This window comes from Aotus nancymaae, unplaced genomic scaffold (assembly GCF_030222135.1).
Source record: "Aotus nancymaae isolate 86718 unplaced genomic scaffold, 86718_ANA_hifiasm-v0.15.2.pri h1tg000079l, whole genome shotgun sequence".
NCBI classification, from domain to species: Eukaryota; Metazoa; Chordata; class Mammalia; order Primates; family Aotidae; genus Aotus; species Aotus nancymaae.
Window position 1 is genome coordinate 8960506 of NW_026988494.1, and position 72089 is coordinate 9032594.

Below are 72089 nucleotides of genomic sequence, written 5' to 3' on the forward strand. Positions count from 1 at the left end.
AGGAGTTTGAGGCTGCAGTGAGCTATGATGGTGCCACTGCACTCCAGCCTGGGAGACAGAGCAAGACCCTGTCTCTAAATTAAAAAAAAAAAAAAAAAAAAGAAACTGAGAAGAAATCCAGAGTGAATTCTGGACACTTTTAAGCCCACCTGGAGATTCTTGGAGGTATCTAGGGAGAGAAATTCTAGGAAGAGGCTGGACTTCTTGTGATGCAAACCTACGGAGATAAGGAACATTGAAATCTGGAGTGATATTGCAAGATGGTCCTCGTATTCACTCACAGGCTGGTGAAGCCTGGGATACTAGTTACACAAGTAGCATTCTCCCACAAGATTGTGAGCTCCATGAGTATAGGGTTGTGTCTAACTTTTCATTATAGCAAACCCTATGCCTAACTCTTAATAGGCACTTCATCAAAGTTTTATGAACGGATGAATGAATGAGTAACTAAATGAATAAGGAGTATGACTGACATACAACAGGAAATATGGTCACCTCTTAAAAATGGGAATATTAATTATTTTATTAATTTGAGAGAGGTCTCACTTTCTGGTCTCAAGCTCCTCGCTCAGGCGATCCTTCTGCTTCAGCCTCCCGAATAGCTCAGACTACAGGCCTGCACCACTGTTTCTGGCTGATCACCTGTATTTTAGAGTCTGTCTTTCTATGCATGCAGCTCAAGACCACATGGATGTTTGTGGGTGCTACGTCACATTCATTCCTGATTGACCTGATCTTGCTGTAGACTGGGGTCTTTAAACTGGAGTGTGTTTGTGAAGCACTTTAAAAAACATATGGTTGTCCTGGTCTACTAAGTCAGAATCCCCAGTGCATGGGGCCCAGGCTTGTATATTCCCCTGGGTTCCTCTGGTTAAACCTCTACTGTGGCCTGAAGCATGGATATTGTTTTCACAAGCATGGCTGCTTCATCCTATTTCCTTCCTTTCTATGTTTTTGTAGTTGAATTTTTGAACTCCTGCTAAATTTTGTCTTGTCAGTTTTAGCTCATTGCACTAGCTCATCAACCTCTTTTTGATCATGCTTCTGTCATTTATTATATTAACCATTTCCCCTTGGATTTGTGTCACATGCAAATTATATAAGCTTGCCTTTTTAATCTTTATGCAAGTCATTGAAAAACGTGGGGAACATAAAAGGGTTAGGATTGCAGTGGATTCATCAAGTAATACCCACAAAGTAAATGAGCTTAAACTTTTATTTTTTTAAACAATAATTTCTACCCCCTTGTAAATGCAGTTTAGAGGAAAATAATGCTGGGACACAGTATGGAGATTTAATCTGTATTTCCAGCTTTTCCAGTAAATATTTTTATGACCTTGGGAAAGTCACTTACCCTTTCTGTGTCTAACTTTCTGTCTGATAAAAACCCTGGGGAAGACTGATTAGTGCTTTGGGCTGACTCAAGTCCTCTCTTTCTGTGGTTTCTTCTCTGAACCTGCCCTAGTTCCATTTATTCCTTCTAGTGCCTCAGCCTGACATGGCCCCTGCTATCACTATGCCTGGCCAGCAGGACATAATTTCCGTCTGTCAAGTCTGGTGTAGACAGATCACCTGTTCCTTCATACCAGCCTGGATAGAGTAGACATTTTTCAAAAGAACTTTTTTGATGGGAGGTGGGAAGGGAAGAACCCTAAGGAAATAGACAGGAAACTCTATGAACAGAGAAACGGGGGATATTATTCATGCGGCAAGGACTTGTGGAGTTTCTGTGATGTGTCAATCACTGTTTTGGGTCCTGGGAATACAGTAGTGAAACAAAATCCTTGCCGCGATGGAGCTCACATTCTGTAGTTGGGAGAGAAAGCTGATAAACACATCATCAGATACACTAGGGTGGTGTAACTGCTTCAGAGAAAATGAAGTCTGGTAAAGGGGATGGGAGTGTGGGTGGGCAGGGCTATTTTATGTAGGGTGTTGAAGGAAGTCCTCTTTAATTAGCTGATGTGAGTGCAGTGATCTGGAGGATGTGAAGGGGTGCTGGGGACAGAGTGTGATGGGCAGAGAGTGGGAATCTTGAGGACAGAGCATACCTGGGTGGTCTATGAGCAGCAAGGAGGTAGGGGCAAGGGGAAGATGAAACCTCTGAAGAGGTGGCAGAGGGCTGCATTGCTTAGGCCCTTGTAGGGCTTGGGATTTCACTCTGAGTAAATTGAGATGCTGTTGGAGAATCTTTGAATAGAGAAGTATCATCTGACTTAGGCTTTTAAGGGAGACCAGTTAGGGGGCCAGGGAACAGAGTGGAGGTGGTAAGGTGATAAAATGGTTCAGATTGGGAATGAATTTGAACTTGGAATGTCCACCAGTGGGATGTGTTGGTGGGTTGTATGTAGGATGCGTGTGTATGCATGTCTGTGGGAGGGAGAAAGGCAGAGAGAGAGACAGACAGAGAGAGGAAGGGGGGAGAGAGAGTGAGAAAGAGAGAGTGAGAGAGTGTGTGAGAGAGAGAGAGAGAGAGTGAGAGAGAAACTCCAAAACTTTTTGTCTTCTTTTTATCTGAGCAACTGGAATGATGAAGTTGCCATTTGTAGGAAGGTTTGGGAGTGAGAATGAATTTGATCTTGGACACATTAAGTTTGAGATGATTTTTCAATGTCTGAATGAGTCAGGATTTGGTTTGGAAAGCAGAAACCGTTAAGGCTGTGTCAAAGAGGATCAGTATCTCCAAGGGGAGTGTTCTAAAATGAAACCTATATGCACCCTATCTCCTGAAATCTGTCCTAATCTCCATGTATTCATTCTGACTCATTATTTTTGCAGAAAGCATCCTTATTTACCACCCACAAAAGGCTGATTTTACCTTTAGAGAAGCCTGACTTTGTTCGACTGAGATTTTTTATTTTTATTTTTTTTAAGAACTGGTCTCTATCACAAGCACTCCTGAGAGAGGTTGGATCAATCCGATGGCTGATAGAAGACTTCTGGGTTTTTTCCTAAATCAAAACTGAAGTCTCTGCCTGCTAAACTCTCATTTTCTCTTAGCAGATTACTGCTATTGCTACCTCATTTGCAGAGTGGAGGTGACTAAGATGCTGTGAGCCTGAGCAAAGTATCTTTGCAGAGGTAACCACCTCCCCAGGTGCCCTGTGGTGACTCAGAAGAGTGCTCCCATTTAGCTGGCATGGAGGCTCATGCCTGTAGTCCCAGGAGGCTGAGGTGGGAGGATCCCTGAGCCAGGGAGATGGAGGTTGCGGTGAGCCGTGATCATGCCACTGCCCATTGTACTCTAGCCTGGATAACAGAGTGAGATTCCATCTCAAAAAGAAAAAGAAAAATGCTTATTTATCCCTCCACCTCCTCCCATTGCCACACGACTCTGGACACTGCATGTTTCCAATAGAAAACTTTTTGAACAAGGTCTCAATAAGATAAGAATAGGGCCAGACATGTTGGCTCATGCCTGTAATTCCAGCACTTTGGGAGGCTGAGATAGGCGGATCACTTGAGGTCAGGAGTTCGAGGCCAGCCTTGCCAACATGGTGAAACTCCATCTCCACCAAAAAACCCAAACACTTAGCTGGGCATTCCTTAGTCCCAGCTACTTGGGAGGCTGAGGTAAGAGAATCACTTGAACCTGAGAGGTGGAAGTTGCAGTGAGCAGAAATTGTTCTTCTGCACTCTAGCCTGGGTGACAGAGTGAAACTCTGTCTCAAAAAAAAAAAAAAAAAAAAAAAAAGATCAACCAAATCATATTTCATTCTATAAATGGGAGAAGGAATGAGCTGTCATTGGGATAGTCAGTATCCCAGGATTCTGAGTATCAAGGGTCATATAATAACACAAGCATTTAAGAAAGAAAGAGAAGGAAAAGAAAAAAGTGAAAAATAGAGAATATGATTTCTTACCTTGATTCTAAGGAGGACTCTGTAATTAGAACAATGAGAGTCTTATTTTAGATGATGCCTAAGACATCAGTTAAACATTTCTCTGGCTCAGGTGAGGCTGGGATTCATAACATTTTACCCCCTACCCCTTTTGAGTTTTATTCCTTTAATTTTCTCTGAAGGTGTTAATGGACAGTGAATTGCTTAAGGGTACACTTGCTGACAAGGAAGAATAAAGGCAGGAAACCAGTGATGACAGGGAGTTTCAAAAACTGTTAGGAGCAAATTATAGATGAAATCTTCTGTAGAACCTCAGATTAAATAAATTAAAGTGGGACTTTTTGTCTCCAGCTCCTACTAAGTCTCCCACTCCTGCTCCATCCCATTCGTCTACTTTTGCAATTGTCGTTGGCCTTTTTCTTGAAGGTCTCCAGAGAAGAAGGTTCTATGTCCTCTTAAGTCATGGATTATTAAGGGCCAAATGATGACTGGGTAATCTTGGAGGTGTTTTCTTCCTCTAGAAAGGTTTCCTCCAAGCCTAGGGCCTTCCACTGAGAAATCAAGAGCCAGGTAGAAAAGAAGCTGGGCTGAAGCTAAACAAGGGTTTAGGATCTGTGGATCCCAAGTCATACTTTGCTACTAACAACTTGAGAGTGAGTGTTTGAGGTTCCATTCATCTTGTATGACTGAGAAGGCAGTGTGAGAGCATGTAAGTTACAGAAGGACACAGAGGGGATATTTACACTATACCACTGACCTTTGCAGGAGGCCTAGTCTTTTTCTTCCCCTAATTCTCCAGAGTTCTCTGTCTTTGCACCCACCTCGCCTTAGACTCATCATTCTGTTAATAGTTGTTTTTACTGTAAGAGTGCACACACGGCCCCAGATGGTGGTTTGAGCCTCACATCAACAGAGTGGCCTGACAGTGACGGCTTCAGCTTTGAGCGGAGAGGAGGGTGATGGGCCGTGACTCACTCTAGGAGTTTCCATCATCTGCGCTGACCAGTCAGCCCATCCATTATCTGTGGTTTGTCTCATCCTGCCTAAGCCTATTAGCTCATCTCTTTTTGCCAACTTGACGTTCGGTTCTCTTCCTTTGTTTGAGCCCCTGGGACTGTCTGCTGCATTACCTTTTTATGTGCTCATTGTCCCATACAGTGTCATTTGCAGATAATAGTAATATGCCATTTACGAGCTCCTGGATCACCAATAAAAATGTTAAATGAGTCAGAAGGTGACACCTCGCTTTTGCCATCTGCAGCATGTTGACATTTGTCATTACCTTTTAAGGCAGAAACCAGAGCCTGCAATTGTAGCAGTTTAAACTAGACCCACTCAAACTTGACTGTTGACATTTACAGTGACAACACCCTCATTAGCCATCATCATCAGTCTCATTCACCCACAGTGGTGGCCTCTGGAGCTGACCAGGGTGGGGAGAAGGGGAGCAAAGGGAGTTACGAGATCTGAGTGGATGGTGCCAGATCTGAGATTCAGTGGGTTTGGCTCTCTGGATACTTGGGAGTCTGCAAGTAAATATCAGTGATGTGTTGTCATGTTGTCACTGGGACAGCTTGGTGAAGGAGGCACCGGCACAGGGGGTAGCTCTGCTGGGTCATTTGAGATGCAAAGCAGATTCTTTTTGAATTATCTGGCTGCCCTGTCTACTGTGATGAATTGATACTTAAGCATGTACATAATCCAGAGACTTATAGGATATTAGTTATCTTAATTCCAGGGATGAACTATTAAATACTGATTTAAACATCCTTATTTTTCAACTTTATGGTTTGACATTCCTTTCTTTCTTTCATTTTTTCTTTTTTATTAAGATAAAATCTCACTCTGTCTCTCAGACTGGAGTGCAGTGGTGTGATCACAATTTACTGCAACTTTCCACTCCTGGGCCAAAGCAATCCTCCTACCTTAGCCTCCCTAGTAGCTGGGACCACAGGCATGTGCCATCATGCCAAGCTAATTTTTAATTTTTTTTAAAATGGAGATGAGATCTTACTATGTTACCCAGGCTTGTCTCAAACTCCTGGGCTTAAGTGACTCTCCCACCTCGGCTTCCCAAAGTGGTGGAATTACAGGTGTGAGCCACCATGCCCAGCCTGGTTGACTTTTCTCTTTTTCATAAGTTATTCTGATTTTTTAAAAAAATTTATTTTTGGTCTGGGTGTGATGGTTCACACCTGTAATCCCAGTACTTTGAGAAGCCGAGGTGGGAGGATCCCTGGAGCCCAGGAGGTCAAGGCTGCGGTGAGCTGAGATTGCACCACTGTACTCCAACTTAGGTGACAAAGCAAGACCCTGTCTAAAAAAAAAAAGTGATTTTTTTGTATCTTCTAATCAATTCACTACTCTCCTTAATTCTTAGCTTGACTTTACTTCTAAAAAGGAAATTCTGTTTTTTTTTTTTTTTTTTTTTCCTGGATAATTGAACTTACTCCCGCTGTGTGTTTAACTCTGAACTGTATACACTGGTAGAACACAATCTCATACATTTCCATGTACTGTTCATTTTTGGTGTGTATTATTATTTTTTCTCTATATGGGTTTGAGCGATCCTTTGAAAGTTCATGCTGCAGGTGCTATTTCTTGGGCCAATGGAATTTCACTTAGAAATTTTCTACTTTTGTTTCTTCGCTTTTGATGGATTCCAGGGTGAGCTGTGATTCTTATCCTTTTTTTTTTCCACCAGAGAAGGAAATGAGACATTGGCATAATGACAGAAATGTATGAGGTGAGATAACGGTGACATCATAGTAACACCGGCTGTGACAGTGAGGCAGTCCCTGTCACAGAGAATTCTGGGAAGCCATGGTCATCGGTGGTGGTGTACTGGGAAAGTGAAGCTAGAGAAATTCTGAAATCAAGGACTGGTTTATGTGGAGCACTGGAACTTGGAATGTCTGTGCTGGGAATCTGAAAGCAGGAAAAGAGAATTTTGGAATCAGCAGCAATAAACATCACACTTATCATTTTTTGGAACAGTTTCTTGGAAAAGGCAGTAACACAGGCAGGAAGAGGGTGAAAAATCAGCCTCTATGAACTTTTAACCATTTACTTAACTAAATTGATTGTGCCAGGCATTGAATTAAATGCTGTCCCTGCATTAATAATAATACTTTATTAAAAATTGATGGTGATAATAATATTATTATTATGGAGAACAATAATTCTGAACAATCCTCCATCAGCTCATTCAGCTTAGAGAGGTTAAGTAATGAAAGATTTCCAAGGTCACACAGCTCATAAGAGGAAGAACTTGAACATGATTCTATTTGACTGCAGAGTTCAAGCTGTTACCATTATTCTAAATGTTAGAGATGCAGAGATGAATCAAGATGGTGTCGGCCTTCAAAGATCTTATAATCAAATGAGAAGGTAACAGAGTTTATGCAAGCACATTATAAGAATGTCGTGATGAGAATTATGATGGAAACATGCATAGGAATTATTGGGGCACGAAGAGGGACATATACAATTCTACATAACAGGGGCATCGAGTCAAGGTATTAGGTTGGTGCAAAAGTAATTGCAGTTCTGCTGTTGCCTCAATGGCAAAAACCACAATTACTTTTGCAACAATCTAATAGAAGGAAGGGGTGATGAGCCAGGTCTTTAGAGATTTGGTTTAACATAAACTTGTTTTCCTCTCTGCAAGTTGTAACATCCTGAGTTTCAATGTTGACAAAATGTATTATTTTTTGTCCACAGTTTAAGATCTAAGACCTTCGAAGCAATCTTTTCTTGACATGATTTGGACCTCAAAAATCAGAGCTCTTAGAGGTGCCAGCTTTTTAAAAAACATATATTTATTTTTTAATTTTAGAGATAGGGCCTTGCTCTGGCACCCAGAGTGGAGTGCAGTGGCACGATCATAGCTCGGTACAGTTTCAAACTCCTGGGCTCAAGTAATCCTTTGCCTCAGCCTACCAAGTAGCTAGGGTTATAGGTGCATGCCAACACTCCTGGTTAACTTTAATTTATATATATATTTTAAGAGATAGGGTCTTGATACATTGCACAGGCTGCAGTGCAGTGGCTATTCACAGGCATGGTCATAGCCCTCTGCAGCCTGGAACTCCTGGCCTCATGCAATCCTCCTGCCTCAGCCTCCCAAGTAGCTGGGACTACAGTCCCATGCCACCATGCCTGGCTTTGCCAGCTTTTTACAAGCCCTTACATTTAACTCTGTGTGTGTGCGTGTGTGTGTGTGTGTGTATGTGATTTGCATAACACCATGATGCCTTTTTTTTTCTTCTGAAGAGTAGAGATGGGTTTTTGCCACATTGCCTGGGGTGGGAGAGGGGAGGGATCCCTGCCAACAGAGGGGAAGGGTCATGGCTTTGGCTTTTACTGCCCAGGCTGGGGACAGGAGGCATAGAGGAGGGGAGTGAGTGCTGCCCCTTGGTCTTTGTTGGACCCTGAATGATGGGCCAGCTTCCTCTGGTCAGGGCAGGAACTGCATTCAGAGATGGGTACAGCAGGTGTAACGGCAATGGCACCAGCAGAGAGTGACCCTCCCACAACAGCATGGCAGGGAGGCAAGCAGGCTCTTTTAGGGTTAGCCTGGGAGTGCCTGGGGTCATATGGGGAACCTCAGGCTATGTGTGCATCACCACATGCCAGTCCTTTCAGCGTGAGTCACCAAATCAACTGGACTGTTATAATTCACACTCAGCTTGAGCCAAGCATGGTGGCTCATGCCTATAATTTCAGCACTTTGGGAGGCCGAGATGGGCAGATTACTTGAGGTCAGGAATTCGAGACCAGCCTAGCCAACATGGTAAAACCCCGTCTCTACTAAAAATATAAAAATTAGCTGAGTGTGGTGGCAGGCACCTGAAATCCCAGCTACCTGGGAGGCTGAGGCAGGAGAATTGCTTGAACTCAGGAGGCGGAGGTTGCAGTGAGCCAAGACTGTGCCATTGCATTCCAGCCTGGGCAACAAGAGCAAAACTCTGTCTCAAAAAAAAAAAAAAAAAAAAAATTCCCACTCAGCATCTGTGCCCAAACTCCATCAATTACTTTATGATAAAATCGCATCATGCTGTTTATTAATTAGTGCCTGTGAGTGCCAGTAGTTTAGGGGACAGGCAGGTGGCCAAAGGGAGACACCTCATGACATGGTAACTCTAGTTTGAATGGGGATAACCCATGGTGTGGGGTGGGAGGGTGGTTCCCAGATGTAAACTACCAATACGTCAAGGTAAACTCAGCCAGGAAAGAAAAATGAGTCTACCGCCAAGTTCAAAGAGGCATGAATGGGGAGAGGATGATGCGGTGATGTTCTTGCATGGTCTTTCAGCTTGTGGTCTGAACTTTCTCAGTAGACCATTTTATATCCTCTTGTCTAAAAAAAAAAAAAAGTCAACATTTCTCCGGTGTTTGGCACCCTGCTAAGTGCTTTCCATGCATCATCTCCTTTAAGCCTCTCGTGAACCGTCTCAGTACTGTTCTTGCTTTACAGATGAAGAAATTCCATGCTTATCCTGTACATGTGCATCTTCGTGCACCCATTCCACTTGATGAAGCCCCAAAGACATCTTTGTGTTTGTGCCTCCCGTGTGGACAGCCAGCAGGTCTGGGTGCTGGACCTCTGTGCTGCCGTTGTTAAGTGAGTGAAACAGCAAAGCAAACCGCAGGGCAGCGCAGACTGCCACACTCCCACCATAGGATCCTGGGGCTTACGTTATATTGAGTTCTGAGCACTCACAGACAGATGTGGCTGGCCGTCCCACTCTCCTTCCAAGCTCTGAGGGAACCCATGCTGAGTCTTCAGGGCCTGAGGTCTCAAGGATCTGCTACCTGGGAAATAACAAAGTGGCAGCTCCTAGTCAAGCACGGCGGCTCACACCTAGAATCCTAGCACTTTGGGATACTGAGGTGGGAGGATCACTTGAGGCCAGGTGTTTGAGACTAGTCAGGGCAGCATAGTGAGACCCCATCTCTACGAAATTTAAAGAATTAGCCGGGGATGGTGGCACGTGCCTGCCATCATGGCAACTCAGAAGGCTGAGGCAGGAGGATATTTGAGCCCAGGAGTTCAAGTCTGCAGTCAGCTGTGATGGTGCCACTGCACTCTAGCTTGGGAGACAGAGTGAGACCTGTCTCTAAACCAACCAACTAACCAACCAACCAACCAACCAACAAATGAAAACAAAGTGACTGTTCCTCCATCAAGGAGCCATGGTTAGTGGCTAGTATGCATATCTTGTATTCTCATCTCACTACCACAAGTCATAATTTAGGGATCTCCTTTAGATTCAAGCATGATCACATATTTCCCATATAGGAAGGAGGGCAGACAAGGCTGTTGAGCCTCAGACATAAAAAGATCTACCCCATAGTTTACTGGCGAAGGAAGGAGTTTCTTCCCAGGTTTGACCTCTTTTCACTCTACAGGTTCAATGTTTCATAATCACCTTGGTTCAGATCAATATGTGATGATTCAAGGTACCATTGCAGGAAGATGCCATTTGTGTGCTCTGGGGAGTGGTAGGATGGGGTACAGGACATTGGGTGGAGGACAGGTTGAGAAGGAGCTCTAGACAGCTGGCAGCCATCATCACTAAGAGAGATGGCAGAAAAACAAGTGGAAGCTTCAGTTGGAATTGGGCGAGAGAGAGAGAGATCAGCACCAGCACTGACTGGACCAGCGATGCTCCTTCCATCTGCACATCCGGCTTTTAGTACAGAGAGTTAGAACCAGGACTCCAAGATAAAAAGAAGTTTGACTGCTTCTTAAGAGATGAGTCAAGGACATGGGCAGAGGATGAGTCCAGGTTCAAAGTCCACTCAGACCAGACATCAGGGTCAACCCCACTCACCCAGGCCAAGTGCATTAGTCAGGGTTCTCTAGAGGGACAGAACTAATAGGATATATGTATATATGACGGGGAGTTTATTAAGGAGAATTGGCTCACATGATCACAAGGAAAAGCCCCACAACAGGCTGTCTCCAATTTGAAGAACAATGAGGCCAGTGGTGGATCTGTCTGAATCCCCAAATCTCTAAAGTATGGAAGCTAATAGTGCAGCCTTCAGTCTGTGACCAAAGGTCTGACAGTCCCTGGTAAACCACTGGTGTAAGTCCAAGAGGCCAAAAGCTGAAGAACTTGGAGTTTGATGTTTGAGGGCAGGAATCATCCAGCATGGGAGAAAGATGAAGGCCAGAAGACTTAGCAAGTCTGCTCTTCCATCTTCTCCTGACTGCTTTATTCTTGCTGTGCTGGTAGCTGATTAGATGGTGCCCACACAGGCTGAGGGTGGGTCTGCCTCTCCCAGTCCGCTGACTCAAATGTTAATCTCCTTTGGCAACACCCTCACAGACACATCCAAGATCAATACTTTGCCTCCTTCGATCCAATCAAGTTGACAGTATTAATCATCACACCGAGTATCCAGGAGACAAACACTCTAAGTTCAGTAAATCGCTCTCTTTCTCCTTCTTTCCTTTTCTCCCCCTTGTCCTCTTTTTTCTTCTCTGCTTCCTCTGTTGTAGTATTTTTAAAAAATAGTATTTAGTTCTTGGATAAACCTTTCAGAAGAGAAACTGTGGCATGGATAATTGGACTAATTCATTTCCACACCTAAGGGGTGTGAACATCTGTGGTCTATGAAGAACATGGGTCTTCAACTCACCAGTGTGCAAAGTAAAAATCAAAGCAACCCTCTCACCTTACTTCCCTTCCCTCACTAATAATGTTAAAAAAAAATCTCATATGGGCATGGTGGCTCATGTCTAGAATTCCAGCACTTTGGGAGGCCTAGGTGGGGGACCCCCTTGTGCCCAGGAGTTCCAGACCAGCCTGGACAACATAGCGAAACCCCGTCTCTACAAAAAACACAAAAATTAACTGGATGTGGTAGCACCTGCCTGTAGTCTCAACTACTTGGGATGCTGAGGTGGGAGGTTCTCTTGAGCCAAGGAAGTTGAGTCATGATCACACCACTGCACTCCATCCTGGGTGACAGAGTGAGACCCTGTCTCAAAACCCACCCCCCAAAAAAAACAAAACCTCATACTCTTTCATTAAAATTCATGAGAAAGTAGACATTGTGTCAATGTTTCAGAAGTAATACATATGATTAAATCATTCATGCAACAAAAGCAATCATATTATAAAACTAAATTTATTTAGCAATACTCTCTCTTTCTCTTTTTGAGACAGGGACTTGCTATGTTGCCACGGGTAGTCTCAAATTCCTGGGCTCAGGTGATCCCCCTGCGTCAGCCTGTCTAGTAGCTGGGATTAGAGGCAGGGACTACTGCATTCAGCTGGTTCTTTAATAAACACATCATGAATTGTATTCACTCAGGAATCACTTCTAGAGACTCACTAGGTTATAGATCTTTGAAGACTGTAGGACTTTGCAAGTATCAGAGGCAGCCTGGGTAGCACCAGATAAGAAAATGACCCATTGTGAATATGCTGAGTCCACATTTAATAACCAACATTTAAGGGGTGCCCACTATGTGCCAAGCCCTATGTTAACATACTAATACGTGTAATTTTACTTAGTCACAAAACAGCATTGTGAGGCAGATATTAACAAAAAAGAATCTGAGACTTATAGAAGGAATATAACCTGCCTAACTTGGCCCTGGCAAGTAAGTGGGAACGCTAGGCTTTGAAATGGTGTCTTCTGAATTGAATTCCTGGGTTCTTTCTAGCCTACTGTCATTGCTTTGAATTTCTTGAACAAAATGACCCACAAAAGTACAGATATTTACCTTCTCATGCCTGTGTCAGCTATGGCGAAGAAAATATACATAGATGGGGAAGAGGCAAAAATTGGGTGCATTTGTAGATGGGTTGGTGCATGAAACAAACAGGAAGACATAAAGTCTTTTCCTCTTGGGTCATCAGACACTAATAAGAAGCAGAGGATAACGATGCAAACCTGTGAAGGCTTACCGCAGCTGGAAAGGGCTCACGATATGAAGCTTAGATGGAAGAGTGACTTTTCCACAAACGTAATGGGGAACAGTTATTCAATACCTGGTGCAAATGGTGAGGATGAAGATAATTGTGATTTTTTTTTTTTAAGAAAAAATTTTGTTTAGCTGGAAAGTCATGAAGAAACAATGTCATCTCAGAGACCTAAGGCATGATAGTCCTGGACTTAATGGCTGTGGGAGCTGTTCATTTGTGACCTCAGAGCCAGGCTACTGCTCCTGGTGCATGCTCCTGAGAGTTATTCCACCCTGGAGTTAAAACTCCACTGTGCTAGGACCATTGTGAAACCATAACACACACCCTGGTGATTCTATTTCCATGGACTGAGAAAAGCAAGATGGAGCCACTTCCTGATCTGGCTGCCTTCACGCAGAGTCTGTTCCCAGGGTGGGGCATGGGGGCCATGACCCTAAGATCCTGCCCTCTCCTTCTCCCAGCCCAGCCCACTCCATGAACCAGAAAATGGAACCCTGCACAGGCCTGGACTGAGGGATCATGTTCACTTTTGACATCTTTGTGACTCTCTCAGGGACCCATCCTTCTCTCCTTCCTCAGCCCGCTCAGAAACTCCAGGGTGCCCCTGGCTGAGGTTTGGGTCCTCAGGATGGGACAAGCCTGGGGCAAGTGTGGTGGCCCATCAGTGAAAGAGCCAGAGGGAAGGTGATGGAGTTTGGATGTTGTCCTCTCTGAATCTCATGTTGAATTGTAATCCCCAGTGTTGGAGGAGGGGCCTGGTGGGAAGTGATTGGATCATGGGGTGGAATTCCCATGAATGGATTAGCACCATCTTCTTGGTTCTGTCTTCACAATAGTAAATAATTTCTCTTGACATCTGGTTGTTTAAAAGTGTGGCACCCCTACTGTCTCTCTTGCTCCTGCTCTTGCCACGTGACTTGCCTGCTCCTGCCATAAGCAAAAACTCTCTGAGGCTCCCCAGCAGCTGGACAGATGCTGGTGCTATACTTCTTGTACAGCCTGCAGAAGTGTTAGTCAGTTAAATCTCTTTTCATGATAAATTACCCAGCCTCAGTGTTTCTTTAAAGCAATGCAAGAATGGCTTAAACACAGACAGCATTGCTGAAATTATTGGGAGAAAGTCAAAGACCAAAGTCAGGAACACCAGCTTGAAAGTCAAATTAAGAGTTAAGCCATCCCGAAAGTATGGGACAAGCCTTGGAAATGTGCAGAACTGGAATGGAAGAAGAGACAGGTCAGGGTAAAGAAAAGCAGACTCCAAGCTCTGTATGATTCCCCCATTTGGAAACTTGTTGCCCTTCTTGACCTACCACAGGCCATCCTGGGCTTTCTTTCAGTCCCTCACACATCCCAGGCAGGCTCTGCTCCCAGGACCTCTCCACCTGTTGTCCCCTCTGTCTGGAATGCCCTAGCCCTGATATTCTTAGTACTTAGATACCAGCTCAGATGTGACCTCTCAGAGAGGGCTTTCTCATTCTCCCTAGATAAATGTAGTAACTTTACCTCCTAAGTCACAATTGCATTGCCCTAATTTTATAGTATCAATTACCAGTATTACAGTGCTACAAGTATGTATGTGTGTACGTATGTATGTATGTAAGTGGTCTGTCTTCCCCAATGAGATGGAAATTCCAAGAGGGTGGAGACTACTTTGTTCTCTGCTGTATCACTAGCACCTAGAATAATGCGCGACACTTAGCAGGCACTCAACAGATACTGCTGAATGAATGGAGATCCTGACTGATGGCTGGGACCGGTGTGAACATGTAAATGGCTGTCTGATTGGCTGCTGGCCATTGATCAAGGATCAAGGAAATCTTTCTGCATAAATCTGGGGAAGAGGGTGAGGACAAGTTTTCATCTCATTTGGCTCAAAGTAAGAACCAGTCCCTGCTTCCATTGCAAAAGGGGAAGTGGAGCACTTGTCTGGGTTTGGTCAGACCCTGGGACTTGCTACATTGGAACACCAAGTAGAAACATGGCCAGAGAAAACAGAGTGTCTGAAAGCATTATTGGGAAAGTGCTTTGAAACTGAGAGAGCCCTGTCTGAAATGTGGGAGCAGGGTTTGCACATAGGTTTATGTATTAGAACGTGTGAGCTGCTATTACAAACCCCCAAATATATAATGACTCCAACATAGTAGAAGCTAATCTCTCCTGCACTGTGTCTCAAACAGGTGTTCCTGGTTAGCAGGCAGCTCTCTTCTAGGCAGTGATTAAGGCTTGCAGACTCCTCCATCAATGCTCCATCAGCTTGACATGCAACTCCAAAGGTTCCCATTCTGGGCTGCCTGAAGCCAGGAGAAGAGGAAAGAAAGGGTGAAGAAGGTGTACTAGCTTGCTAATGAGCTCAGCCCAAAGGACATACACCAATTCTGCTCCTGCTCCTCATTGTGGAGTGGGACACTGTACCCCACTACACATCAGGAAGCAGGAAGTGTAGTTTAGGCTGAGCAGTCACTTCCACTCATAACACCATGCCCTGGAAGGGGAAGTGTCAGTTGGGGCGGATGCTTAACCTCCCTCCCAGAGGCTTGCAGTGAGTTTTTCTCAGGGATCACATTGCCCATTTACTACAGCATTAGTTTAAACTGGCTGTTCTACAGGACAGGGCTGGTGGCCAGTAGGACTCATGACAAAGGCAGCCAGTAGAACACATGGATTATGCTTCTCAGTGGTTTGGCAGCTATGGTGGTAAAGATGGGAGGCTGTGGGTGTGACAGGTGTGGAAATCCCCCACTTATGGCTTCCCTGAACCTTCCATCTTCATCCCTTGGTTTAGCAGCTCAAACGTATCCAGTTCTGGGTCTAACATTCCCAAGTACCTGGGACCATTTCCCTGGAGTGTCTCTGGCACCTGCAATCTCTGAGTGTGTAGGCCCATGGAGGTCATTTGCCCTCTGCTTCCTCTGCCCCTCAACCCAGCTCCCTACCTGCCAGTGTCCTGAGAAGGGAGCAGGTAAGATTTGCTATTCCACATCAGAAAAGTGGCTTTCCTCTCCCTAGTTCCCAAATGCAGGAGTGGAAAGGATCAAGATTAAGATGGGCATCTGAACATGAACAGCAGTTGAAGAGATGTCAAGTATGAATGTTGTGAACACATTTTCAATGACTCTATAGAAGTATTGGAAATGGCTTTAAGTTTTAGAAAAAAAATGTTTATTTTCCATTTACTGAGTATCATTTTTTGTTATACAGATAATGTATGGATGATGGTTTAATACTGCTCCATGCAGTGCTAATTTGTTAGAGCACCATTTGTCTCTGGACCATTTTCCTAAAATAGATATATGTGTGTGTATATAAAATGATCGGTTACAAAAAAACAGCATGTAACTCGTGTTTTTTAATATAAAACTTCCATTCTCTGAATGTTTTTGAAGCCAGAAGCAACATTACAAACTTTGAAAGAAACCCCAAACTACAACTTTAATCAATTCCTTAAACAAAATTAGAAATGATGGGTTCCAATTCTAACTTATGGGAATCCTTGGTAGGCTCTACCTTGAGGTGAGTCCTTTGAAAATTTCAATGCAGGTTGTTCTACTGCATGTCTCAGCTAGGTAAACATGAGACACGTAGAGAACCTTAACCAAAGATGATGGGGAACCAAGACACTCCTTATAGACCAGCCTGGTGGGGCCAAGGTCCCATTTAAAATTAAAACTAAACATGCTTTGTTTCTTATCATCATGATTGCAGTTTCTTTCTTCATGTTTGCTGACATATAAGAAGCAGCAGCAAAAGGCCTTCTAAGTCATTCCGTTGTTTAATTATATAGATTTTATTTTACTTTCTGAGAAAGCAGTTCTTTAGCTGGAAAGCTCATAATAACCAAAAATGTTAAAAACTGTGTTTGTTGTAGGAAATCGTAGTCATTTACTTTTTTTTTTTTTTTTGAGACGGAGTCTCGTTCTGTTGCCCAGGCTGGAGTGCAGTGGCACAACCTCAGCTCACTGCAACCTCCACCTCCCAGGTTCAAGTGATTCTCCTGCCTCAGCCTCCCAAGTAGCAGGGATTACAGGTGCCCACCACCACGCCCAGATAATTTTGGTATTTTTAGTAGAGACATGGTTTCACCATGTTGGTCAGGCTGGTCTCGAACTCCTGACCTCAAGTGATCTGCCTGCCTTGGCCTCCCAAAGTGCTGGGATTACAGGCATGAGCTACCGCACCTGGCCTGTGATCATTTACTTAAACCACAAATTGTTTGTAGAGAAAATTGAATTTGCTTACTTAAGCTGTGTATGAATTCCCCAGTCTCATGTTGATTAACCCACCACTCTCATAGATGAATTGACTAGCTTTATGCTAATTGACTTTCCACTAGATACACTGTGTGTATTCTCTTATTAATCAGAAAGCAACCAATTCTAATCTCGTTTTCTCCCTGTAGGATGGTTTGAAATAATGGGTAACTCGTGCAGATTTTGACCCAAATATAGTGTAGAGCATCATTCTTCCACAGTATGCTCTCGGACAGTGAAAGCTAACTCTTCAGATTATACTTTTTCCTCCATATACGTTGGTTTTTCTATGTCAGAGCAATGGTCATTAACGCACCACACTGCAAATATTTTCAAATGATGACTGCTTTATCATTCTGTCCTGAGTTGAGTGTATTTTGCAATGCATGTTGTTTAATCTCTGTCTGCCAGTTATTTTGTGTTCTGGTGAATTGTCTTAACCCATAATAGTTCTTAAAAGTGTGTGAGTAATGAGAGCCACATGAGAACATCATGATAGATATTCAAGTACAAGTTTCATGGCGTCTGGAGTTTATTCAAGGACATCGTGGAAGAAGCAGAGGGTAAAGTTCAGGAAGCAGTCAGGGCTTTGTGGATATCCTTTGACATGATGAATAACACCATAAAAACAATTGCAACCTGGGAATGATTGGGTGGTAACAGAACAAATGGAGGTCAGAAGAAACTGGACAGAGAGTCTTGTTTTGACTTCAGGGGATTAGAAGAGAAAATGCCATTATTACCAGTGTATGATTCCAGGGCTGTATCTTTACCAGGGGAGATGCTACAACCACCTTGAGGCTCTGATAAAGTCAATGCTCAATTTCCAGGAATGTGTACCCCCGCCCCAGTACCTCCACCAAGTCAAAGCAGTATTTATTTACTTATATTTATTTAATTATATAGATTTTATTTTACTTCCTGGGAAAGCAATTCTTTAGCTGGAAAGCTCATAATAACCAAAAATGTTAAAAACTGTGTTTGTTGTAGGAAATTGGAGTCATTTACTTTTTTTTTTTTTTTTTTGAGACGGAGTCTCGTTCTGTTGCCCAGGCTGGAATGCAGTGGCACAATCTCAGCTCACTGCAACCTCCACCTCCCCCGTTCAAGTGATTCTTCTGCCTCAGCCTCCCAAGTAATGGGGATATATTGCATATAGTTAAAAAACTAGCCATCCAGAGAGAAGAAAATGAAAAATGCAAGTCTCCATCCTCTCTTTTTCAGTTCCATTCTCTAGGAGTGGCCATTGTTAGAGTTTCAGACATTTCTATAGATGATTCTAAACAGGGGCAAATTTCAGGTCATACATTCAGGTGGCAGGAAGTAGAATTATTAATAGTATGTTTTCCTACAATATAAATTACTTCTATTTTCTTTTTAAAAAATTTTTATATTCTTATATTTTATTTACTTTTAAAGGAATAATCCATTTTTTATTAATTTATTTTAGCAATAAGTGAAGAATATCTATTATACTTTAAGTTCTGGGGTACATGTGTAGATTGTGTGGGATTGTTACATAGGTATACACATGCCATGGTGGTTTGCTGCATCCATTCCCTGGTCATCTACATTAGGTATTTCTTCTAATGCTGTCTCTCCCCAATCCCCCCACCCCCACTATCCCTCCCCATACCCCCCACCCCCCAAAAGGCCCCAGTGTGTGATGTTCCCCTCCTGTGTCCATGTTTTCTCATTGTTCAACACCCACTTATGAGTGAGAACATGTGGTGTTTGGTTTTCTGTTCTTGTGTCAGTTTGCTAAGAATGATGGTTTCCAGCTTCATCCATGTCCCTGCAAAGGACATGAACGCATCCTTTTTTATGGCTGCATAGCATTTCATGGTGTATATGTGCCACATTTTCTTTATCCAGTCTATCGGGCATTTGGGTTGGTTCCAAGTCTTTGCTATTGTAAACAGTGCTAAAATGAACATAAGTGTGCATGTGTCTTTATGATAGAATGATTTATAATCCTTTGGGTATATACTCAGTAATGGGATTGCTAGGTCAAATGGTATTTCTATTTCTAGATCCTTAAGAAATTGTCACACTGTCTTCCACAATGATTGAACTAATTTATATTGCCACCAACAGTGTAAAAGCTTTCCTATTTCTCCACATCTTCTTCAGCATCTGTTGTCTCCAGATTTTTTATTGATTGCCATTCTAACTGGCATGAGATGGTATCTCATGTGGTTTTGATTTGCATTTCTCTAATAATCAGTGATGATGAGCTTTTTCATGTGTTCGTTGGCTGCATAAATGTCTTCTTTTGAAAAGTGTCTGTTCATATCCTTCACCCACTTTTTGATGGGATTGTTTTTTTCTTGTAAAAATATAGAATGCTTCACGAATTTGCGTGTCATCCTTGTACAGGGGCCATGCTAATCTTCTCCCTATTGTTCCAATTTTAGTATATGTGCTGCTGAAGTGAGTACAATTACTTCTGTTTTCAAGCTGCCATTGGGAGGTGTGAACTTAAGTACAGACATTTCAGGGTTTACCCCTGCCCTTTCCTGGAGTTGTGATTGAACTTTGAGGGGTGATGGATGGATGGTAATGGGGTGCGAGGTGTGAAGTGGATGAGGTGTAGGAGCTCTTTGGTTTTGATTGCCACCCAGCATTTTAGGGCTCTTGCCGCATTCAGTATCCAGCCAGTGGCCCGTGTGGACAGCTGTTGCAGATTTTCTCATTCTGGTTTCAAGGCCTCTGAGATCTGGCTTCTCAGTTACTTCTGGGACCCTTCTGGGTGCCTCAGGAATGATTCTCCCCATTCCTGAGTGGGTGTTGCACAGGGCAAATGTACGATGTCTCAGGGCCACCCTACTTGGTTGTCTCTGCTCTTCTGTTGCCATGTCCTGCAGCACATGAGGAACTCTGGAATGTTTGCCACCTCCCTGTAGTGAGCTATATCTTCTCTCCTCTCGGATCTCCCAGTGGGTCTGGGGTTTCTACCATATCCTTCCCTGGTGCTGGTTGGAAAGGGCCCTTTCTTAGGGACCCAGTTGCAGTTAACTCACTTCCCTTTCCTGGTCCATGGGATCTCTTTTAGTCTGAGAGTGAGCAAAAATGGGCCAACTGAGCACACATTCTTCCAACATGATGGCTTGTGGCATAAATGATGTGCATTTTGAAAGCCAGTCTTATAACTGGCTTTTGAGTCTTATAACTCAAAAGCATTAGCTTTCAAACCTCTCAAAGCTATTATGGCAGCAGAATCAATAGCCTGTATAAAAATTCCAAAGCCAGGAATCATTGTTCTCTGTGTAGTGTTTCTCTGAGGCAGTGCGGGTAGAATATTCTGACTGCCACTGGAGTGGCAGAAAGGTCACAGAGAAACAGGAAATATCAAGAACAAAGATTACATCACTATTCAAATAGTTCACCTTTGTAAATGTTTATCCTTTGAAAAAATACTCACAGGATCAATATTAGCCCTTCTACCCCTTGTCTTTTCTGTTTTTCTGTTTAATTTTATATTTTGTAGACATTCCCATATCATTTGTTTCTTTCTTTCCTTTTTTTTTTTTTTTTTTTTGAGACAGGGTCCTGCTTTGTCACCCAGGCCAGAGTGCAATGTTGAGTTCATGACTCACTGCACCCTGGGACTCCTGGGCTCAAGTGATCTTCCCACCCTGTCTCCCTAGTAGCTGAGACTACAGACACAGGCCACTGCACCCAGCTAATTTTTAAATATTTGTTGAGATGGGTTTTATTATGTTGCCTAGGCTGATCTCAAACACCTGGCCTCAAATAATCCTCCTGCCTCAGCTTCCCAAAGCACTGGGATTACAGGCATGAGGCACTGCATACAGCCTGGTTTGTTATTACAAAAAATGCTCCGGCTGGGTGAGGTGGCTCAAACCTGTAATCCCAGCACTTTCGGAGGCTGAGGTGGGCAGATCACCTGAGGTCAGGAGTTCGAGACCAGCCTGGCCAACATGAAGAACTCCTTGCCTCTACTAAAGATATAAAAATTAGCCAGGTGTGGTGGTGGATGCCTCTAATCCCAGCTACTCAGGAGCCTGAGGCAGGAGAATCACTTGAGCCTGGGAAGCAGAGGTTGCAGTAAGCTGAGAAAAAAAAAAGCTCCAATGGGGGATGACCTGCTACAACATTACACCTTCAGGGCTTCCGTGGAAGGGGTTAAGCCCTTTGAGTAAATAGTTTTCTACAAGTAGTATATTTTTTCCTAGCATTTCTGAGTGTAGTTATTTCTCTGAGTTACATAGAGAAAGGTCTGTCCGCTTAGGATAAATTTGGCTAGTGGTGAGCTAGGACCCTCCAGGAGCTCACCTGAAAATCATCCCAGGCCCTGAGCCCATGGAAAAGGCTTGTATAGGTGGCAGCGCCTCAAGGCTTCCTTTTGGACATGAAGTTTCCTTGAACTATCAATGAAACATGGTGATCACCTGTTGGTGGTCTTCTCTAAGACAGCCCCTGTTTAGTCAAGAGTCAAGAGGACAACACTGTAATTGTTCAACTCAGGATCTTTGAATTAGTCCATGGCCGTTCTCTGGGGAAAAAAAATAATTGGCCTGATTGAACCTTAGTACATAGCAGATGCTCTTAATACCAAACATAGGTAGCTTAAACCAGTATTTGCAAATTTCAATTTATAAAGTCAGGAATATATAATGGAAAGTTATATGGCTATTTTTAATATTAAAATATGCTATTTAAACAGCTTTAAAAATTAAAGGTCCTTCAGTAAATACTACCTCTGGGCTACAGTACTAAAATTTTTGTGCTAGTGGCTCTGACTCTGTAGCAAGTAGGAAGAATATCGGCTTATGTTGGAAAATTTTTAAAAAATTAAATTATTTATTCATGCATGCATGTAACCAATGTTTATTGGATATAAATATCTACTGGATATGTGCTGTGTGAGAGACCCTGTGTTAGGCTTCCAATGTCATTGATCTCATCCGTACTCCCATCAGCATCCTCACAAAATATGAATATTCATTTTCTTTCTAGCATTTCATTTCCTATCCCCCTCTATTCCAGGCTGCTATTAACATTAGTGTGACACTCTGGGGTCAGGAGGGGACAAAGCACACAGCACATTTCCCAATCTGCCCCCTACACCTATGTCTTGTTCACATCAGGCCCCTTGGTTCACAACCGAGAACCACCTATTTGGAAATGAAGGTGACACATTCTGCCCCCAAGAACAGGAAGGGAGATGTTGATATCAGGGAGAGGGAGGACTTTCACTAAGACAAGAGAGACTGATAAGTGTAAAATTCTTAGCGTGGTGCCTGACCAATGATACGCACTCAACAAATGCTTGTGCTATGACTGCTGTCCTCGTCTCTAGGTTGGCTGCCTTCTGCAGTGTCCTTATGGCCCTTCCACACGTGTTCTTGTTGAGAGAGCAATTTCTTCCTCTACTTATAAGGACACAGTCCTATTGAATTAGGATTCCATCTTAAAAACAATCTCATTTAACTTCAGTTACCTCCTTAAAGGCCCTGTCTCCAAATACGGTCACATTGGGGTGTTAAAGAAGAAATTATTCAATGATATTTGTTAAAGCATGATAAGGAAGACTTTATTCAGGGCCATTGCGATGGCTGTAGAGACCACTGCAATGGATCTTGCAATGAAGGAGAGAGATTGGGATTAACTTTGAATACAGCATGGGCAAGTGGAACTTTATAGTCAAGGAGCAGGGTGGGTGTTGGTGGATGGGAAATTACTAAGAGAAAATATCGGAGGTAAGTGGGATTGTGGCTAAACCCACTTAACAAAATTCTAGCTGAAGACAGGCCAGGATCATCACATATCACCTGGGGGATGAGGACCCTGATCAGATGTCACGAACGATCTGATATTGAGGATGGAGGGTTCTTGCTAAACTGACTGATGTGGTTAGGCTTTCTATCCCCACCCAGATCTCATCTTGAATTGTAATCCTGATAATCTCCACAGGTCAAGGGAGAGACCAGGTGGAGGTAATTGAATCATGGGGGAGGGTTTCCCTCATGCTGTTCTCGTGATAGTGAGTGAGTTCTCGCGATAGTGAGTGAGTTCTCGCGAGATCTGATGGTTTGATAAAGGCCCTTCCCACTTTGCTTGGCACTTCTTCCTGCTGCCTTGTGAAGGAGGTGTCTTGCTTCCCTGTTGCTTTCTGCCATGATTACAAGTTTCCTGAGGCCTCCCCAGCCATGTGGAACTGTGAGTCAATTAAACCTCTTTTCTTTATAAGTTACACAGTCTCAGGGAGTTCTTAATAGTGGTGTGAGGATGCACTAAGACACTGATTTAGCAGGATTCTTTTGCTAAAACTGGGCTTCACAGGGGAGTGGCACAGGTGAACTTAGATAAGTTTAAAAGCTTGGCTAAGTTTTGGTCAACAGAGAATCTTTTTCAGGGAGTTAAGGCTTCATCATATCAATTTTGAGGGCACAGTTTAGCTTATAATGCTACATAAGGCTGTTGTGCAAATGCCTTATTTTTCCAAGTATTTTTTTTTGCCGTTGTTGCATAATAACTACTTCACAACACAGTGGCTTGAGACAACAATGATTTATTAGCCTTCATGAGCCTGTGAGTCAGCTGGGGCTCAGCTGATGTAGGTTGGCCTGCTACTCACTCTGATTCAGGCTTAGGCAGCTGGGACAGTTCTACTCCAGATGTCTCTCATTCTTCTCTTGGGTCCAGTGGGTTAGCCCAGGCATGTTTTCTAATGGTGAAGGCAGAGTCACCACTGCGCAGGGCAAGCCCTTGCCTGTGACTTACCTACCAACATCCCATCGGCCAAAGCAAACCGCATGGCCAAGCCCCAAGTCAAGGGGTGGAAAAATGCTTTTATTTATTTAGAGATAGAGTTTGGCTCTGTTGTTCAGACTGGAATGCAGTGGTGCTGTCGTAGCTTACTGCAGCCTCAAACTCCTGGGCTCAAGTTGTCTTCCCACCTCAGCCTGCTGAATAACTGACTCGAGGCAAGCACTGCCATGGCTGGCTTAATTAAGAATTTTGGTAGAGAGATTTTACTGTGTTGCCCAGGCTAACCTCAGATTCCTAGCCTTAAGCAATCTTCCTGCTTCGGCCTCCCATAATATTGGGATTACAGGTGTGAGCCACTATGCCCAGCCTACTGGACTGAAAAGTCACATGGCCAAAAGTTTGTGTGCAGGAAAGGATGAAGAATTGAGGTGATAATGAAATCTACCAGTCTGTCTTCTTGGCCACAATGATTTGCATTTTTCCCACATGCAAAATATGCTCACTTCATCCAAACTTTCCACAGACAAGACAAAGGCTGTGAAATTTGGTAAGCTAGTAAAATGTGCGTATTTTCTAATGTCCTCTTCAGACACATCCACAGAAGTGATGAGGAGAAAAAAGGACATCGCAGAGGACAAAGCCAAGAGGTGTGGAGAGTGGTGTATAAGGAGCTTCTCCAGGGAGCAGAACAAGGACTAAGGTAACATTGCTTACCCCCAAAGTGGGGAAGACCTCACAACATTTGATGAGGATATTTCAATTTTTTTCGGACTAATGATGGCTGCATGCCTGCAGTTCTTCACTATTTCAAAAGGAATGGCTTATTGCAATTATACTATTTCTCCATTGAGTCTCAGGAATATGGAGGTAGATAATTTATAACTCTCCAGATTAAGAGTCACATCCAAACCTAATACAGATCACAAGATCCTAGACTTTGAGTCTGAAGCTATGGTGGAATGAGACTTAGAGGTTCTTGTGATAGTGAAAAGGAGTTTGTTGGTGAAAAGTACCATTCAATGCTGTAGGGACCTGGTTTGAGTGTGCTTTTTTCTACTATGTAAACACACAGGGATCTTTCCCCTAGGAACCCATTCTTCCGTTATCCATACTGGGAAAATTGTAAGCAATGGTAATACTAGCCCCAATCTATACTCACCTGATGCCAAACAGGTAATTTCCTTTTATTTATTTATTTGGCAGGGTCTCATTTTATTGCCTAGGCTAGAGTGCAGTGGCGTGATCATAGCTCACTGCAGCTTTGATCTCCTGGGCTCAAGTGATCCTCCCACCTTAGCATCCCAAGTAGCTGGGACAACAGGCATGCACCACCGTGTGCACTGGCTAATTTTTTCAATTTTTAGTAGAGATGGTGTCTTACTATATTGCTCAGGCTGGTATGGAACTCCTGAGCTCAAGTGATACTCCTACCTCAGCATCTCAAAGTGCTGGGATTACAGGTGTAAGCTATGGAAACTGGCATTAAGTTTTAAAAAATTATCTTTTGTTTTATAAAAATCTTAGTCTTAACTAGGGAGAGATGCAACCTTGGCTTTTAACCATTTCTTAGGATAGGGCCTCATACCAGTCTGTTACTGAGCCCAGGGGAAACTTGGCATCTTGATTTTCCTTCTATACCAGGACCATGAGAAGATGAGTAAAGAGAAAATAATCTAGTGGAAAGTAGGTGGGCTGGTATGATCACATTCTGCAGCACAAGTTGGCCATTGTCTTGGTAATAATGACTAATATTTTTGAGCACACACACAGGTATTGAAGTGGTTCTAAGCACTTTACATGTTTTAGCCTAGTGACTCTATGAGGCAGGTACTACTCTCACCCCAATTTTTCAGATAGAAAACTGAAACACAGAGTTTAAGAAGCTTTTCCAAGGTCCTGGAGCTAATAGGTTGGGATATAAACCTGGGCAGAATGATTCCTGATCTGTAGGCTTAACCACTGTATTAGTCCATTTCATGCTGCTGATAAAAACATATCTGAGACTGGGTAATTTATAAAGAAAATAGGTTTAATGGACTCACAGTTCCATGTGGCTGGGGAGGCCTCACAATCATGTCAGAAGGCATGCGTTACATGGGGTTGGCAAGACAGAAGCGAGAGCCAAGTGAAAGGGGTTTCCCCTTACAAAACCATTAGATCTCGTGAGACTTATTCACTACCATGAGAACAATATGGGGGAAACTGCCCCATAATTCAGTTTTCTCCCACTGGGTTTCTCTCCCATGTGGGAATTATGGGAGCTACAATTCAAGATGACATTTGGATTTCGGTAGGGACAGAGCCAAACCATATCCACCACTATGATATTCTGTCCTGATGATTTAGGAAAATGGCCTGCACCTGAAATAGATTTACTACAAGAAACAGAGGCCAATTTTAGAAAAAATATCAGCTGCAATTGTTCAAAAATCTGTAAGGCAACTTTTCCTCAGAGAAACAAGAGTAGGCTGTTATGAAAAAATATGTAAAAAATCCAAGACAAGAAAAAACTGTAATCTAAATATAACAGCATAATGATACCTGTTTTCAGGCAGCAGATAGCAAACTTGCAACCTGGAAAAGGTAATTTATATAGTAGAGGACAAATTTAAGGACTGTTTCAAAAGCGTAAGAATAAAATACTTAAACCGATGAGCTAATAGTTGGATGACAGGTCTTAGAGATCCCAATTCTTTGGGAATAACAGTTTCTGAGGGAAAAAACAAAGACAACATGTTCAAAGGAACAAAGAAAAAAAAAACTTCATTTGAAGAAAGTTTTCTGCTTGAAAGCGAATATGACCATTGGTTAAATATAAAACTTATGAAAAGAGATTGTGTTGGTTGTCTATTGCAGAATAACATAATTCCCTAAAGTTTAGCAGCTTTAAAACAACAAACATGCATTTATTTCAGTTTCTGAGGTTCAGGAATCTGGGAGGGACTTACTGGGATGAGATAAGTCAGGCTGTCGGGGCTGCAGTTAACTGTGGGTAAAGTTTTAAATTTGGTAATTAAAATATTCAAGTATATTGGCAAACATGTCAGAGAGAACAAAACACGCATAGACAATAAACACATGCAATAATTTAAAAAAACTTTGAAAGAAATCTACATAGGTAAAAATAGAAAAATAATAAGAAAATAAGCGATAAAAACACATGCTAACTAAACTTAGTGTAGGAAAAAAGAAAGAACAATGTATTAATAGTATAATACCTGATTTATATTGCTCTAACTGTATTTTATACACTAACTCATTTATTAGCTAGGATTTTTGGATTTCTAGAGATAGAAACATAATTTATGCAAAAAATATATTTACAGAAAAGTTAAGTGTGGATCTGTTTAGTTGTGGCTGGGTTCTAGGGCTTCAATGTTGTCTTCAGGACTCTGTCTCTCTCTCTCTCTCTTTTTCTTTCTCTCTCTCCTCCCATCTCCTTCTGAGTTAATTTTATTTCCAGGCAGCTTCACTTCTACTTTTGTGGTTCCAAAGATGCTTGTTGCCTAGGCTCTAGCTTACATCTTCGGAGCTGGTAAAGTCAGAGAAAAGATGGCGCCTCTTTCCAGTAACTCCATCTAAAATTTTAGTATTCAGTCTTACTACCCTATCTTGAGTTATGGTCTTCTATCATGATGGCTCAATTCCTGAGAAAGAGAAGATACCCCAAAATAAATGTGGTGAAGGTAAATAAAGGGGAGCAATGAATTAACCATACTAAATTTTGTTGACTTACTACATGCTAGGTGTTCTGCGATTAATATAGATTATCTCATTAAAACCTCACAGCACACTTCTGAGGCTCTATCTTCATTTTACATGGGAGGAATTTAAAGCTTAGAGATTAAGCAAACTTTCTAAGGTCTCATGACCAATGAATTATGGATGCTCAATTCAAGGTCATGTCTGTCTAACTCCAGAGTCTGTCTGTAATTTTAAAAAGTAAGGGAGGAAATCACTCACAATCCTGCCATCATTATCACAACCCTTCCATCTCAGCATGAGAAAACATTTTGATGTATCTCTTTCCAAAGCTGCTGCTCTCTCTGTCTTTCATTTAATTATAGGTTTCTGTTGCTGATCTATTTATAATTGTAAGCCTTTCATACTAGATTGAACTGGACAGTCAAGTAGAAGTCTTCTTTATTATATGTAACAATATTTCTATCAATTCAAAGTATTTCCTTTTTGTTATGCCTTTTTCTTGTTTAGCTTTCTAATAAACTATTTTTCACTTTGTAATAAACTCTCTTTAGTTGAAATAAGCTCACTTGCACCTTTAAATTTTTGCTTATGCCAATGCATTTCTTTCTTAATAATTGTTATTATGAAATATATCATACACAAAAAGAGTATATAACACATGCTTAAAGAATAGCAACAAAATGAACACTTACGTACCCATGTGATATGGTGTGGGTTTGTGTCCCTGCCAAAATCTCATGTCAAATTGTGATTCCCAAGGCTGGAGATGGGGCCTGGTGGAAGATGATTGGATCATGGGGGCAGATTTCCCCCCTGGCTTTTCTCATGATACGGAGTTCTCATGAGATCTGGTTGTTCAAAAGTGTGTGGCTCCTCTCCCCACCCCCCAGCTCTTCCTCTTGCTCCAGTCATGTAACACGTACCTACTTCCCCTTTGCCTTCCACCATGATTGTAAGTTTCCTGAGGCCTCCTTAGCCATGCTTGCTGTACAGCCTGTGGAACTATGAGTTAGTTAGACCTGTTTTCTTTACAAATTACCCAATCTCAGGTATTTCTTCTTTCTTTCTTTCTTTTTTTTTTGACAGTCTTTCTGTGTCACTCAGGCTGGAGGGCAGTGGCACAGTCTTGGCTCACTGCAACCTCTGCTTCTCAGGTTCAAGCAATTTTCATTCTTCAGCCTCCCTAGGAGCTGGGACCATAGCTACCCACCACTGTGCCTAGCTAATTTTTTTGTTTTTGGTAAAGATGATGTTTCGCCAAATTGGCTAAGCTGGTCTTGAACTCCTGGCCTCAAGTGATGCATCGTCTTGGCCTCCCAAAGTGCTGGGATTACTGGTATAAGCCTCTGCACCCAGCCCTCAGGTGTTTCCTTATAGCTGTGTGAGAACAGACTAATATACCATCATACATGTAAGGAAAGAGGATGTTTTCAGAACTCTTGATGCACCTCTAGTTCTATCCCTCTCTTCAGAAATAACCACAAACCTGACTTTGGGCTAGTATTTCTGTTGCATTTCTTTCTATTTTTACTGCACATATTAAAATTACTGTGGGAAAAATCACTTCTCTGTGTTTCAGTGCACTCATCTGTAAACTGGGAATAAGAATAATACTTGCCTCACAGAGTTGTTATAAGGATTAAATGAGTGTAATTAATATGTACAATGCTCAGACTAGTGCCTGGCATAGGATAAGTACTACATAATTGGTTATTTTTATTAAGTCCTAAACAATATATTATTTGTTTTGCCTGTTTTTAAGCTTTGTATAAATGAACTTATACTGTACATGTTCTTCTGTGATTTGCTTTTTTGGTTCAGTACTGTGTATGAGGGATTTATTTCTTCTGATGTATGTGAACAGTTCTTCATTTTTACTGCTTTGTGGAATTCTTTGTAAAAATATACCCCAATTTATCCATCTTCTACTTGATAGATATATTTTTTAAGTTTCTTGCTTTTATGAACTGTGCTGCTATGCAAAGTCTTCTTAGACCTCCAAAAGCAATTTCCAGCTTGAACACTTGTGATTTCTTTCAATTTGAGCATTCTTATCTTTTCTGGCCTTCAGAGAATACCTTTACTTTCTTGCTAGCTCATTCATGTGTTTAAAAAGTTTTTATTCTGGAATGTATCCAGCCTTTATCAGTATACTGTACTGGGAGAGTTTTCTCTAAATACCTGATCCACAATGTTGCCATTTAAGGCTCCAATGTGCTTTGCAATAGTGATGTATACTGCTGGCTTCCTCCTTTTCTTTTTAATATTGAACATTCTTATTTTCTCCTATATATTTTGATAATTCCAGTATCAATTCCTTCAACCAATACTGAATATTCCCAGTTACATGTCGGGTATTCTTCAAGGGCTTTCCTGTGAATGAATCAGGCAAGACCATAGTCTTGTGAAGCTCATATTCCAGAGAGAGTGTACGCTCAGAATTTCATTGCTATTATCCCATTGGGGCAGCTTTGAAATGTATGTTAACGGTTATGCAAGGCTGAGAAATATACTGAGCAGTATTTTGTGGTTGATTGCTGATATCTGCAGGTCAAAATAGGAAGAAATTATGGCATATTAATTTTTCTGCTTGGAAAGGTTAATGAATTGTATCTAGGTCTGAAGATGCAAGGTAAACAAGAGAGAAGCTTATTTTTGAGGATACAGAGGAGAAGAAGGACTGAGATTCTCATTCATGCAGCATTATGCAAGATGCTTTGTATGTATGTTCCCATTTAATTCTGACCCTCTCCCAAGTAATTCCATGCACTAGATATTGTCTCTATTATTTTCAGGTAAACTGCAGTTGAAACTGTTAGTTGTCCCTTCATAGTTTTTTCCATTCGACAATACCAATAGGTACTTTTAGCTGGTTCTATGACTGTCCAGCTTAAAGATGACATTTTCCATTATCCCTTGCAGTTAACTGTGGCCATATCACTAAGTCTGGCCAGTGGGATTTAGAGGGTAGTAGGCAGTAGCTTGTGAAAATTTCTCTAAATGACAGTTAGTATATGCCTTTTATTCCTTCTTTCATCTCACTGCCTAGAATTGGATACTTCTTAGGACTGTGACAATGAGGCCACATTCCAGGACGATGAGATTGAGAATGGAAGTCCCTAAGGACTTTGGTCAGTCAGACTTTCATACCAGTCTTAGACTGCATATCTCTGAACTTTTATACTAGAGATAAATAAACTTCTATCCCACTTAAGGTACTGCTATTTATTTTTATTTTTCCCCTGAAATCTGGCATTGAGCCGATTCCTAATATATTGATTATGTAACTTGCTCACTAATACGTTTGGGAAGAAACAGAGTAAAGATTTGAACCTTGTGCTTTGAATTTAAGTACAGTCATTCCCCTGGTGTCTGTGGAGGATTGGACCTCCCAAGGTTACCAAAATCCATGGATGTGCAAGTGTCTGATATAAAATGGTATCGTATTTGCATTTAACCTATGCATATTCTCCATGTACTTTACATAATCTCTAGATTACTTATAATACCTAACACTATGTAAATGCTATGTGAAAAGAAAAATAATCTGTCCATGTTAGTACAGGTGCATTTTTTTCCCAAATATTTTTGATCCATGGTTTGTTGAATCCACAGATGCTGAACCTACAGATGTGGAAACCCAGAGATATGGAGGGCTGGCTATAACAATGGCTAAATAAGTTACTAGTATTTGATAAAAGGGAACTACTGTTTTGTTTATACCAAGCTCAATTACTTGATTGTTTTTTAGGGCTCTGTTGATTTTCCTCTGCTGTATCCACCTATCTGAACTTTCCCTACAGCCTGAAACATACATCTCTTCATTGAGACTGGCCTTCTATGGCCCCCTCATTCATACTGATCCAATTTGTGCTTCTAGTCACAGTCTGTAGCATATGGAGTTACAACTTTGAAAGACTGAGGAAGAATATTTCAAGCAAGTAAGAGAGAGTTGGACTTAAAGGCCAGTCACGATGGCTCACACCTATAATCTCATCCCTTTGGGAGGCAGAGGCAGGAGATTTGCTTGAGCCTAGGAGTTCAAGAGCAGCCTGGGCAACATGCTGAAATCCTGTATCTATAAAAAAATACAAAAAATAGGGCATGGTGCCATGTACCTGTAGTCCCAGCTACTTGGGAGTCTGAGGTGGGAGGATTGCATGAGCCTAGAAGGTCAAGGCTGTAGTGAGCCATGATTGACGCACTGCCCTCCAGTCTGACCAACAGGATCAGACCCTGTCTCTAAAAGAGAGTTAGACTTAAAGATAAACATAATTTGGATGGACAAAAAATTCCTGTTGCAGAGTGGGCAACAGGAATAAAGACATGGATGTACTATTAATTTTCCATGCAAGGTGGGTCCTTGGGTAATATATTATGTCTCCTAATAATGAAATTTTATGTGCTGGGAAAATCACATTAACATTATGAAAGAGACCAGTAAATAGGCCACTCCTTTAATGGTAATGAAACCTTTCAAGACTTAACTCTGACTTCATTAAGTCATTTTAAAGGTTATGAGGACAGTGTAGATTATTGCTGTAGGATATCCTGGAGTTTGCCCTTACAATGAATTTCATGCTAAAATGAAGAACAGAGCAGTGCTAATATGAATTTCTGATTAAAAAATCATTTTTTCATACCTTATTTTAGTTGTATCTATCATCATTCTTGTTTCTCACTTTCAATACTTCCACACACATGATAACTGAGGCTTTTGACTGTTTTTTCTTAAAAAAAATTCAGAAATGTAAGGAATTACTTTTGGAAGGAGTTTAAAAAATAATTGACTATCTCTTCTCTCTTCATACACTTTCTGAAATTACTGCTTTTGAGAGACCTAGATCCTGAGAATAATGTGCATGTCAGGTAGGGCTGAATCCTGAAACCTGACTCTAGTAACATGTACATGTGGTTGCAATTCCAAGTGGGTGGATGCCCCTGGCTCTCCAGGATTACGGGTGGTGATGGGATGATTCTGAAAGGCCCACTTTCTTTACAAGCATGCATAACCCAAGCCTATGGCTGTCTGATGGTTGCGATTCTTTGCTGATGGTGCATTAGGGCTCATAGAGAACAAAGGAAAACTTGGTAGGGTATAAAGTAACTGATTATCATTAATCCAAGTCATTGTTTCACAAAATGTGACTGTTGACTGATATTTAGCACAAGGGATTATGATAAGTTTAAAACTGTTAATTGAACAGAGTTATACTGGTTTCTGGGTTGCTGGACATTTTAGGATCCTTCACATGCTAAGGTGCTAAGATGCATTGTGAATCTCTAAGAGCAGAATGGAGTAGGAAGCATTCCCAAACTTTGATTCCAAGACTGATTATTATTTTTTTTTCTTTGAGACGGGGTTTGGCTCTGGCTTTGTCATCCATTTGGAGTGCAGTGGTGTGATCTCTGCTCATTGCAACCTCTTTCTCCTGGGCTCAACTGATTCTCCCACCTCAGCCTCTCGAGTTCCTGGGATGACAGGCATGAGTCACCATGTCTGGCTAATATTTCTTTTTTAAATAGAGACAGGGTTTCCCCATAATGCCCAGGCTGGTCTTGAACTCCTGGGCTCAAGTGATTTGCCTGCTTTGGCCTCCCAAAGTGCTGGGATTACAGGAGTGAACCAGCACACCTGGCCTCAAGACCCATTCTTTTTTTTTATTTTTTTGTATGACTAAGCATAACAATGCTTAACAGTGGCTTTATTAAGGGACTGCTTAAAAGTATTCAACATTAAATTCAATTTACTTCACATTGTTTGCAAATACATTATCAATTCTTACATATTTCAAATCAACTTCAAGTACAGAAGGCTTGCTCTCAAATAAGTCTTCTGAGGTGACATAAAGACTTAAAGAAGCCTATGACTTGAGTCCAAGTCTCTAACCAACAATGACCATATTGTCACTGGTGAACTCATATGTGGAGACTTCTAGGTTGAGAGGTGCAGGCCCCTTCCTGATCCTGCCAGACACATCATAGTGTGACCCATGGCAAGGGCAGTAATAACCACCAAAATCTCCTGCATTTGCAATGGGTACACAACCAAGATGCGTGCAAACACCTATGAGGATCATCCATTCGGGTTTCTTTACTCGATCTAGATCATGCTGTGGGTCCGTCAACTGGGACAATTTGACTGCAGCTTCCTGCTCGATTTCCCTCTGGGTTCTATGGTGCACAAACAGGGGTTTCCCCCTCCATTTGAAAGCCATGTTCTTGCCTTCTGTAATATCGGATAACTTGATTTCGATTTTCGACATGGCCAACACATCAGCAGAAGCACTCATGGAGGAAACAAACTGGGTGACGATACTCTTGGCAGCATATGTGACACCCACAGCAGTTGTTGCCGTCGCCAAATAGGAAAAACCTTTCCTAGCATCGCTGCTTTCTCTTGAAGACTTTGTTTTATCTAAAACTTCAGAGCGGCGGTAGTCAGAGAAGTCAGGCACCTTGATGTCTGTGTGGGAATAACGAACAGAAGCAGGGACACTGAGGCCCACGGAGGCGGCCTGGCCGCTCAGCGACTCCCGGCTCAGGATGGGCCGCTTCGGGTCCAGCACAGGCGGCTGCGGGGTGGCCAACAGGACGGGCGTGAACGGGCCTGAGCGGGCGGCGACCGATAACATAAGACCCATTCTTTTTTTTTCTTTTTTATTGCATTTTAGGTTTTGGGGTACATGTGAAAAACATGCATATGTGGCAGTGTGATTTGCTGCCTTCCTCCCCTTCACCTATATGTGGCATTTCTCCCCATGCTATCCCATTCTTTACTAAGAATCTGACAAAAAGGATGCTGCATGGAAACCTCACTGATCTAGGTGATGTAGAAGTTTCAGGCTGTGTTGTAATGAAGACTAGGAGGTCAAGAATGTGACCAGTGCTCTCAATAAGCTGATCTGTGAGAGTGAGACTGGCCATTTCTGAATCCGGAATTGTTAGTTTTCAGCCCAAACATTCCACAGAGATCTAAGTCCAAGCTCATCATTTTATATATCAAGGAACTGAGGCTCAGAGGGGTTCATAAGTGTGTTCAGGGTTGCATCCTAGTTAGTGGGAGCTGATGCTAGCACCACGGTCCTCTGATTCTCAGAGCCCACTGAACTGCCTCATTGGGTGTGGAAGGCTGCAGGACACACTGTGAGTTTGGTTAGTGGAGTGAACGTTGGTGGTAGAGTGAGCAGTCCAAATGGGCTGGATCAGTGTTTGGTTGGGGATATTGCTATTCCTTCAGTCATGCCTTGGTGACATATTCCAGATGCTTCAGCATCCTGGTGACTCTGGACAAAGTCTAGTTTGTCAGTTTCCTCATGAAACCTGGAGCTCACATCTAGTTTTGACTTCCTAGCTGTGCTTTGACCACTGCAGTGTGCATGGGGATACTTCTCTTTTTGCATCACTATTGATACACTATTTTTGAATCAATGAAGACCAAGAACAAGATAATTATTTTTCTAGGAGCCATGTATCACTTTTGGCTCATTTTAAGCTGCTGGTTGACCCAAGCTCTGTTTTATATAAGTTAGTGTCCAGTCAGGTTTCTCCTAAGCTTACTTGATTAATTTTTCAAACCTAAATGTAAGTCTTCACATTAACCCTGTTTCATTTCATTTTGATAATTTTGGCCCAGAACTCTTGACTGTCAGGATTAATTTTGAATCTTGACTCATCATTTATTCTTGCAGTGCTCTCTTCTAGTACTGAATAATCATAGAGGCAGTATGCAAACCTCTAATTTCTGTTTTTCAACTAGGCTCTTTCTCTGTAAGGAGAAGGAAGGGAACCTGAGGAAGATTTATTTAGCACCTATTATTTGCCAAGTGCTATGTCAGGTGCTTTATACATATTTTTTTATTTAATCCTCATAGCAATTGTATGAGACTGTAACTTCTTCTGTAAAAGGATAATGAAAGTTTTTATCTCACAGTTTTGGAGAAGAATAAATGAGATAATTTAAATTATGTACTTACTAAAGTGTTGGCACAAAGTAGGCACTTGATAAATATAAATTGCAATTATCTCTATCCATCTTCCTTCATCGTCTTTGGACAGAATAGGGACAAGGACAGAAAGATATTTGATATGGTTTGACTCTGTGTCCCCACCCAAATTGAATTGTAACCCCCATAATCCCCACATGTTGAGGGAGGGACCTTGTAGGAGGTGATTGGTTCATGGAGGTGGTTTCCTCATGCTGTTTTCATGATAGTGATTTTCATGAGGTATAATGGTTTTATAAGTGTTTGAGAGTTCCTCCTTCACATACTCCCTCTCACCTGTCACTATGTTAGATGTGCCTGCTTCCTCTTCTGCCACGATTATAAGTTTCCTGAGGCCTCACCAGTCATGCAGAACTGTGAGTCAATTAAACCTCTTTTCTTTATAAATTACCCAGTCTTGGGCAGTTCTTTATAGCAGTGTGAGAATAAACTAATACAACATCCCATTAAAGAACCCTTCTGTCAGCTGGCACAGAAACACCAGTCAGCTCCTACCAGCATGGTCAGACAGTTTCACACCATGAATTATATATTCTGCAATAAAAATTACCCCAAAACTTAGCAGCTTCAAGTATTACATATTTATTTTCTCAGTTTCTGTGGGTCAGAATACAGGTACAGCTTTGAGATCCCTCATAAGGAGGCAACAGATGTGCTGACAGGGATATAGTCTCATCTGAAGTCTCAACTGAGAAGGATCTTCTTTCCTCACTCATGTGGTTATGGACTAAGGCCACTTCCTAGATGGGCGTGGAATTGAGGGCTTTGGTTCCTTGCTGGCAGTCAGGTGGAGGTCACCCTCAGTTCCCCACCATATGTATCTCTTCAACTAGCTTCATCAGAGCAAACATGGAAAGAGTGAGAGCATGAATAAGACAGTCAGTTTTTTGTAACCTAATACCAGAAGTGACATCCCATTACTCTTGCTGTACTCTTTTCTTTAGAAGTGAGTCATCAGGTTCAGCTTAAGTACAAAAGGAGGGAGTTAGACAAAGGAGTGAATACCAGGCAGGAGGGGTTAGGAGGGAGGGGTCATGCAATTATCTTCATCAGCTCACCCAATGCATTTTTGGCAGTTTTGGGATGTAAATCCAGGTTTCTAAGCCCTTGCTCTTTCCATAAGAGTCTACCCTGGGAGGAATACTGATTGTTAGTTTTGTAGTTGAAATTGTAAGCTGATTATGAAGCCATTTTCTACATATATTTTCTACATATTTTTCTCTTGGCTTTCTTTTGTGGAAAGTGAAATTTAGTTGTGAACATATTGGAATGAGGGGACTTTCCTCATATTTACTTATCCTTGATACCCTCTCTCTTATTCTCTCAGGTAGTGTTTCAACCCCTTCAAGCCTTCAAATATATATATTTTTTTCAACAACTCATACAAAGGTACTTTATTTTGTTTAACAGATGCATCGCCGTGCCTAGTGTGTCTATATTACTATTCTCTTAACCACTTCCACTGTTGATACATATTTAAGATGTTTCCAAAATTTTGTCTATTACAAATAATGCTGCAGTGAGTATCTTTGTAGTTTCTTTGAACACACTGTGCACACATGCAAGAATTTCTATAGGGTAAATTCCAGAGAGTTATTCAGAGTGTTAAATAAAAATGTTAGTTCTAGGACATTCAAACGCAGCTTTCCCTAGAGCTCAGACAAACCTTCTGAGGGGCTTGTTTTTTTATTTAAAAAAAAAATTTAAAAAATAAATAATACTATAGTCACATGACATAGATTCATATATTCTTTCTTTCACAACTCTCCCTCCTCCAGTCAGTTCAACCGCCAGCCCCACAGGTAACCACTGTTATTAGTTTCCTAGGTTTTCTTCCCATGCTTTTTATGTATAAACAAGTGGATATGAATGTACATTTATTTTCCCCTATGTTTATGTAAAAAGCATCACATTTTTACACTATTCTGCCCTTGCTGTTTTCTCTTATCCATGCACCTGATAGATCTTTCCATGTAAATATATAAATTTCTCATTATTTTAAAAAATATTAATAGATAATTTTAGGGAAGTTTTTTGGTTTACAGAAAAATTGAGTAGAAATATTTATTGCAATTGACAAATCAGTATTGACATACTGTTAGTAGTAAAAGTCATAGTTTACATTAGGGATCACTGGTGTGCTGTACACTTTTATGAGTTTAGACAAATGCATAATGTCATGTATCCATTCTTGTGTGGTACCAAACAGAATAGTTTCATTACCCTAAGAATCCCGTGTGTTCCACCTATTTGTCCGTTCCTTCCTCACTCCAAATCTCTGACAACTACTGATCTTTCTACTGTCTTTATGGTTTTGCCTTTTCCAAAATGTCATATAGTTGGAATCATACAATATATAGCCTTTTCAGACTGGCATCTTTCAATTAATAATATGCATATAAGGCTCCTTCATGATTTTTTGTGGCTTAGTTTTTTTTTTTTTTTTTTGGTGTTACTGAGTAATATTCCATTGTATAGATATACCAATTTCTATTTACCTATTGAAGGATATCTTAGTTGCCTCTCAGTTTTGGCAATTATGAACAAAGCTGCTATAAACATTCATTTGCAGGTTTTTATGTGGACATATGCTTTCCATCCATTTGAATAAATACTAAGTAGTGTAATTGTTGGGTCATATAAGACTAAGTTTTGCTGTGGAAGAAATTGCCAAATTGTCTTTGAAAGTCACTGTTCCAGTTTGCATTACGACCAGCAGTGACAGTGAGTTCCTCTTGCTCCACATCTGTGCCAGCATTTGGTGTGGTCTCTGTTTGGGAGGTTAGCCATTCTAATAGGTGTGTAGTGGTATCTCGTTGTAATTTGCAGCTCCCTGATGACATGATGTGAAGTATGTTTTTACATACTTATTTGCCTCTGTATAACTTCTTTGGTGAGACATCTATTCAGATGTTTGGCTCATTTTTTTTTTTTAATTGCATTTTAGGTTTTGGGGTACATGTGAAAATCATGCAAGGTTGTTGCATAGGTGCATACGTGGCAGTGTGATTTGCTGCCTTCCTCCCCTTCACCTATATCTGGCATTTCTCCCTATGCTATCCCTCCCCAACTCCCCACCCCCACCTGTCCCCCCCACTGCCCCCCAACAGACCCCAGTGTATAGTGCTCCCCTCCCTGTGTCCATGTGTTCTCATTGTTCAACACCCACCTATGAGTGAGAACATGTGGTGTTTGATTTTGTGTTCTTGCGTCAGTTTGCTGAGAATGATGGTTTCCAGGTTCATCCATGTCCCTACAAAGGACGCGAACTCATCGTTTTTGATGGCTGCATAATATTCCATGGTGTATATGTGCCACATTTTTCCTGTCCAGTCTATCATCGATGGGCATTTGGGCTGGTTCCAGGTCTTTGCTATTGTAAACTGTGCTGCAATGAACATTCGTGTGCATGTGTCCTTATAGTAGAACGATTTATAATCCTTTGGATATATACCCAGTAATGGGATTGCTGGGTCAAATGGAATTTCTATTTCTAGGTCCTTGAGGAATCGCCACACTGTCTTCCACAATGGTTGAACTAATTTACACTCCCACCAACAGTGTAAAAGTGTTCCTATTTCTCCACATCCTCTCCAGCATCTGTTGTCTCCAAATTTTTTAATGATCGCCATTCTAAGTGGCGTGAGATGGTATCTCAATGTAGTTTTGATTTGCATTTCCCTAATGACCAGTGATGATGAGCATTTTTTCATATGTTTGTTGGCCTCATGTATGTCTTCTTTTGTAAAGTACCTGTTCATATCCTTTGCCCATTTTTGAATGGACTTGTTTGTTTTTTTCTTGTAAATCTGTTTTAGCTCGTTGTAAATTCTGGATATCAGCCCTTTGTCAGACGGGTAGGCTGCAAAAATTTTTTCCCATTGTGTTGGTTGCCGATTCACTCTATTGACTGTTTCTTTCACCGTGCAGAAGCTGTGGAGTTTGATCAGGTCCCATTTGTCTATTTTTGCTTTTGTTGCCAATGCTTTTGGTGTTTTGGTCATAAAGTCCTTGCCTATGCCTATGTCCTGAATGGTTTTGCCTAGATTTTCTTCTAGGGTTTTTATGGTGTTAGGTCTTATGTTTAAGTCTTTAATCCATCTGGAGTCAATTTTAGTGTAAGGTGTCAGGAAGGGGTCGAGTTTCTGCAAGCCTTCAAATCTTTAACATTCTCACTCTCAGCAGATAGCTTCATTTTTAGCTGCATTGAGAAAGTAGACAATATCAGCTGTGAACACTTTCAACTCCTGTCTCCCATGCACAACCTTTTCTCCTACTTTTTGATTTGAGAGGATGGGAAGGCATTTCTTTTGTTTGTTCCTTCTTTGTTAAAATTTCCCTGCCTTTCCTTCATATCTTGATTAATCAATTATCCCCAATATTGAGTCCATTGAGGACACCCCAGTAAGCAGCCTTCTGTCTTTTCCACCTGAGTGCTGCACAATTCAGGAAGTAAATCAAAGAATAAAGACAGAAGCCACAGCAATATTACGGATAGAGCTGATTGGAGGATGTGGCCTGTTGTCTTGGTCAAATGGACCTAAGATCTGAACCCCAGGATTGGTCAGTTCTCAGCAGTGCTATATGGGAGAATTTACAGGTCAAAATTACATCATGGAGGAGCAGAGGCAAATTTGGGCCTTCTGTGGGCAGGTTCACTTCTGGTAGGGCAAAGGGCAGACTTGAGCCAAGGTCACCATTTTCTTCCTAAATTTGCCAATCAAATAAGATAGAGTAAGCAACATTAATTGAAGTCTTCCTACAGGAAAGCAATGTGTGGAATGGAGAAGCCTGCTTTAGTAACATCCTCTCCCATGCACCTTAAACCTCTTTCTCAGCTCCTTTCTGGAGTTAAGATGGAAAAAACTGATGTATGCTTATTGATGTAGCTAACAAGCATACATCAGTTTTTTCCAACTTCAGTTTTTTTTCCCAGTTCATCCTGAAATTGCTGCCCTATTCATTCTCCCTCCTACACAGCCAAGATTCTTAAAAAACCAATCTGAATTTGTAGAATCTCCCCACTCATTTCTAACACATTTCTCAAGCCAATGAGTTTTGACTTCTCTCACTAGTGTGTTGTAGTTGCCTTGGCAAGGGCCCCCAGTGACTTCCTGCTCGTCAAAGCCAATGGATCTCTGGTGGTTTTAACTTGACCTAACTTCTCTTTAATATTTAACCCTCTTGGCCACTTAATCCCTCTAGAAAGGATCACTTATTTCCAGGCTTCATTGTTGGTTCCTCTTGTCACATTCACTATCGATGCTTTCCAGGTCTCCTCTCAAATTTGATTAGTTTTGTTCTGTTTACTCTTGGGTGAATTTTTTTTCTTTGAGCTTTAACTAGCACTTCTTGCTAGTCACTCTTGAATATTCAGCTGGAGTCCAGATCTCTGTCTTGAATTCTAGACGCACATAGTACATGGCCCAATCTGGCCAATGACAACCTTTCCACTCTTGTATCTTCTACCCACTCCCCTTTACCCACCCTGATCTAGCTATACTTTCCTCCATCTATTCTTTGATCATTCTAAGCTTATTTCTACCCCAGGGCCTTTGCACTTACTGTTCCTTCTGCCTGGAATGCTCTTCCCCTAGAGGTGTATGAAGCTCATTTCATTAATGTCTCTGCTTAAGTATCACAGCTTCAGAGAGTTCTTCACTCACCACTCCTACCTCTATTTATATCTTATCGTAGAAATTATCACTATTCAACTGTGTGTGTGTGTGTGTGTGTATGTGTGTGCGTGTGTGCGCGCGTGCACTGATCCTAAAAGAATTAAGTTTCTCAAGGGCAAAAACTTTGAATTATTCACTGCCATATCCCTAGTACCTATAATATAGATGCTAATGATACTTGGTGAATGGATAAATGTTTGCTTGAAATTTGTCTTTATGACTCATCATCTCTCACTAGCTCCCACAAAGTGGTTTGTTACTAACATACCTGTTGATGAATTTTATCTCAAATTTCTCTATTTAGTTTTCTCCTAAATAAAAAATTCAACAAGTGAGGCTGGAACTTTATTTTATTTTAAGATTAGCTCGGAAAGTTAAATAAAACTCTTTGGGTTTTCTCATCAGTAAAAAGAAACCTCAGGTGTACAGAGACTGGCCCTCAGTGTTTGTGATCACTGTCATGATTGGGTTTTGCAAGCTGGCCCCATGGACAATTTCATCTTTCCTTTTCTGCCTGATATCTTGCAATTGGAATTCCCTCTAGTACTGCCCTAAATCTCTGGCAAGAAGACTTCTTGCTTTGAGCCCCATGCTTTAGAGAGCTCCACTCTCGTCTTACTTTGTTCCTTTCCCTCCCCATTAAGTGAGAAGTCCTGGGGATCAAGAGGATAAAACCATCTGGACCCCATATATCTTCCTTCTGAAACATGTTCCTGATACATGAGACCTCAGAATTCTCTGCTCAAATGATCACGATTCAACTTCCAAGGCTCATGGCCCTCTTTCTGAGGTCTTTCCTCTCTAGAATGAAGTATGCTGACTGTGTGTGCACACTTGAGCCAAGTGATGGCTGAAACATTGATTGTTTCAAGGACCATAGGTGAAGCTTTAACTTATGTTCTTGGTTGTACACTGGACTACTTGTGGTGGGAACTGGAGGTGGGAAGAGATAATTTTTCAGGAGTAGATTTCTGGAAGTCTAAGGATTCTGAATTTGGGTATATTTGTCAAGGTAGAAGTAGCGATGTTTTAACTAGTGATGCTAGCTTGATCTATAACTCAAACATTAGATGTATGATCTACGTGGGCCTCCATTTGTACTCTTGGCCAAGGCAATGCTATTAGGAGTGAACCTGGTTCCATACCTGTCTCCATAGAACTGCTGCCATAGACTTAGGTCTATGTGGATGCACCGACTCTAGATGAGGTGTTTGCACTTCTAAAAAAAAGCTGAGTTTTTAGTTAAACAAAATCTTATCTGGAAACCCAGTATATAAATATAGAGATATAAAATGAATATATAAATATAAAGATGTAAAATGAGTATATAAATACAGATGTAAAATGACTCTGGCTAACCACAAGAATGAAAGGCTCAGAGTTCTATTAACTCACAGACTCCACACTTTTGTCTTCTCCCTCCCTTCCTTGAGTAGCCTTGAGGCACAGCCATGAAACTCCAGGACTACATGGGCAGACACAGTTTAAAAATTAGGGTTTTGATCAGCTTCTCACATTGGCATTTAGTACACTTACGTTCTGTGGAATGTCCTTGGAATAGTGCTATTTAAACAAACTTGGCAGAAGCAGGGCACTCTTAGACCCCGTCGGCAATCTCAATGCCCAGCAAAGTGAAATTCCTGCAGAAGAGAGACTGGTTTGCCTTGTATAACCCAGAGTTTCTCTAGCATATCTTACCACGAAATTCTCTGCTCACAGAAGTCCTTTTAATAACTTGGTGAAATGTTGTTTAAGACAATTCCCTAATGTGAAACAGAGCTAGATTCCCATGAAATCTACTCACTTATTTTTTTCCCCTATAGCAGTTTAATGAGTAATTATAAATGATTAATATAAAATTTAAATTTAAAGGGGATATAACCCTTATAGAAATATTGTGATAAATCTCTCTGTACATTAAAACTATTTATTTTCAGTACCTTAATTCTGTATTTATGTATTTAATGCTGTATTTAAAAATGTCTTTCAGCCAGGAGTGGTGACTCATTTCTGTAAGCTCAGTGCTTTGGGAGGCTGAGGTGGGAGGGTCACTTGCGGCCAAGAGTTCAAGACCAGTCTGGGCAACATAGTAAGACCCCTTCCCTACAAAAAAAAATTTTTAAGAAAATTACCAGGTGTGGTGGCATGTACCTGTAGTCTCAGCTACTTGGGATGCTGAGATGGGAGGGTCACTTGAGCCCAGAAGTTTGAGATTACAGTGAGCAATTATTGTGCTACTGCAATCCAGCCTGGGCAACAGAGCAAAAGTCTGTCTCTTAAAAAAAAAAAGTTTTTTTGCTCTATGGAGAAACGTCTAGCTTTCACTCATTTATTCGAAAATTCCATAAGCCCTATTCACAGCTCCTAGCTTATTCTTGTAACTACCTCTATAGCTGGAATTCTGTGTCTTTGCTGCAAATTCTGATGATAATAGCAAAAGAGCTATTCTTATGTTCTGATAATCTCAGGCTGCCAGAGTTCCTGGATATTGTTTGAATGTATGAGAACTAATTTTCCACTTAAATAGCTACTGTCTGCCATCTTCAACTTGGCGTTCAGCTGGAAGATAAAGACTGAACAGTATATTAAGTCCATACAGTGTTTAGATTGGCAGTGGGATGGGTGGTCCTTCCCTCCGTCTCTTTCTAATCTAAGTCTTTCAGATTAGAAGACTCTTAGTCACTTGCCGCCTTGTCATATCTGCATTGATATTCTTCGTTAATTTCATTTAATACTTATATCAGACACAATGGGATATTTAGCTTCCAGCTCTTCTCAAATGCTAATGGTAGCTTCAGTATTTGATTTTTCATCTGACCCATGTTTTCTACACAGGAGGCTGTGAAATAAAAGGCTTTTATTTCCTTTTGAGCTTTAAAAGGATTATAGACTGATCAAGAAAAAAGTAGTTTCTTCTGCTTGCTTTTAATAAGTTCTCAGATTATGACAAGATGCTGCGGATCTTCAGTTCCTTCCTGCAGATGCATCTGGCCCTTGCTATATATGCCCTCTAATGACCAATTCTGGGCTACTTTCCCATTGCAGCCTGAATGCTGGGTGCCTGGAAACCCACTGGGGTTCACACATGTGTAAGCTGGAAGGCATTGGAGGTGTTAACACTTGGAGCATGACCTTTGATCAGTGGGGTTTGTGAACCGGTGAATAAATGTTTCTTCCTCTATTCACAGTTCTAAAACACATTTCATGTAGCTTGTCAGGTAGTCCTTCAGGACTGAGAAGCCAATTACCCACAGTGGAGGCCAACTTGCCGTGCCCATTTCCGGGGACCCTTCCTTCTTGCTCACTTGCTGACACTGTCATTCACATCCTTTCCTTGGAATCATGTATCTCAGGAAAACACTCACACGTAAGTCTTTGTCTCAAGCTCTGCTTTCAAGGGAACCCAAGCTAAGATAGTAACTAAGATAGAACTACGTTTACTATATTTTACAAATAAGGTGGGTTAAAAAAATGAACCATCATTTTATGATTCTAAATGTATTTATGAAATAAGTATAGAGAGGTATCATCATTGAATCACATTTACTTATACATTTAATAATTCTCCTTTTTGGCTGGGCACAGTGGCTTAATGAAAGCCAGGAGTTCAAGCTCAGCTTGGGCAACATAGCAAGAACCTATTTCTATAAAATATAAATATAAATAAAATAAATAAATTAGCTGGGCATGGTTGGATTGATTGAGCCCAGGAGTTTGAGACCAGCCTGGGCAATATGGCAAGACCCTGTCTATATTAAAGAAATAAAAATAATTCTTTTATAAGTGGGACTGTCTCAAAACTTTATTAATTCTTCCTTCCGTCTCTGGTTTTTTTTTTTTTTTTTTTTTTTTTTTTTTTTTTTTGAGTTGAGGTCTTGCTCTGTTTCCTAGAGTGCAATTGCTCAGAGTGCAATGGCGCCATAATGGCTCAGTGCAGTCTCAAGCTCCTGGGCTCAAGCAATCCTCCCAGCTTAGTCATCTCAGCCTATAGGCATGTACCACCATGTCCAGGTGATTTTATTTTTATTAGAGATAGGTTCTTGTTGTGTTACCCAAACTCATCTTGAACTCCTGGCCTCAAGCAATCTTCCTGCCTTGGGCTTCCACAATGCTGAGATAACAGGCATGAGCCACTGTGCCTGGCCTCCATCCCTCATCTTTAAGACTATTCTGAAGATCAAGAAGGTAGAAACTGCTTGTTGGTGAGGTGAAGGGCATTCATTTGGTGAAACTAAAAAATATGAGTGACCATGGCATGAAGATCCTGGTCCTAGACTCACTAGGTACAATCGTAGACATTCTCTTTGGACATTTGTTTTCCTGCTCCACAGTATATGTTGATGCTATCTACTGATCTGCATGAGTTACAGACAGGCATATGTCAACATTTATTCCCTTGGCTGGCATTTTATTTTTAATATACTATAGAAACAGTAAAGAGGATAAAAAATAAACAATGAAATCAGGATGAAGGAAAAGTGAGGGTTAAAAAAAATACCCAAATATGTGTCATAGGCTCTGTATAATGACTATAAGAGCATTACAACTGTATGTGTGCTTCCTGGTAGCCAAAACAAAGGGAAAATAAGATGAGTACAGTAGTCGCTGTATCCATGAAATAAAAATTTACTTGCTTCCTGGAAGATTCAGAGCTTGCCTTATATCCAGATCTGAGAAGACTTTCTTAGGAGGTTCCACAGAGAGGTATGACATGTCTGGCTGATTAGCACCCCTCCATGACATCACTGTGCAGCAGTGATGTCATAGGCCTGTTTCTTTTAGCATCTCTAAGTGTTGCTGAGGCAACTCCCTGATGGTCTCATTGACTGAGCAAAGGATGATCAGCTCCTCTTTTTAAAAGTTTTTGTAGAAATGAGATCTCGCTATGTTGCTCTGGTTGGATTCAAACTCTTGGTTTCAAGCATCCTCCTGCCTTGGCCTTTCAAAGCACTGGGGTTACAGGTGTGAGCCACCATGCCCAGCAAACAGCTCCTTTTTGAGGCAATATTCCACAAATGTTATTTCTTCCTTGTAGACTTTTGATGAGAATTGGGCTAGCCTGGAGTATGCCCTGGGACTACACCTTAAGTCTTATTAGACACAATATCAATTAAATATGCATTTCCTCATGTGATTAAAAACTTATATATTGCTTTGAAAACTTATATATTGCTTTAAAAACATATATTGCTTTGAAAAATATGCATCTCCTCGTGATTAAAAACTTATATATTGCTTTGAAATAAGAATTGAAAACTCTATAGTGCTATTTCAGGTTTTTGGGTTAAAAAAATTCTAGTAATTTGGTAAACAGGGAGACAGGACCACATTATCTGGACAACGGAGTCCTTTCTTCCTTCAAAAGAAGTAAAGGCCACACCTCTAATAACACATTGATTAACTTGTTTTGCATTTAGTTGAACATTATTTCTTTTTCTTTGTATTTTTTGTGGAGATGGGGTTTTACTCTGTTGCCCAGGCTGGTTTGAGGCTGAGGCAATCTTCCCACGTTGGTCTTCCAAAGTGCTGGGATTACAGGTGTCAGCAGCTGTGGCAGAGCAGTTGAATATTATTTATGTGTCTGTCTTGGTGACACATATGTGAGCATCCGAGCTGTGAAATGCTGTCACTACTGAGAACATTTCCTAACTCTATTCAGGGCCCTGGGCTGTTTGCTTGGGGGATTCTTCCTAAATCCCTGGGCCAGTAGAAATCTGTGTTTTCAGACTCTGCTTTGAAGTGGAGCCTCCAGGAATGGGTTTATGCTCAAAGAGCATAAAGATGTGTGTTGTTTTCCTGGGTTGGTAGTGATGTACATTTCATCAGGAGTGTCACAGTTATTTCTCACATCCTCTGTGTGAGAGGGTGGTTGATGTTGTCAGTCCCGTTTTATGATAAATAAGCTGACAGATACATATGTGGAAGAAGAGTTCTGCAGTCAAACTTCTCATTGAGGAATTTTTAAAACTGGTTTTTAACTGACAAATAACTGTATGTTTATGGGGCACAATGGGATGTTTCATCTATGTATGCATTACAGAAAAGTAAGTCAAGCTAATTAACATAGCCATCACCTCACCAATTTATCATTTTTTTTTGTGTTAGGAATGTTAAAAATCTATTGTGGCAATTTTGAAATATACTATACATTATTACTAACTGTGGTAAACACTCAGTGCAATAGATCACTAAAACATTCCATTGAGGATTAAAAATATTTTTCGCCGGGCGCGGTGGCTCACGCCTGTAATCCTAGCACTTTGGGAGGCCGAGGCAGGTGGATCACTTGGTCAAGAGATTGAGACCATCCTGGTCAACATGGTGAAACCCCGTCTCTACTAAAAATACAAAAAATTAGCTGGGCATGGTGGCGCATGCCTGTAATCCCAGCTACTCAGGAGGCTGAGGCAGGAGAATTGCCTGAACCCAGGAGGCGGAGGTTGCGGTGAGCTGAGATCGCGCCACTGCACTCCAGCCTGGGTAACAAGAGCGAAACTCCATCTCCAAAAAAAAATAAAATAAAATAAATAAAAAAAAATAAAATAAAATAAAAATATTTTTCCAAGATGGCTCTTTTCTTGACTTTGATCTATGATTTTAAACTTTTCAAAACTAACTCTAATCTCAAATTTTTCTGTAATGCTTTCCCTGGCCTCTTCTGATTGAGTAAAAGTTTTCTTCCTCCAGGCTCCAGTGGAACTTTAATGCAAACCTTTATTTTAGAATTTATTATAGTTACGGGCTATCGTTCAATACTGGAGATCAGAGACCAATCCTTTTCCATCTCTATAAGTCTGTTGCCTTGCACAATATTTGAAAATAGGTCTTATAGAGCTCTTTAATGTGACCTGCCCATAGTGATCAATTTATTCTGGAAATTTTCTTTTCTCTTAAGGGACTACCTTATATGTAAGATCCTATTATCGAAATCAACAATTATCTTTTGATAGACAATGGAAACCCCATTTGACCTTCCTTAACCTTCTAAGAAACTAAGAAATTTTCGCTCATATGAGAACCATACAGCAATAGTAATGGTCATGCATTTGTAATGGGATAGATGATTCCATATTGCTCTTTTCTCTCCTGAATAATACCTTAAAAGCAGGTATTAATAGGATGGAAATATTATGTTTCCAAATAGCATTGCATTATTGTGCTGGATCATTGTGTTGACAGTTGGAAACTCATGAAAAGCTACAGTCACTGCAAAATAGCCCCTCAGCTGTGCAGATGCTAAATGGACCTTACCGTAGGGAGTATTTCAGCTATCAAATAGCCTATGCCAAGCAGTAAAGATGCCATCTGTTGACAAGTAAAGCCATTGACCCTAGTCTTTGTTCTGGAGTAGCTGTGTCATCTTCTTCCTCTACTAACCTCTACTAACTAAGCTGTGTCTATCTTCTGCTACTAACTGGTAACACAGGACTAGATAACATGGCATCACCTGAGAGTTATCAGTAGGCTTAGAGGGGAGAGTGATTATGATCTTTCAGACTGAGAAATTTGGGTGGATTAAGTGGCTAGTCATTGTTAGAAAATGAAAGGCTGGGGTTAGAGAGACAATTTCAATAAAGTAAAATGGAAAACATCATTATGCCTAGATGGAACCAAGTCTTAGCCTGTTACTTTGAGGGCTGAGATAACTAGAAATAATCTAAGACATTCTCAAAATCAGAGCCATGTTTTGTTCATGTTTGTATCATAAAGACTAGCAGAGATTATCAAGCAGATGGTAGACAATGTGAAAGATGTATAGAATAGCACAGTGTAAAGTCATGCATTTTGAGTCAAATATATCCATGTCCATAACTTGGTTCTTCTACTTGTCATCTGTGTGTCCTTGGGAAAATTACTTAACATCAGTTACCTGGTGTGTAGAAATGAGAGTAACACATATTGCATGGGTTTTTGTGAATATTAAATGAGATTTTCTGTGTAATGTGTTGACATAGAAAAGATGCTCAATGATTATTTGAATAAATTTTTGATGAGTAGAGATTAATACCTCAGTTTTTGAATCTGTGAAATGGTTTTATTAACTTTTTTGAAGATTAAATAAAAATAGAAAAATCTGCACAGAATCTAGAATAGCTAAAACAATTTTGAAAAAGAATAAAGTGGGAGGAATCACTTTACCTGATTTGAACATGTTAAATATCTACTCTAGATCAAGGCAGTATGATATTGACAAAGAGATAGATACATAGATCAATGGAACAGAATAGAATCCAGAATTAGACCCATACAAGTATGCCCAAGTAATTTTTAAATTAAAAAATTTCAGTTTTACTAAAAATGCAACATGTGTCATCTTAACCATGTTTAAGTGTACAGTTTGCTAGTGTTAAGTGTATTTATGTTGTTGTACAACAGATCTCTAGAACCTTTTCTGCCCAGCCAATTTTTGGCAAAGATGCAAAAGCAATTCAATGCAGAAAAGACAGTATTTTTAATAAATGGGACTAGAGCAATTGGACATCTATAGGCAAAAAAAAAAAAAAAAAAAGTTGAGCTAAACCTCACACTTTACACAAACATTAACTCAAAATGGAACACGGACTAACATGTAAAATGGAAAACTATACAACTTTTAGGAAAAAAGGGCCCTAGGGGTTGGTGAGGAGCTCATAGACTTGACGTCAATAACATGATCCAGAAAAAGAAAAATTGGTAAATTGGACATCATAAGAATTGAAAACTTTGTTCTGTGGAAGACCCTGTGAAGAGGATGAAGAGACAAGCTAGTGGATGGAGGAAATATTTGCAAACCACGTATCTCATAACGTACTAGTATCTAGATTAATAAAGACTCTCAAAAGCAGTAAACTAACACATAATCCAATTAGAAAATGGGCAAAAGGTGTGAACAGACATTTCACGGATGAGGCTGTACAGATGGTAAACAAGCACGTGAAAAAGATGATTGTTAGCCATTAGGAAATGCAAATCAAAACCACAAAAATGTATTAGTATACACCTATTAGAATGGCAAAATAGGTAGTGACAACACCAAATGCTGATGAAGATACAGAGAAACTGGATCACTCATACATTGCAGGTTGGCATGTAAACTGGCCAGCCACTCTGGGAAAGCACATGGCAGTTTCTTTAAAAACTAAACATGCATTTGCCATATGATTTTAGCAATTACACTTTTGGGTATTTATCTCAGAGAAATGAAAACTGTGTTCACACACAGACATGTACACAAATGCTCATAGCAGTTTTACTTGTAATAGCTAAAAACTGGAAATGCAGTGGCTCAGGCCTGTAATCCCAGCAATTTGAGAGGCTGAGGCAGGAGGATTGCTTGAGCTCAGGAGTTTGAGACCAGCCTGGATGAACATAGTGATACTTTGTCTCTACAAAAAATACAAAAATTGGCCAGGCACGGTGGTACACATCTGTGGTCCCAGCTACTCAAGAGGCTAAGGTGAGAGAATTGCTTGAGCCTAGGATGTCAAGGCTGCAATGAGCTGTGGTCATATCACTCTATCCTGGTTGATGAAGTAAGACTCCATCTCCAAAAAAACCCAAAAAACTGGAAACAACCTGAATGTCCATAAATGGATGAAAGATAAAAAAAAAAAAAAATAGTGGTATGTCCATACCATAGAATAACACTTAGCAATAAAAGGAATAAACTATGAAAACACTCAACAACTTGAATGTATTTCAGGAGAATTATGTGAGTGAAAAAAGCCAGTCTCAAAATGTTACAGTATGATTCCATTCATATACCAGTCTTGAAATGACAAAATGATGGAGATAGGAAGCAGATTAGCGGTTTCTAGGGGTTAGGGAGAGAAGAGGGAGGGAGGCAGCTGTGACTACAAAGTGGTGGCAGGAAAGATTCATGTGAATCTTGACTGTGATGGTGGTTCCTGAATTTGCACATGTAATAAAATTTCATGGAACTAAATAATACACATGTACACACAGAGACATATACTCACTTGAATGAGTGCATATAAAACTGGTGCAATCTGAATAAAGTCAGTGGATAATAGCAGTGTGGATTTCCTGGTTGTGATGTTATGTTATATTTATATAGGATTTAACCAGTGGAGGAAACTGGGTAAAGGGGAGATGAAATTTTTCTGTATCATTTTTTAACAATTGCATCAAAATCTGCAATTATCTCAAAATAAAAAGTGAAAAAAGAAATACTGGCCTAGGATGCAAAGTCCTCTGCTACAAATAAAATTTAGTGTAATCCCATTTTAGCTGGGGCCTAATAATAATGAATTGTGTTGCAGTTGCAGTGTTTGAGAAGGTTAAGGAATTCACAGTTCAGCTGGGAGGAAATCTGCAGCTTCTAGAGCTGCATTGTTCAATAGACATTTCTGTGATGATGAAAATGGTCTCTATCTGTGCTGTCCAATACTGTAGCCACCATTATCAACATGTATGGGCCATGAACACTTGACATGTGGTTAATGTGACTTAGAAATGGAAGTTTCAATTTTATTTAATTTAAAATCATGAACATTTAAATTTATATAGCACATGTCTGGTGCTACCATATTGAATTGTGTCAATTTAAAGAAACAGTGGGTTTAGAAAGGGGAAAGGAGCTTTTTGAACATAGCTCAAAAGAGTCGACTGAAACCATGTTTTCTCATTGAAAGGGAAATTTAGAACAGGAGAAAACTTTTAGTTAGAATTTTGGAAGTTATTAAGTCAAATGATTTAAAAAAACAGACTTGGAGACTGGGTGTGGGGGTTCATGCCTGTAATCCCTGTGCTTTGGGAGGCAGAGGCAGGAGGATCACTTGGGCCCAGGAGTTTGCAGCTGCAGTGAACTTCAATTGTGTCTGTACACTCCAACCTGGATGCAAGAGTGAGACTCTGTCTCTAAAAACAAACAAATACCCTCACTCCTAAATAGACTTGCAAGGGAGGGGTGAACCTAAGAGATATGACTTTCCCTGTGACCTAGGGTAATAATGGCTTTGCAATGGGATTGGTTGAGCATAATAGTAAACTCTGAAGGAGAACCAGACCAGACCACATCAACATATTGTATAATATGGTTGGTGCAAAAGTGGTTGTGGTTTTTGTCATTGCTGTTAATGACAAAACTAATAAACAGTACTGGTCCAAGCTGAATAGCATATAACTCTGAATCCTCCAGTTGATACAGCGTATGTGTCCTGTGGCCCTTTGCTCTTAACCAGTGTCAGGAGTATGGTGCATAGAAAGGCTTTGGCCTGTTGCCCCAGTTGCTAATGGTTCTGACTGTACCCATGAGAGGTGGAGCCTCTCTATGGGCCTCAATAGAGGATTGGACTTTTGTTTTTTTCCAATTCTCAGGTTTTCTCTGCTTGCTTATTTATTTTAGCATGCACACCTCAATTCAGCATATCTGAGGATATTCTATTGGCAGAGGGCTTCCGTGGGTAAAGTGCCACAGAATGACTGTGACCTTTACATGCAGAGACTCTTCTCTCAGCCTCACCCATCCCAAAACATTGAAAGCAGAATACTCAATATTCGAATAGTCAAGAAATCAGAAGAGAAATCGTCTGTTTGGTATCTGATCCATATTGTGATACTATGAATGCAATATTTTATTAATTAAAAGAATTATAAGAAAACCCAGACTTGATCCAGGGATTATTTACTCTAAAAGACAAATTTTCCCTAGAGTCCCTTGGAGGGTCTCAGTTTAACAGAGAAATGTGAAGCTTATTAGACAGTTTGCATATGGTGGGGTGTTTTTAGTTTCTTTTGGCTAAGAAGCTCTGCTCTGTCCTCCGAATGCCTGCAGCACAGCTCTAAACAAGATATTCCCTCAGGGTCTCTCACATTGACAGAACCAGGAGATAATTTCTTCTGGCTTCTGGAGTGACATTTCTAGGATTGGTATTCAAAGAAAAATGCTTGCAAAAGAGAATGCATGCAGAGACCTCTTTTTTGCAGGGAGCTCAGAGCACTTAATTGTCACTTTTCTGTGAGAGGCACAAGTGACACTGAGGCTTCTCTTTCCCCATTGTGTACTAAAGTCCGCAATCCCCTAGATAGATTTGTTCAACACCTCTCTGTTCTCTCTACTAATTAGATCTCCTCTGTTGAATTCGAAGCCTCACACTGACAAATAGAATGGTGTGCAGATGGAGAAGACAGAACTCTTTGAAGGAATTAAGTACCATAGGTCCCCAAGGAAAGGTTGATGAGATAACTGTTGGCTGTTACTCAGGAGTTAGCAGACTTCAGTTGGAAAGTTTCATGGCTAAAGATCCTTTTTCAATGGGTGGTTACAAGCATGGTAGCCTGAAAACACAGACTGGGGAATGAATGGATTTCACATGTACTGCTCGATTTGTGTTTGCATCTTCTACAAGTGAGCTTGGACCACCTCAAAAGCAGAGTACTGGGTGGCTGAGGGGCTTGGAATAGCTGGCTTCACATTTGTGTAGTATCATGTATATTACACGACATCATTTAGAATTTAGAATTTTATTTAGCTTCTGGCTAGAGAACTACTGTTGTAGTTCAAATTCTTATCCACAAACATGTATGCCTTTAAGTAAAGGAAATTACGATGATTAGCAAAGGATATGTGGGACTTGACTTCACACTAGCTGTGTTTTTTTATGAGGAGCATGCTACCTAAACCCATGTCCCAATCAGCTGAGACAGTTACTGCTGCTGCTTTGTCATTACTGCTCCTGGACTTTGAAGGTCTCTCTTGGTTTGAAGAGAGAGAGAGAGAGAGAGAGAGAGAGAGAGAGAGAGAGAGTGTGTGTGTGTGTGTGTGTTTGCGTTGTGTTTGTTTTGGGGAAAGGTGGAGGAGAATGAGAGGAAGCCACTTTGGGTTTTTCTCTCTGGGTTTGCTGGCTTGTATCTCTTGATTTATTAATTTCTTCAGACCAATTTCCTTCTTGGCCAGTATATTATCTCTTCTCAGCAATGAATTTTTCCATGATATGGGGAATATAGCAGTGGGATGAAGGAATCCAGTTATTTTAATGGTACAGACACCTTTTTAAGATTTGACTTCTTTTCATTAAGTCATTTTAGAGGTGATGAAGAAAGTGTAGATTATTGCTTAAAATACCCTCAACTTGTGTCCTAACAATGAAGTTTATGCTGAAATGGATAGCAGTGATGTGCTGTTAAGAATTGTAGATGGTAACATTAAAAAAAACCAGTAGAAAACACGCATATTTCTACTGGTTATTCTTTTATATATATATCCCATCATGAATTCTTTATTGTGTCACTAGAATAAAGCCGAGTGATTGTAGGGATCACGTATCAAGCTGTTAATTTCATTGCTCTTGACCTTCATTAATTTTCTTTTTAAGAAGTGAATTTTCTCATGTCCATTTTAAATCTTAGAATTGTAGATGAAGTTTTAGGAAAATTTGCTCAGTTGTTTGGGAGATATCCAAATGCAAAAACAGAAAAAGTATTTGTCAGCTATTCAAAAAATTATTCAGATCTTCTGTTGTACTCAGAAACCTTGAAAATAGATCAATTTACATATGACATTTATTATAGTTATTTATAGCTTGATTTACTAAATATGCTCAGCATGCAAACTTGCTGGGTGCATACTGAAAGAAAGAATACTTAAAGGCATTTTTAGCTAAAGATGAAGTTTAAGCTGAACTCATGCACATGTTGGTGGAAATGTGCATGCTCTTGAATTGGATGTTTTGTCTATAAAAACAATAAATGAATATGCCTTTATTAAAGTAAACGATTACAGGTTGAAGGCTTCAAATGAAGGCTTTCATCTTTAATTCTATTATTAATCTCTTCAAATTCTAGTTTAGATTGAGTAATACCAGGCACTGTAGGAAATGTGAGATATAAGACATGATTTCTTTTAGGTTCTTACAGTTTAGTTAGGGAGATATAAATAGCATGTGTGAAACGCTTCATTGCTTTATATGAGGCAGTGTATAATCAGGAGGTGCATTGTGAGGTATGGGTCGTAATTACCAATCAACTTCAGAAAAGGAAGAGAAGAATGTGGATTGGAATAATCAGATGGAAGAGCTAGTATACCAGTTGTGTTAACTTGAGCAATTTAAAATTCAAGTTTTCTAGATTCATTTGGGCTCTCAAATGAATGAATGAATGTGACTAATCCCTTCTTTTCTTTGGTTGGATCTCCTTCCAGAACTCTTTTTTATTTTATCCTTTCTGTTTCTTAACCTCTTCCTGATAGTTTCATCTCTTTGGGGTTCAGTTGAGCAATTTCCTCAGCTCTAGCTTTTTGTACACCAAATCTCTCTTTTCCTGTGTTGATTTTACTGTTTGATGCATTTGCTGAATTTTATAATTTTGATGACTGTATCTATTTTTTATTCTTAGAAATTTTACTTATTTTCAATGTATATTCCTTCTAAGATTTTTCTTTCTTGATTTTAATTTTTAAACAGTATATTACTCTGAAGTTTTTTTCTGTATCTTCTTTTATGTCCTTAATCATTTTAAACATAATTATTTTATGGCTTCATTTAAATTGTTTAATTACCTGAATTTACTGAAGATTTAGTTCTGCAGTTTATTGTGCCTTGGGTGGATAGATTCCTGGTGTACATAGAAACTATTACTCATGATTTACAGTTATTGAGCTCCAAGTTCATCTTCCTTGGCACTTATTTGAGGGGCTTCTATGTGGCCTATATTAGGGAGACAGCCAATATAGAGTTGTTTTACATTCACATTCCAAGGTATTAACAACCCAGGACAGAATTTTATGTTGGTTTCCTTTTTTTTTCTTTGTTTTTGAGATGGAATTTCACTCTGTCGTCCAGCCTGAAGTGCAATGATGCGATATCGGCTTACTGCAACCTCTGCCTCCCGGGTTTAAACAATTCTCTCACCTCAGCCTCCCGAGTAGCGGGGATTACAGGCATACACCACAACGCCTAGCTAATTTTTGTATTTTTTAAGTAGAGACGGGTTTCACCATGTTGGCCGGCTCGTCTCAAACTCCTGACTGCAGGTGATCTGCCTGCCTTGGCATCTCAAAGTGCTGGGATTACAGGCATGAGCTACTGCACCCTGTCTATGGTGGTTTCTTAGATTGAGTGTTAGTACATTACATGTCTGTCCAGACCCAGATATATGAGTTCCTAGGTGAGATTGTTTTTTCTACCCAAGGCTAGGCCTGAGACAGATAACTTTTTTTTTTTTTAAATGTCTCCCTGGGCTGATGGTTGTCCCCCCACCCCCGCCTTTTCACCTTTTTATAAGGGTGAATTTTAAAGGGTCCTGGCTTTATTCAGAGGCCTGAATTCTAATCTCCATGTGGACAAAAACCCGAAATTCCTTGGGTACCCATAACAAGGCCCATCTCCTTTCCCTACCTTGGGAAGTGACATTAGCTTGAAGGCTCACCTCTTTGGTTTTCAGCTCTTTTTTGTCTCTGGAATTTGAGAATTTTATTTTTTTACACATTCACCTATACTTTTAAATAATGGTTTTTATATTTTATCCAGCATTTTTAGGTTATATAGTAGAAGAATTGATTTCTTAGTATTCTCCCCAGGAGGAGTTTTTGAAACCTTTTCCTCTTGCACTTCAGGTCTGCAGTGATCCCCTTACTTTCCCAAATTATCAATGAATCACTCTTTTTGGGGCATCTTTCTGTCTGCCTAATCCAAGTACAGATCTCTTTTATTTAGAGAAAGTTTCCACTTGACTCTCTGCCTTTTCTTATTTCTGACCTAATTCTTTTCTGCCTTTCACAATTGAAGCCATTGAAAGTGTTCTAGTAATCCATCGCTAGCTGTATTGTCTAGTGATCAGCTCATTTCTGAATGATTTATGACTTTCCTCTCTAGCATTCACCCGAAACCATTCTCTCCACTGTCACCAATGACAGCATATATACTACATCCAAAAGGCTTTCCTTTTCCCCCTCTGATCTCATATACTACTTTGCTTCTCTGAGGCTTTTGTCTTGATCATCTCCTATTTTAAATCTTATTTCTCTGAGGCTTATAAGGGTCTTCTAATTTTCCTCCAGTTCTCCTACGTATGTACATCTACTCTCCTCTGACTTCATCCTTAAATTCTTTTCTTTTTCTCATCTGTTAGGAGTGTCATTTCTCTTCTTATGTTCTTCTTTCTCTGTTGTCTTCACTTCTATGTCTTTTTTTTTTTTTTTTTTTTTTTACAAATGATTCAGAAATCTCGATCTTGCATCTCCTGAGCTAAAATACTTGTTTTTCAATTGTCTATCATATACTTTATCCTGGATGTCCTCTTGGCACTCAAAATTGTTGGATTTCATCTCAAACTCATGCTTTTCTTTTCCAAAATACCTAATTCTTCTGCTTTGCTTAATTTTGTCTGTCTTGTCACTACTCTTCTCATGGAATTAATTTGGTCTGTGTTACCACTACTTTTCTCATGGGCTTAAAAAAAATATTTCATTTTTGTCAAGTATTTCTTTCCAATTTATCTCTGATTTGTCCCTCATTTTCCAATCGTATTGTCTCTCTCTTTGAAACCTATGCACATTATTTGTCTGGTTTATCTACCCACAGGTTCACTTTTCTATAACCCATCCCACCCATCATCTTTAGATTAACTTATGTAAATCACCAATGACCCTGTCATTACCTGGCTCAAAAACCTTAAATGATTACCTAATAGTGACAATATTAATGCCAAATCCCTTACCTGATGGAAACAAAGGCCTGGAGAATTCAGTGCCATTGTTCTAGGTCTGACTTCTTTGCTCGATGACTAATTTATTCCGTGAAGAGGGTGAAATCACTAGTCACCAGAAAATAGTTCTTTTCACTCTAAAATGAAGTGCTAGCAAAGGAAAAATGGCCAAAAGAGATTTTTCTAAAAGAGCACAACCAAATGGCTAATAAAAGAATAGATTGCTCAACCTCCATGAAATATCACCATATAACACCAGAACAGATCACATGAAAAAGATAGGCAATACCACATTTTGACAAGAATGTGCAGCAATAGGAATTTTTATATACTGAACAGACAACTCTAGTCCGAGGTATATAGCCACCAGAAATGTGTACATATATTCACCAAAGGGCAGGTACAAGGATGTTCACCACAGCACTATTCAAATTAGCCAAAAACTTGAAACTACTTCAATTACCATAGAAGGGGTAAATAAATGGTGGCGTATTCACAAGTGGATAGCAGTGTTTAGCAGTGAGAATGGACCAACTACACGAAATGGATGAATCTCACCAACATGATGAAAGAGGCCAGGCACACACAAGTACATGCTATATGACGTCATCTCTATAATGCACAAAAATGGGCACAGTGAATCCATGCCGTGGTTACCCTTGGTGAGGGGCAGGAGTGGCAACTGAGAGGGAACACAGGAGGGTTCTGTGGTGCCAGAAAGCTCTTTTCCCTGGTCTTGGGGCTGGACACACGGATGTGTGCAGTTTGTGAACATTTATTGGGATGTGCACCTGTGATACGTACACTTTTTGTGTGGATATTAGGCTTTAATGAGCCATTTAAAAGGGGGCTCAGGGTGCTATAGACAAATGGTAGAGTGTAGTAAATTATTGACCCAGTCATTTTTCCAGATGAGATAACTTTACATCTGTGAAAATGCTCTGACTGGCCTGGCGTGGTGGCTCATGCCTGTAATCCCAGTACTCTGTAGGCCAAGGTGGGGGGATTGCTTGAGGCCAGGAGTTCGAGAGACCAGCCTGGACACCCATCTCTCTGAAAATACAAAAATCAGCCGGGTGTGGTGGTGCATACCTGTAGTCCCAGCTACTCTGGAGGCGGAGGCAGGAGAATTCCTTGAACCTAGGAGGCAGAAGTCGCAGAGATTGCACCTCTACACTCCAGTCTGGGTGACAGAGTGAGACTCCATCTCAAGAAAAAAAAAAAGAAAAGAAAAAAAGAAAATTTTCTGACAACCATCTCTCAACATTAAAGTCGATGAATGCTGACACTGTACAATAACTGTGAGTAAAAAGAGAAAAGTCAACAAACACCAGAGCCGTGGTCCCACATCCTCCCCTCTCACTTGGTGGGCTTTTGAAGCACGCAAAGGCAGATGAAACAAGCTCAGGGGAAGATGCAGAATGGACACCAATGAAGGGGCCAGAGTGTGGGGCAACCAGGATGAAATCCGCCTGAAATCTGAAAATACTCAGAGCGTGGCAGCAGAGAAGGGATCCAAAGTATTCAGCCCTCTTGTTTTTTAAGTTTTTAATAATAACCTTTCTGGCTGCGGTAAGATGGTATCTCATTGTGGTTTTAATTTGCATTTTCTTGATGTTGAACATTTTTCCATATGTTTGTTGGCCATTTGTGTATCTTCTTTGGACTAGACATAAAGTTTAAAGGAATAGGCTTTCTTTAAATGGGAAAATCTGATTTAAAAAGATGGTCTTTTGGGAGAGAAAAAGGCGAAAGAGAAGGAATGAAGAAGCACCCTTTGGAACTTGGGTGGCAAAGAGGAAAAGGAAAAAGAGGAATTTTAGTGTCCTACAAGACAAAAGAGAACTAAAAGACTGGCAGCCTCCTAACCTGCCCACTGCCAACAAGACAGACAAACAGATGAAACCCCAGTGAAGTACCTGGACTTTTCTAGACAGAAAAGAAATTAAACAAGAAATCTTCTGAAATACTGCAGTATCATAAAAATGAATAAAAGGGAAGTTTTTAGAGAAATAGTTTAGAAAATTAGGGAATGCATTTGCATGCAAACCAACTGAGAAAAAGTCCCTTCCTGAAAAACAACCATGAAGCAGAATAAAATTGTAGGTCTATGTTCCAAAATGAATTAAATATACAGTCATGCTTTGCTTCACGATGGGGATAAGTGCTGAGAAATGCGTCATTGGGCGATTTTGTCATTATGTTGTGTGACCATCATAGAGTTTACGCAAATCCAGATGGTACACCTACTACCCACTTGGGCTGTGTGGTCTAGCCTATTGCTCCTAGGCTACAAACCTGGACACCAGGTTACTGTACTCAATACAGTAGGCAATTGGAACATAATGGGAAGTATTTCTGTATCTAAACATAACTAAATATAGAAAAGGTACAGTAAAAATACAGTATCAAAGTGGTTTACCTGTATAGGTCACTTCCCATGAATGGAGTTTACAGGATAGAATTTTGATCTGGGTGAGTCAGTGGGTGAATGGTGAGTAAAAGTGAAGGCCTAGGATATTATTGCAAACTACTGTGGCCTTTATAAATGCTGCACCTTTATGCTACGCTAACTTTGTAAAACGACATTTCTTTCTTCAATCATAAAGCAACCTTACCTTACTATAACTTTTTTACTTTATAAACTTTTAATTTTTTAAAGCTTTTTAATCTTTTGTAATAACATTTAGCTTAAAACATAAGCATATTGTATAGTTGTACAAAAATGTTTTCTTTATATCCTTATTCTATAAGCTTTTTTCTGCTTTTAGTTTTAAAACTTTTTTCTCAAAAATGAAGACACACACACATGAGCCTAGGGCTAATAGGGTCAGGGTCATCAGTACTATTCTCTTCTACATCTTGTCCCACTGGAAGCTCTTCAGGGACAGAAACATGCATGGAACTGTCTTCTTCTGTGATAACAATGCCTTCTTATGGAATACCTCCTGAAGGACCTGCCTGAGGCTGTTTTACAGTTAACCTAAAAAAAAAAAGTAGAAGTACACTTTAACATGATGAAATTATAGTAGAGTAAATACATAAACTGGTGACATAGTCATTTAGTGTCATGACCTAGTATTATATATTGGACATAATTGTATGGTCAAGACTTTTACATGACTGGCAACACAGTAGGTTTGTTGACACCCACATTGCCACAAACATGAATGCATTGTGCTATGACATTGCAATGGCTATGACATCACTAGGCGATAGGAATTTTTCAGCTCCATTAGAATCTTATGGATCCACTGTCTTTCTATGTGACTGAGATGCCATTATGTGGTGCATGACTGTATTGAAACAAACATTTGAGGATATAAAATTCAAAAATTAAGAGCAGAAATGGAACAAAAAACAGGGAGGAAAAGAAAGAGTTCATTAAACTCAGTAAAGAAATGGTAGAAAAAGACAAAATTGTCTCAGAAATGAAGAATAAATTACAAGATGTACAAAGAAGAATGGACCAAGTAAACATTTAAGAAGGGGCAGGAAAACAGGAAGATACCAAAGAAATGAAAATGAGTAAAGAAAAAAGTAAAAAGTCTCAAAAGGAGTAAAAATGGAAGACAGGCTAAGAAAGAATACTATACATGATATCTGAGTCCCCAGAGAAGAAAAATAAAGCAATGGAACAGAATTAACATTTAAAACTGTAACCTAGGAAAACTTTCCAAAAGTAGAAAAAGACTTAAACCCACACATGGAAAGAAGTTATCTGGCAAAATGAACCCAGATCAATGAATTCTCAGACTTATCCTGGTACAGCTATTAGTTATCAAAAAATAAAGTTCTTAAGGCCTCTCTCCAGGTGAAAAGATGAAATCACTTACAAAGACAAACAAATTAGACTAGCATCAGATTTTCAAAACCAGTATACAAAGCAAAGTGACAATGGATATTTTCCTATTCCTGTAAATCTCCCAGAGTTTTACTCTGGGAGGCAGTTAAGTCACTTAGAAACATATTGATCCTTTCAGAGCTTGCTTTTTAGATTGTTAGGTGGGTCTGAGCAGTGCTAGTGAAGGGGTGATTATCTTCTACCACTGAGGCAACAAGACCTTCTTCCATCCTCAATGTCATGCCCAGTGAGTTTTGAGCTTCTCCAATCTTGGTGATGGGAACAGGCACTCTTCTTGGTCCTGTGTGAGAGTTGCTTCCTCTAACCCCTTTGCATGGTTTTTTCCCTGGTCTTGAGTAGTTTATCCATATGCACCCATTGATCAGTACTCGGCTAAATGCTCAAAGGGGACCCTCTGCAGATTTCCGGGGTTCTCTATCAAGGTTGAGATAATGGCAGGAGGAGGCTCGAGATAAAATTGGAAAAATGACAGATGTAATTAACTGCTTTGTATCCTGTGTTTGTAGAGCTATTCATTCAGGTTGTATAGTACTGGATGTAAAACACCCCAAAGCGGGGATGAAATAAATAATAAAGGACATGACTTTGAGGATTTAATGACCCTAGACGTCTAGACATACTTTTGCTTAAATTCTGAGTGTTCAGATTCCCCAAGCATTTAGATTGATTTGGATTGCCTCCCTCATTGGAATGAGGTCTCTTTATCATCAGAGCTCCTATTCTGTTTATTCAGACTGTTTTTCTACAAAGGAGACCTGGCAATGTGTATTTTTGTTATGGCTAATGTCATTGCTTCCCTAGGACAGTGGCCAGAGAGATAAATTAGCTGAGTTCACCACACTGGAACGGGTCACATTTCCATGCAATCCTGCTTTTCTGCCCATTCCTTCTTTCATTCACTTAACAAAGAGCGATTGAGTCCCTACTATGTGCTAGGAATTATATTAGGCATCAGGAATATGAAGAAGAATAAGATACGAACTGTGCCCTCAAGATGCTGGCAGCATCCCAGGCAGGGCCTGCTCACCTTATAAGAAAATGAGCACCCCCAGGTAGCAGAGATGAAATAATGGAAGTTTTTATGGAAAAGAATGTTAGTTTGGGACACCATTGTGGTCAGATCTGATCACTGTGTATTAAACTTTAGGGATGAAATGTCCTACTGTTCTCCACACCAAATGTTTCCTCACTCTATTGCAGTGATCTTTCTAGGACTCCTCTTTGAAAATGCTACTCCTCTTAGCAGTATTTGAAGCAATGAATTAAGTTTTCAGAGGTGATCAAACCAGGCCTTGAGGAAGTGAGACAAGCAGGAAGGAGGCTGAGGGCTCATCCTGAAGCAGGAGCAAAATCTGGGAAAGGCAAACCCAGAACAGGTGGTGTTTGGGGGCCCTGGGACTGTTATGGACCCCAAGAGGGTGCTGGAAGGAGTATTAGGTGTGTGTGTAGCGGGGAGAAGGAGGAATGGGGAAATTGTTAATAAATCTGCCCATTTCTCATCAGCTATGGCTAAACATTTTGGATTTTGATTTTGATTTACTTCACTCTGGGTTCACCCAGAAGGCAGGAATGGGGTGCTTCAGTCCTCTACAAAACTTTCATAGCATCCAGCATAAGGAATCAGGAAAGGACAGCTTAGGTTCTGCTTTCGGTTAATTAAGGCACAGTGATGCATTGAGTAAGATCTGTGTTCAAAACCCTGAGTTTTTGCTTATAAACTTCATGGCTTCAGACACATTATTTAACTTCTTTGAACCTTAATCTCTTCATCCATAAAATGAGAAGTAGTACATAGTAAGGATTATCAGTAAGAATTAAATGAGAATGTCTCTATAAAGTGCCTTGTATGGTGCCTGTTTCGTAATAGACACTAAACAAATATTTGCTACATTCCTCTGTATATATCCAAAGACAATCGAGGCACAAAACTGATCTTGAATCCTCCATATCGCCATCTAGCAGTTATCCCTATAAGAATTTGTATGAATGGACCAGGCATGGTGGCTCAGGCCTGTAATCTCAGCACTTTGGGAGGCCGAGGCGAGTGGATCACCTGAAGTCAGGAGTTTAAGACCAGCCTGGCCAGCATGGCAAAATCCTGTCTCTATTAAAAAAATACAAAAATTAGCCCATTGTGGTGACAGGCACCTGTAATCCCAGGTACACGGGAGACTGAAGCAGGGAGACTTGCTTGAACCCAGGAGGCGGAAGTTGTAGTGAGCTGAGATCACGCCACTGCACTCCAGCCTAGGTGACACAGCAAGACTCCATCTCAGGGGTGGGGGGAATAAAAGAATTTATATGGATGAAATCAACTGCTCACTCGTCTAGGATTGCTGCTCAGTCAAGTGGCTGTTAGCACAAATGAGTTGCCTGCTATTGTTTCCACTGGAAAGGACATCTTTATTATGGTGCCTTGTGATTTTCCAGATTAAATCAATCTGGATTATTTTCATTAGGTGTTCCTTTATTACCATTATGGGCATAAGATGCAGGGAGGTAGATTTGGAGAGAATGTAACATAGCAGAGATTTTGAAATTATTGCTGTTTTCTGAAAGTATAATGTCTTGAAGTAAGTTCAGAGTCCTTACTGTGTTCAAGGAGAGGTTGGATTACTACTTACCCAAAATGGAATGGAGAGTTCGTCCAAATTACTTTCCAAGTATGATGTTTCCTAGACAGATAATTTAAGATTTATTACATCCAATGGAGTGGGGGAAATCTAATTATCTATTGGAAAGGTCTTTCTGTTAAGTGGAAAAAAAATACAAATAGCCAATTTTTAGGCAATGGTAGTATTTTTTGAATGTTGATGAAAAATCTAGATTTTTATCTTTGGAATGCATAAACATTGGTGAGAAGAAAATTTCTTCAAGTATTATGAAAATTTTCTGATGTTTCAACAACTCAGCCATGGCTACACAATTTGGATTTTTGCTTCTGATTTATTTCACTCCCAAGTTCACCCAGGAGGCAGGAATGAGATGCTTCAGTCCTCTACAAAATTTCCATAGTGTCCAGCGTAAGGAATCAGGAAGGGATAGTGGGAAGATAGATTTGGAAACAGCAATTTTGATTTTCTTTCTTATATTTTATTGATTTCCTCTCACCTTTATTTTCTTCCTTCTCCTTGCTTTGGGTATAATTTGTCCTTTTTCTAGTTCCTTAAGTTAGACAGTTAAATCATTGATGTAAGAACTTTCTTATCTTCCAATATTAGCGTTTAATGCCATGAGTTTTCCTTTAATCACTGCTTGACCTGCATCCCATTAATTTTGATTGTATTTTCATTTTAAATCCAATACCAAATATTTTTAAATTACCCTTGTGATTTTCTTATTTTAAAGTGTGTTAATTTTCAAATATTTGGGGCATTTCCAGATATCTTTCTGTTATTGAGTTCTAGTTTAATTTCATTGTGGTTATAAAACATACTTTGCATTTTTAAAATTCCCTTTAAATTTGTTGAGTTTTTTTTTTATAGCTGAGAACATGGTTGCTCTTGGTGAATATTTTATGAACACTTGAAAAGAATGTTTATCCTGCCATTGTTAGGTGGAATGTTGTATAGTGTCAAGAAGATCAAGCTGGTTTATACTATTACTTAGATTTTCTATATCCATACTAATTATCTGTGTATTTGTTTTATTAATTACTGATAGAGGAACGTTGAATTCTCTAACGTCAATGTCAGCTTGTGGATTTGCCTATTTCTTATTTGAGTCTATTAGTCTTTGCTTTGTGTATTTTGGAAACTTGTCTTAGGTACATTTAGGACTGTTAGGATTGTTAAGTCTTCGTGGCATATCATATACCCTCATCATTATGTAGTATTCTTCATAGTTTTCAGTATTCATTGTTTGGGAGCCACTTTTGTCTGATCTAGATTTCTTTTGATTAGTGTTATTTTGTTATATCTTTTCCCCCTTTTTTCACTTACCTTTGTCTTTATATATAAAAAGAGGGTTTCTTGTAGACTGCATGTATCTGGGTCTTACTACTTTTGCTACTTTTCTAATTTGACAATCTCTGCCTTCTAATGGGGACAGATAGACTTCATTATTATTTAATAAAATTATTGATATCATTGGATTTAAATCTACCATCTTGCTACCTATTTTCTAAATGCCACATTTTTTGTTTCCTTATTCTCTTTCTGCCTTATTTTGCATTATTTGAGTAATTTTTTTTGTGATTCCACTATTGGATTATTAGTTGTACCACTTTTAAATTGTTTAGTATTTGATGCAGGATTAGCAAAATATATCTTATCATATATTACAGTCTATGGTTAATTATATTGCTTCCTTTATAGTACAACAGTGTATTTTATTTTCTTTGTCTCATCTTTTGTGTTATTTTTGTCATATATTTTACTTATATGCAATAAATTTCATAATTTTATTGCTATTATTTTGCTTAAGAAAGTTAATTTCCTTTAAAGTGAGACTAAAAATAAGAAAAAATACTTTTTATATATATTCTGATATTACCAATTTTATTGCCCTTTATTTCTTTGTATGGGTCAAAATCTCTATCTTTTATCATTTGCCTTTTGCCTATAGAGGTTTCTTTAACTCCCCTTTTAATGCAGGTTTACTGGCAATGAATTTTCTAAACTTCTGTCTTATAGAAAATATTTTTATTTTGCATTCATTTATGAAAGATATTTTTGCTGGGCGTAGAAATCTTGGTTGACATTTTTTTCTTTCAGCACTTTAAAGATCCCACTCTCTTTTCTTGTCTTGTATAGTTTCTGATGCAAAGTCATTCTTATCTTTGTATCTCTGTATGTAATGTTTGTTGTTTCTCTGGTTACCTTCAAGATTTTCTCTTTAACTTTGAGTTCAGCAGTTTGAGTATGATGGGTCTTTGTGTCTGTGTGTATTTATCTAGCTTGTGCTTCTCTGAGCTATTTAGATCTGGTGTGTTGTCTCTTATTAATTATGGAAAATTATGTCATTACCTCTTCAAATATTTTTTCTGTAGTGTTCTTTCTCTCTTTTCCATCTGGAATTTTAATTACACATATGTTAAACTGTTGGATATTCTACCACAGTTCTTTCATGCTCTGTTTTTCTTCGGTTTCAATTTGGAAAATATTTTTTCACTTCAGTTTTACTTGTTTTATCTTAAGCTATGTCTTACTGCAAGAATTTTGTATGTCAGATATCATGTTTACTGGAAGTAATATAGCAACAACAAATCCTAAACTCATTGTATTATGCTTTTCGTTTCTAGCTTTTCATGTGACTTCTTTTTCAACTTTTAATTTTTTTTTTTTTTTTTTTTTTTTGAGATGGAGTTTCCCTTTGTTGCCCAGGCTGGAATTCAGTGATGCGATCTCAGCTCACTGCGACCTCTGCCTCCTGGGTTCAAGTGATTCTCCTGCTTCTGCCTCCTGAGTAGTTAGGATTACAAGAGCGTACCTCCAAACATGGCTAATTTTTGAATTTTTAGTAGAGATGGGGCTTCACCATGTTGGCCAGGCTGGTCTTGAACTTCTGACCTCGAGTGATCTACCTGTCTGCTTCAGCCTCCCAAGTGCTGGTATTACAAGCACGAGCCACCACACCTGACCATCCATGTGACTTTTTGATAGTTTTTATTGCTTTGCTAAAATTTCTATCTCTTCATGCAAGTTACCCACCTATTCAACTAGATTATTTAAAATATTCTCTAGTTGTTTAAAAATCTGTCTGATAATGCTAATGCCCATATCATCTCTGGATCTTATTAATCTATTGATTGCTCTGTGTCTTCATAATGGTTTGCTTTATCTTGTTGTTTTGTCTGTCTTGCTATTTTTGATTGACTGCCACATATTTTATGTAAAAGAATAGTGGTATCTGAGGTAAGTCATATTTATGTCCTGAAATGGGCATGACTTTTCTTATTTCATCTACTAGTGTATGGGCTTGAGTTACTCTTGTCAGTACATACTGAGTTTAGGTTTTGTAATCACTGTAGTTACTTACCTTCAGTGGGCTGTGAGCTTCAAATTCCTTCAGTGGTGAACTGCTGCTAACTTGCACTTGATATGGGGCCTGAGATATTGAGAGTTTTTATCTGTATTTATGTTTCACCATTAGTTTTTAGTAGCCCCCGCATGTTTCCATCACAGATAGGATCTTTATTCATATTCTCGCCATTATACCCTCAGGTGTATTGTGCTTTTTACTTCTAGTTTTCCATGTGATTTCTTTTGTATTCCTTCCTTTTTTTTTTTTTTTTTAAATTTGGCATTGTATTAATAACAGAAAGATGAAAAACATAGAAGAAGCCAAAGTAGAAAATTTAAATGATGCATTACGTAATTCTAAGAAATTTTATCGTTTTCATTGTATTTTTCCAATTATTTTATGCTTATGTATATTTAAAAAAATGAGATCACAGTGTGTGTATTGTTTTATATAGAACACAATCCCTTAAATTTTTATATTTCTCTCTAGTCTTCTTCTATACCTATTAGTTGTCATCATATTTGTTTGTATTTCTGGTCAATTTTTTCACTAATTTTTATTTTGTAAACATTCTTATTGTTTTTACAAAATCATAATGATTGATTTTAATCATGATATGATATCCTACTATATATATAAATCATATAGTAAAAATATATATATTCTACTATATATGAATATATATTAAATATATTTGGGTGATTTAAACCTTTAATTATTATAAATGTTTTTTTTTTGAAGAAAGAAAGAGAGAAAGAAAAAGAATGAAGGAGAGGAAGAAAAAGGAAGAGAAAGAGGGAGAGAGAACGGGAGTATTGCTTTATTGCTCAGGCTAGAATGCAGTCTAAAAATGGGAATTGAAAACCTCTTTTATGAAAATAATTGTGCTTAACAATGGAGACAGGAAGGAATAAGGGAAGAAAATAACAAACAAGCAGCCAACCAATATTTCATTTAAACCTATGAAATGCTATGCAATTACTGATGAGTGATTTAATTCCAGTTATATAGTCACTTTTAGAATAGGTGTGATATGATACTGATAAGAATGTATGTTTTATGTATTTGAAGTGGAGAGTTCTATGTTTATTAAGTTTACTTGTTCCGGGTCTGAGTTCAAGTCCTGGATATCCTTGTTAATTTTCTTTCTTGTTGATCTGTCTAGTATTGACAATGGGATGTTACAGTCTCCCACTATTATTGTGTGGGAGTCTAAGTCTCTTTATAAGTCATTAAGAACTTGTCTTATGTATCTGGGTGCTCCTGTATTGGGTGCATATATATTTAGGATCATTAGCTCTTCTTGTTGCATTGATCCTTTTACCATTATGTAATGTTCTTCTTTGCCTCTTTTGATCTTTGTTGCTTTAAAGGCTATTTTTTTTTTTTTTTTTTTTGCATTTTATTTTTTTTGCATTTTAGGTTTTGGGGTACATGTGAAAAACATGGCAAGGTTGTTGCATAGGTGCATACGTGGCAGTATGATTTGCTGCCTCCCTCCCCTTCACCTATATCTGGCATTTCTCCCCATGCTATCCCTCCCCAACTCCCCACCCCCCCGCTATCCCCCCCTCCCCCCAACAGACCCCCGTGTATAGTGCTCCCCTCCCTGTGTCCATGTGTTCTCCTTGTTCAACACCCACCTATGAGTGAGAACATGTGGTGTTTGATTTTGTGTTCTTGTGTCAGTTTGCTGAGAATGATGTTTTCCAGGTTCATCCATGTCCCTACGAAGGATGTGAACTTGTTTTTAATGGCTGCATAATATTCCATGGTGTATATGTGCCACATTTTTCCTGTCCAGTCTATCATCGATGGGCATTTGGGCTGGTTCCAGGTCTTTGCTATTGTAAACTGTGCTGCAATGAACATTCGTGTGCATGTGTCCTTATAGTAGAACGATTTATAATCCTTTGGATATATGCCCAGTAATGGGATTGCTGGGTCAAATGGAATTTCTATTTCTAGGTCCTTGAGGAATCGCCACACTGTTTTCCACAGTGGTTGAACTAATTTACACTCCCACCAACAGTGTAAAAGTGTTCCTATTTCTCCACATCCTCTCCAGTATCTGTTTTCTCCAGATTTTTTAATGATCGCCATTCTAACTGGCGTGAGATGGTATCTCAATGTAGTTTTGATTTGCATTTCTCTAATGACCAGTGATGATGAGCATTTTTTCATATGTTTGTTGGCCTCATGTATGTCTTCTTTTGTAAAGTATCTGTTCATATCCTTCGCCCATTTTTGAATGGGCTTGTTTGTTTTTTTCTTGTAAATCTTTTTTAGTTCATTGTAAATTTTGGATATCAGCCCTTTGTCAGACAGGTAGGCTGCAAAGATTTTTTCCCATTGTGTTGGTTGCCGATTCACTCTATTAACTGTTTCTTTTGCCGTGCAGAAGCTGTGGAGTTTGATTAGGTCCCATTTGTCTATTTTGGCTTTTGTTGCCAATGCTTTTGGTGTTTTGGTCATAAAGTCCTTGCCTATGCCTATGTCCTGAATGGTTTTGCCTAGGTTTCCTTCTAGTGTTTTTATGGTGTTAGGTCTTATGTTTAAGTCTTTAATCCATCTGGAGTTAATTTTAGTGTAAGGTGTCAGGAAGGGGTTGGGTTTCTGCTTTCTGCATATGGCTAGCCAGTTTTCCCAACACCACTTATTGAACAGGGAATCCTTTCCCCATTGCTTGTTTTTTTCAGGTTTGTCAAAGATCAGGTGGTTGTAGATATGTTGTATCACCTCCGACGCCTTTGTTCTGTTCCATTGGTCTATATCTCTGTTTTGGTACCAGTACCATGCTGTTTTGATTACTGTAGCCTTGTAGTAGAGTTTGATGTCCGGTAGTGTGATGCCTCCCGCTTTGTTCTTTTTGCTTAGAATTGACTTGGCTATGCGGGCTCTCTTTTGGTTCCATATGAAGTTTAAGGTGGTTTTTTCCACTTCTGTGAGGAAGGTCATTGGTAGCTTGATGGGGATAGCGTTGAATCTGTAAATTACTTTGGGCGGTATGGCCATTTTCACGATATTAATTCTTCCTAACCATGAACATGGAATGTTTCTCCATCTGTTTGTGTCCTCTCTTATTTCGTTGAGCAGTGATTTGTAGTTCTCCTTGAAGAGGTCCTTTACGTTCCTTGTTAGTTGTATTCCTAGGTATTTTATTCTCTTTGTAGCAATTGTGAATGGAAGTTCGTTCTTGATTTGGCTCTCTTTAAGTCTGTTATTGGTGTATAGGAATGCTTTTGATTTTTGCACATTCATTTTGTATCCTGAGACTTTGCTGAAGTTGCTTATCAGTTTCAGGAGATTTTGGGCTGAGGTGATAGGGTCTTCTAGATATACAATCATGTCGTCTGCAAATAGAGACAATTTGACTTCCTCCTTTCCTAATCGAATACCCTTTATTTCTTTTTCTTGCCTGATTGCTCTGGCTAGAACTTCCAGTACTATATTGAATAGGAGTGGTGAGAGAGGGTATCCTTGTCTAGTGCCAGATTTCAAAGGGAATGCTTCCAGTTTTTGCCCATTCAGTATGATATTGGCTGTCGGTTTGTCATAAATAGCTTTTATTATTTTGAGATACGTTCCGTCGATACCTAGTTTATTGAAAGTTTTTAGCATAAAGGGCTGTTGAATTTTGTTGAAGGCCTTCTCTGCATCAATTGAGATAATCATGTGGTTTTTGTTTTTGGTTCTGTTTATGTGGTGAATTACATTTATAGACTTGCATATATTGAACCAGCCTTGCATCCCCGAGATTAATCCTACTTGACCATGGTGGATAAGCTTTTTGATGTGTTGTTGTAATCGGCTTGCCAGTATTTTATTGAAGATTTTTGCATCTATGTTCATCATGGATATTGGCCTGTAATTTTCTTTTCTTGTTGAGTCTCTGCCGGGTTTTGGTATTAGGATGATGTTGGTCTCATAAAATGATTTGGGAAGGATTCCCTCTTTTTGGATTATTTGGAATAGTTTCAGTAGGAATGGTACCAGTTCCTCTTTGTATGTCTGGTAGAATTCGGCTGTGAACCCATCTGGGCCTGGGCTTTTTTTGGGTGGTAGGCTCTTAATTGCTGCCTCGACTTCAGACCTTGTTATTGGTCTATTCAGGGTTTCGACTTCTTCCTGGTTTAGGCATGGGAGGAGGCTACTGTCCAGGAATTTATCCATTTCTTCCAGGTTTTCTAATTTATGTGCATAGAATTGTTTGTAATAATCTCTGATGATGGTTTGAATTTCTGTGGCATCTGTGGTGATATCCCCTTTATCATTTTTTATTGCATCTATTTGGTTATTCTCTCTTTTCTTTTTTATTAATCTGGCTAATGGTCTGTCTATTTTGTTGATCTTTTCAAAAAACCAGCTCCTGCATTTATTGATTTTTTGTAGTGTTTTTTGTGTCTCTATCTCCTTCAATTCTGCTTTGATCTTAGTTATTTCTTGTCTTCT

At 39.8% G+C, this 72089-nt stretch overlaps 1 protein-coding gene and 1 non-coding gene across 2 annotated transcripts; both read right to left on the minus strand.

The window, feature by feature from the left end:
- Window positions 1-19371: 19371 nt before the first annotated feature.
- On the minus strand, window positions 19372-19478 carry LOC135271496 (U6 spliceosomal RNA). Its single transcript, XR_010339660.1, has one exon. It is a non-coding gene; the product is annotated as a U6 spliceosomal RNA (small nuclear RNA).
- Window positions 19479-33365: 13887 nt separating this feature from the next.
- On the minus strand, window positions 33366-34115 carry LOC105728405 (cytochrome b-c1 complex subunit Rieske, mitochondrial-like). Its single transcript, XM_064368762.1, has one exon. It carries the CDS (start codon window positions 34113-34115, stop codon window positions 33366-33368), a length of 750 nt encoding a protein of 249 aa, XP_064224832.1.
- Window positions 34116-72089: the final 37974 nt, after the last annotated feature.

Bases quoted from the DNA above. Each gene is read 5' to 3' on its own strand.
- LOC105728405 (XM_064368762.1), bottom strand. From the start codon at position 34,115: ATGTTATCGGTCGCCGCCCGCTCAGGCCCGTTCACGCCCGTCCTGTTG.